This window comes from Magallana gigas, chromosome 6 (assembly GCF_963853765.1).
Source record: "Magallana gigas chromosome 6, xbMagGiga1.1, whole genome shotgun sequence".
In the NCBI taxonomy this organism is placed as follows: Eukaryota; Metazoa; Mollusca; class Bivalvia; order Ostreida; family Ostreidae; genus Magallana; species Magallana gigas.
Window position 1 is genome coordinate 9,555,909 of NC_088858.1, and position 72,089 is coordinate 9,627,997.

The window sequence follows — 72,089 nt, forward strand, 5'->3', positions numbered from 1 at the left end:
ACATGAGTTTGTAGCCGTGTTCTCTGGCCATGTGTAGAAACAGTGACAATACATTCAAAGTTTCTGTCTTTTATTGATTTTCTTTTCGATATTACATCAATGAAATGTAGTTAGAACCATTTTAACAAGAGCTTGGACTTTGGGTAGTTGTGTTAAACAGCAATGTGATGCAAGCCTGTCTATTTCATTGTCAGCCACTCAGCCAAGGCTCTCTGAAATCAACAAGATTTGTCTGGCTTTTGAGCTAAGACTACGCAATCGGTGTATATTTCGGTCAAAACCGCGTCCTTTTAAACTTGTTTTGACGCAAGAAATAGATAGCTACGTCCTACTGAAAGTCCAAGGTCTTGTTTAAGGTGTAACATCCCTCTGCTATTGATTTTACTATATCTTTTTAAAAAAAAATATATTGATTTTCATGAAAGTTAATATAGATAAATTCAAAGAAACCAAGTTGAAGTGATGAACCGCTGCTAGATTTTTCAAAAATTGATAATGTGTCTAATCATGATATGAAGAAAACTAGACATATTGAATAAAAAAAGCAAAATGTTACCATCGCAGCATAAAATTAAAAATATTAAATGTATATGAAAATAATATATAGTTATATACATTGCCAATTCATATTTGAAAACATAATGAAGCGGTGCTTTTTAGTTCAGAATAGCACTTTGTTGCATAGGTTTGGAACAAAAATTGCTTCAATTAGCAAGAGTTATCTTTCTTTACCATATACTATTGAAGGTTTTACATGCTTGTTTTACATACAGTACGTGATAAATTGCCACAGTTTCTAATTAATCAGAAAGGTTTTCTGTTTTTAAATTTGGATAAGATAATAGTTCTTGTGAATGGATCCATATCTTTTAGAAATGCTAAATATGTAAACCTGTCGTGAGAGCATTTTGTTATAACACAAAAGAGGGGTCAAATGAATGATCTCCCAGTAATTGGTATGATCTCAATATAGGAATATAGTCTTGAATAAAATGTAATATCATTATTTCTTAATTTTGTTGTCCCATATCTGCAAACTCAGATAAGAAAACCCATATTCAATTTTAAACATGTTTCAAACGATGATAATTAAGTCTAGAGTTTGCAATTGTCTTGGTACGTTTTTCTCAATTATAATTCATTGAACGAGCTTTAAAGAGAGAGAGAGAGAGAGAGAGAGAGAGAGAGAGAGAGAGAGAGAGAGAGAGAGAGAGAGAGAGAGAGAGAGAGAGAGAGAGAGCAAAATTTCACTTACATCTTTTTGTAAAAGTTTTCTTTACTTTTTTCACTTGCCAAAAGTTTGCGTTTAATTCGTTCTGTTCAAATTTCCTTTTTTATAATTGAATATTAAATAAATGTCGCCTTTCAGCATAAATTGGGGCCCAGCACTGCTTCCCTTATTGCTACATGCCTTAATAATTGTGAGTTAACAGAAACAAAGTGAGATTATTTCCTACAGAAGTTATCTCTCTTATCAGAGGGATATTCCACCTTAAATGGTTCTAATTCATAACATTCATATTATTTACGAACCCATTGAAAGCGATACAACTCTTGTTATTTCACAAACTGAATGCTGCTCCGTCAAAATACAAAATTAATGTACTAGTTAATGAAATTAAAAAAAAAAACATATTGGTTATAAAAATGCTAATCAAATTTTGGGTTTGGTTTTCAATGTGTATTTATGAATTTTGACGCATTCATATAATTATGCATTATTTACTGTAAAAGATTGATTAAATATTGATTAGCAAATTCAATAAGTTGTATTACCATTTTATAACAATGGAAAAAAAGATTTGTTCTCAGACACCTAACGTTATATTTTTGTCATTATAAAAAGTATACATCTACCCAATAATTAGGTTGGGAGCATACCGGTATATTTCTATAATAAAAAGATACATATAACGTCAGGTGCCTATGATTTTGTTAACATAAATAGCTCTTTATAAATAAATATATGTACCTATAATTAAATCCAATATGCTTTATGACAACTACATGTACTTACTCAAATGGGTTGTGAAACTAATTGTGGTATACTCTTTATACAAACTAACTGCATGTTAATAATATCTGTTAAGTGCAAGGAACGTAATATTTTAACTGGCGTACACATGTGTACATTTTATATTGCCATATTACAATTTGGCAATATCTTTATTTTTAAGTGGCAGTAGTGCATATTGCCATATGAAGGCCGATGGGCCTTAAGTTTTTTGGGGGTTTTGTTTGTTTGCTTGTTTTTGTTTTTTGTTGTTTTTGTTTGTTGTTTTTTTTTTTTTGGGGGGGGGGGGTAGTTTGTTGTTTTTTTTGGTGGGGGAGGGGGTTACATCCGTAGGGCAAATCAACGATGAATCTGAATTCTCTAAATGATTTTTGCATGATTGTAACTTGGTCCTTTTATGGAAGTTGTCTATCTTTGATCATTTATTGGTATTGCAAATTTAATAAGCAGTTGTTGGATATTATTTGTTTTTTAAATCAAAGATACTGAGCGGCAAACGAAACGGACAGCGATGCAGTAAAGGAGATATTATATTTAATTTATTTACGTTGTAACATACTTTATCATACCAAAATGATCTAAATCTGTTTTTACGTCGAGAGCCAACCCGACATTCAATAAACCCACCAAAAATAACACCAGAAAGGAAGACACGAGGACGAGAAACTAAGACAAGGAAGACAGTAAGTAAGACACGGAAGACAGTAAGTAAGTCTCAGAAGACAGAATGTAAGACACGGAAGACAGAAAGTAAGACACGGAAGACAGTAAGTAAGACACGGAAGACGGTAAGTAAGACACAGAAGACAGAAAGTAAGACACGGAAGACAGAAAGTAAGACACGGAAAACAGAAAGTTAGACACAGAAGACAGATAGTAAGACACGGAAAACAAAAAGGAAGACAGAAAGTAAGGCTCCATGGCAACAGGATGATATCTGAGTCACAGATCACGATAAGTTTTATTTCAGATATATGATTCGTTGTATGACACACATTCTCTCTCATACTATGTCAGCTGAAAAATCGGTTATTACATGTACCATGCAAATCAAAAATCGAAATGTTTCATTTAATTTTCTTAGTTGAAAGAAAAAAGGGTTTAAAATAGTGCAGCAATTATTTAGCGACTTAAACTTACTTACTACTGTGTTACTACTGCGTTATTGTACATTACTGTATAGACAATATAGAACCATTTAAACAAGACCTTGGACTTCCGGTTGGACGTAGCTATCTATTTCTTGCGTCAAAAAAGTTTAAAATGACGCGGTTTCAAGCGAAATGTGCACCGATTGCGTAGTTTTAGCCCAAAAGCCAGACAAATCTTGTTGATTTCAAAGAGCCATGGCTGAATGGCAAGCAATGAAATAGACAGGCTTACGTCAAATTGCTGTTTGACACAACTACCCAAAGTCCAAGCTCATGTTAAAATGGTTTTAATACATATTTTGGATAATGAAATACATCGATGTATTTCATTATCCAAAATTTGTACTATATTTATAGTATTTTCTACCATCATCTCAAGTCATGGTAAGGAACTATAAAGCGGTCGTTGTTTGTATTCATACAAATATACCCAATTGTCAAATAATAATAGTATACAATGACAATTATATTATCTGATCTATGATTTAAACTATTCTGATATAATAGAACAGAGTTAAAGACTTAAATGCTTTTGGGTTTATATCACTAAGAGACACGCTATGAGCGATTACAGATAAGGAATAGCCAATCAATATGTCTCGTCATTAATAGCTGGTGGAATTTCAAGAAATATTAGATGAAACTCGAATATCCTTAATAATATCATATTTCGTTAGCAATGAAAACCCATATTAATTTTAAAGGGTTACATATACCGTGGGGGTGAAGTACGCCTACCTATGTCGTCATAGGACAGCTCAACAATTATAATCGGATTTATTTTTCTTTACAGTAAGGTATAAGTATTCTATGCACTGTTATGAGTGACACTTTATATACAAAATGCCTGATTAAATCAAAATGCATAAAAGGACTTAGACACTATTTTAGTTCAAAAATTATTGATTTGCATTTTACTTTATTTTTTGTGCATAAAAGTGGATTAAAGATAGGAATTTTAAACTACCAAAAGGATGACTGCGCTCAATGCCGTATTTTGGGTCCTATTCGGTTACTTTTGTTCTCTCTCTCTCTCTCTCTCTCTCTCTCTCTCTCTCTCTCTCTCTCTCTCTCTCTCTCTCTCTCTCTCTCTCTCTCTCTCTCTCTCTCTCTCTCCATATTGCCATATTTTTAGGTTTCAAAACGAAATATATAACATTATGATATGATACCAGCCCTTATAAGTATCCATTGATGATCGTATGCCAGTGGCTGATGTCAAGTATTTACATGTTCGAAAAAAATTAACAAGTAGATAAATCAGTAATGAACAGAACCGATAATGCAATTATATTGAGACCCGGGATCAAGTCCTTCAAACACACAAAGGGCGGACATCTTTTGTCCTTTATCGACGTACGCCGAAATGCGGCGGTCATATGACCGTTCAACAGCGAATTGGCAAATAAAGTAAACTGGCGTAAACGGAGAAACATATTATTGTCACAGCTGTTGGTGTAACTATGGTAACAGATGTAACAATTCCAAAAGACGATTTTTTAATCGGCTTTGCTAGAATACCTACATAGATAGAAATAAAATATAAAGAACTGTTAAATATGGAGCAATGCATTTTCACGAATAGTTCCAGGAAATATAGACATTTTTAAAGTGATGTCTGCGCAAGAATCAAAATTTTCAAATCAATGCACGGGCCCTGGAAGTTATTGTAAATATATTGCATGTGCATGTATAAAAAAGTAAGGGTAGGACACTCTTTTTGGGGCGAAATCGGGTTTGACGAAGTCTGGGCGTTCCTCAAACGAAATTTCGCGATAAATCGTTCAAGTATACTTTACTTACGACATATGTATACATTCGTTCCGCTCCAATGCTGTTACGTCGAAGAAAAAGGTGTTTTTATACATCCAAGTGCCTAAGAATTTCGCTAGACTGGTTTACATCCGGTTTAATCGCAGTGATTAATCGCGAAATTTCGTTTGAGGAACGCCCAGACTTCGTCAAACCCGATTTCGCCCCAATAAGAGTGTCCTACCCTTACTTTTTTTATACATGCACATGCAATATATTTACAATAACTTCCAGGGCCCGTGAATCAATGCATTCAATCATTGAGCATGCTGATCTACATTTTTCATATCATTACATCACCAAACCGGTTGATTCCCCCATACTTAAGAAAGCGGCCAATTTCGCGCCGGTCTCTCCAAACCGGCGAGATCGGCGTACGCCGGTGAAACTTTCCCGGTCAAATGAAGCAACAAGCCAGGTTACCAAGGGTTATTCGGCGCACGCCGGTTTGACAAATGAAGTCCTACCCGTGAGATTCCGCCATACTTTAAAAAAAAAGCGGCGAACTTTCCCCGGTCAAATGAAGCGACAAGCCGGGTTACCAAAGGTCAACCCATGCATTCGGCGTCTGTCGGTTTGACAAATGAAGTCCTATAGTTGTTACCTAGGGCTAGAAATCACGTGGTGAATTGTAATATTCATCAGGTCATAGTATACCGTTTACAACAGAGAATACGAGCACAAAAAGAAACAGTTTTTACCTATGACTTCGTACTTTGTAAAATATGAATTTTTAATTAATGTAATTGCATAAATTTGCAGCTAAGACATTGTCAATCCCTACAATTAAAAGAAATATGCCCATTTTACAAATTCATTTTAACGCAATTTTTAAATGTTCCTAAAACGCAGTCATCCTTTAAATGGTTAAAAATATGAATTTTTCTTTACTAGATAATAGGTTATAGATTAACACTTCATATCTAAAAATTTTCAGCAGACCTGAGCGTTGACTATCAAGCCTCCTTAAATTGATCTGGATCTGTCTTGAAACTTGATATTTGATGTCCAAAGTTTGCTGAAGCATTAAAAAAAACAATAATATCACATATTGTAGAATTGTGTATCTTAACAATTTTTTTTTCAAGATGTTTATCTATATATTCCAATGCTGAATTTGCAACCCCTCCTCAGATCTAATTATTGGTCAACGGATCATAGTATATAAATAGTGCCTGTTTGGGAGGGTAACAGTTGAAATTGACACCCCGAGAAAACCATTGTCAACCGACGCGAAGCGGAGGTTGACAATGGTTTTCGAGGGGTGTCAATTTCAACTGTTATCCTCCCAAACAGGCACTATTTATTTTGTTATACTGAATGTCTTTTTTAAAAATTTTAAGAAAATTTTACTGCTTTTATATAGGAATAACGTGAATTCTACAGCGAACCGTACGCGCATAATTTTCGCGCATGTAACATTTTTTAATGTTACCCGTTGCTAAGTGCGTTGCTAACGCTGAGGGTAATATAAAATATTATTAACTGCGTCTTAACCAATCAGATTTCAGTATTTAACATGAAAGTATAACAATTGAAATTAAAACATTTAGATAACAATATATTAGAATGTACTCGTATTTGTATAGTTATTTCATAAATTATAGAAGTGAAGAATTTCTTTAAAATATATTTTCTTGTGGAAATACATGTAATAGACCCACTTCTGGGACCCATTGGAATCTTTGGAGCCACCGTTTTTAACACATTTTATTCAATTTGGAATATTGTAAAATGAAATCACACAATGTATCATTGCAATTAATGAGAATATTTTTAAAGAATTTTCCCCAAATATTTCAATGTTAAACCCATACTAGGATCCTATTACATGTATTGGTCAAATGATCACTGTTGAAACAATTTCGAATTTACACTTTACCAGCATTAATGGTATCGATGCTTTCATAGTATAAATGTCACAAAATAGATCATTGTACAAAAGTGGTTGTTTTAAAGAAGATTTTTACAAGAATTTCACTTTAAATATATTTGTTGACTTTCGAACCCGCCATAGGATAGCTCTATTGGTCAAGGGGTAAGGTTTAAACAGTTAAACGTTCACACTATTTCAGAGTACTCGCATTGCCTTTACGAAATGTAGCAACGAAAATCTTGAGCAAAGAATTCTAGACATATCCTTGCATTGTGGGTAAACTTCGAATTGGGGTCCTTCTGTTGGTCCAGGGTGATAGTTTTAGCGTATTGAGAGATCGGCTTGTTAAAGCCCGATGTGTCATGTTTCTTGAAAAAGAAACCCAGCATCTACAATCACGGATAAGACAGTGCATAATCAATTCAACACTAGCTGCAAATATATTTGGAATAAATTTTATTTCAACAGCAAATATAAAACAACTTTTTTCGCCAGCAATATAATTAAAAAATCCAACAGTGTTTATATATAACCACAGATACAATATAACCCATCATTATAATATCAGATCCATAAAGCGGTACATAAAAGTACCAAAACTCGTACACAAAAATAAAAAATATGTAAATTATCAAGCATTTAAAAACAAAAAATCTGCCACCAAAAGAATCATTTACAATCCCTTTGCACTTAAAATTTGAATTTGGAAAGTTCAGCTTGCATTTAATAACGTTTTGCTGTTAAAAAAAAGTTTCGGCATGTCATGTGCTGCAAAATAAGTCAGGAATCACTTTTTAACCTGTTCATAGAGAACTGGTCAATTGTACCGGTAAGAGTTATTTCTCTTAGCAGAAGGCCGAGGTACCTTAAGAATATAAGCTTTTGAACTGATCACCCCCGTATACAAAAAGCCTGGCTTAAGGAAGCTCTACGGTCAACAAATTAACTACATGTACCAGATCTTCCTGAAATTGTTAAAGTATGTAAAGAAAAAATGCCATATATATTAGCATTAGAATTTGATCATTTTCTTATAAATACATGTACTTTAATCTTCCTACAGAGCTCTTCTGTTTGGAGATCAATAAACGCTAAAAATGTCACGACAATCCAGTCCTCTTAAAGCGAGTTTTTATATTGAACTGTGTGTATCATAGTAATAAATCATGCAAAACAAAATATGTGTTAAATATTACATGAATCGATCGTATGATGTCTAAATTAAAGAAGAGGTGTGCCAAAATAAAAATAAAACAACATTTAATTGTCAAACCAAGCTATCCTTAAGTAATGTTTCATTGTCGTAGGTGAATAATAAATCTATGCAAATACCTCTATATCTATGTACAGTATTCCTTGAATCGATTTTATACAGTTGGAATGTTAAATAAAACTGGACATCAAATTGTCAACAAAGTAATCTCAAACAGTTACTCACAAAAAGGTGACCGTTTACCTCAGTCTAATATACTCTATATACATCTCAACAATGGGGAGAAAAATTAAGTTTGATGATCATAAAGAGGTAAAAAAAAATGACTGCAGTGTAAATCATGACTGTCGGCTCATGGAAACAAGTGTTTGCATTGTCACCGATAATCCATCGCCCAAGGTCCCGGAACTGTTTTTATTAGTTCTTTCCGTGCGTCGTTTTTCTGTGATGGATTTATGTGCCGATGTCTAATTTGGTTTTTATAATGATTTGTAATAATACAACAATAACGTTGAGTTTTAGTTAACAAAGTTTATAAGAAGTTTTTATAATGATTTGTAATAATATAACAACAAAGTTGAGATTTAGTTAACAAAGTCTAGCTTCAGATCTATCATTATTTTGTAATAAAAATAGTATTGTCATGAACAGGTATTTCATTGCTCAGTACCTTCTTTGTGTATTTTAACTACTGAAGAGTGAAAAACATATATAAATGATTCTATTAAATGGTTTGATGAAACTTCCATACATCTACTATACAAAAGATATAATATTAATCATCCACATGTATAGGTGTCGATACCTTATTATGTCCAAAATTACATTGGAGAATACTTAATGTTTATATTTTGTATTAAATTAGATTTCTTAAGCACAAACCGTTAAACAGCATTTGTTGGATTGGTTTTCCTTCTTCTGCAGTTTCCGCTCTAAAATATTAATCAGTTTGACCTAAGGAGTCGCAGTTCTTAAATCAGTCTAAGAACTACGAAACAATAGCATGTATATTGCAATGACAACCTTTCTAAAAATATAAAATATAACAGCAGCAGGAAACATAATGTGTTTAACAAAATACATGATGTGTAGAAGTCTCACGTGTTAACACAATTATATGACCCGTTTTCAGAACAACCCTTTACTGGTGATTCCAAATTCCGTCTTATACACATCAAGCTCACCATGCATTTCTTAATTTGCCTTCACCCAGAGCAAAGCTTTCGTTATATTCCTGTGAAATATGGATCAAATCATATTGATTACCCTTTCCCACCATGTAATTGGCGAGGAATTTTTTCATCAGATAGTAAGCCTATAATAGTCGGAAGCTATGAACAACTGATCGAACACACCGGAAGTGATGCATCTTTGCCACATACGGGAAAAGTGACTAAAGCTTAGAATAGGCTGACGCCAGTTTCATGCAATCAGATCCAGATAGGTTGGTTGTGACATACATATCCTATCAAGTTTGTAGTGGAGTTCCTTTATAGATAAACGGTCGTGAGGCTGCCGTTTCCAACATGCGGCCATTAACTTCGCCACTTCCTCTGGACATACGTCAGTTCCGGGAGGCTGTAGCGTGCTTCCATTTGTAACATAATGTATCACCTGTCGTGGTTAGAAAAAGAATGAAAAGCAAAGTAATGATAAAAGAATAATCAAATAAATTCAGTGGGATGCGATTGTAAATATAATCTTTACGCTTTCGAAATTCCAGTCTAAATGAAAAGTTTGATATAAACGATAAGATCGGCAAATGGTAATAATGGTTTTACACGAAGGCTTTAAATAGTTGACGAAGTCGACAATAAAATTTTTACAAACCTCATGATTTGACAACTCATACCAAGGTTGTCTCCCGTATGTAAATATTTCCCATAATACCACACCAAAACTCCAGACATCCGACTCCACGGTGAAAGTTCGGTATAACAAGGACTCGGGGGGCATCCACCTCACAGGGAGCATTGTGGATCCGCCAACCTGTAGATCAATCACATTATGAAGTATTATATTCATTTTTAATCATCGTTCAAATTTTGAAAAGATGAATAATAATTGGTATAATTGGCATTAACGCTGAAAGTATGTTCATTTCATATACAAGTACATATACTTATTTTTTAATCTAAAATAACCACATCAGCCAGGCCCAAAAACCTAGGGCTCTGCAAAATATCTGAATTTGATTAAATGAGAAGAATGTCATGTCGTAAGGTTTTGCTTTTTTAATCAATTTGAGATTAAAAATATTATACCTCAGTTAATAATCTTTACGTTAACGTTTTCTGTTACACTGGCGCGCAATTAATTTTTTTTTCAAGTTTTAGCACGGGTTGTGGTTTACTGATAAAAGGATGCTGTTCAAAAATCTATAAAATAAACACAGTTCTCACGTAATCATTTTAAAGTCATAAGAAGAGTGAAGTTAGGGTGGTCTTGAAAAGCGGCGCTTTAGAGGCTTTCTGATCGATATTGAAATTAATTAACTTAAGCATTGAATGCTTACTTTTGAATGTCGTCGGTCCTAAGACACACAAAACGGTGCACACAAATTGAATACCGCTCGTTAGCGCGGTATGATAATTTGTCTGCACCGCTTGGTGTGCAGGGATGGGGTCAATTACAATGGAAAGTAATTAATTAAATTACAATTACTTGCTTAAATTCTTCAATTAAATTACCATTACCATTACAAGAGTTTTCAATGTAATTAATTAAATTACAATTACTTTGCAGAAGTAATTAATTAAATTACAAATTACATTTTCATCAAAATTTACTGAAACCATGATATATCTACAACACATAAACATTTCAGAAGGTATGCCTTTAATATGAATAAAATTTCCTTATAATCAAAAAAATTTCACTGTTTGAGAATTTGCTAACTACTCTGATAAGTTACAAGTAACAAAATATAAATTTGGTTTAATTGTTTAGTTCAATACGCAGGTACTGGTAGTCACAATATGGAGGTGTCCCATACCACCTTGATATTCAATAAACATTTAAAAGTCATATCCCCTAACCTACACCTATCATGTTAACTAAAATATTTCCTGCATGCAAAACTATTATATGAAAACTTTCTCTTTTGCATTTTTAAACACTATTTTTTTTTCTTTGTAAATACAATGCCAAAGTACAGCTAGGTTAATCTCAGGTCGAGGGCAGACTATAATTGTAATCAAAACACAATTCACACCTGTTGTTCTCTACCTCATTTGCAAATTGTTAGCAATAAGGGAACATACCCTGTGGACATGTTAGGCACCCAAAACTTAACATCCATTTGAAGCCACGCGTTTTAGCTCTGTGTATTTAAGGCTATCAATTACAAAGCATGACTTGACAGTTTATATAATTTTGATAACTCTGATTTTGTTTTATTGATTAAACAGTGATGTTTAAACTAACTCAATGATAATTGATCAATGACAATTGACACACTCATTATTCTAATAAAAAGGAAAATAATTTTTTTTTTAAGCGAAATGGGATCAAATCAATCATCAAATACATGTACTTAATTAAATTTGGGAAACTTATCATTAAATATTGAATCACTAAAAAAACCATTTTAAAAACTATTTAGTATGATATATATAATAATAGTTCAATGCTTTTTAACTACTCTTCATAACTTGACCTTGTACCATTGATAGTGTGGGGAAACAATGGGTAGTGGACAACTTGATATTTGTATGTACATCAGTGTGAAATTGAATGTAATTGAAAAGTAATTGCAATAACATGCCTTTTTGGAAAGTAATTAATTAAATTACCATTACATGTAATTGAAAATTTGGCCAATTACACATTACTTTCAATTACATCAAAATTTGTAATTAATTACACTCAATTACCATTACGAATTACCATTACCCCATCCCTGTTGGTGTGTCATAGGACCGACGACATCCTAAAATGAGCATTCAATGCTTATATTTATATTTTCATACTGATCTCTATTTGTATGAAATATTGTGTATCTCCGCTATAAAGCCATTATTTATGCTCTTTGTCAGGGATATGAAACATACATGGAACAGCCATATTAACATGTTATTTATTTACCTTCTGTGACAAAAAATATAGTGCCAGAAACTTTGTGGAAATTTTTTTTTTATTAAGGAAAATATATATACATGTATAAATATTAATGACTGTTTTTCAAAATTACATATCAAATTGGTTATGAAAGATTGAAAGTTTCATTTAATAATTCAAGGGGAAATATACATTGAATGTAAATATATGCCATTGGATCTCATCTCAATCGAAATGATAAAAGACCAGTATATCACGGTGGACGGGTGAAAATCAGATTAACCAAATAATTGTTTGTATTGTCTGTCGTCGACTATTTCCTGCTAATATTACAATGTTAAAGAAGTTGTCATTTATTATCTAATTAGACAAATATGGGTTTGGTATTTCGTAAACAGGACTGGAACCACTTTTTGATTTCTTTCCTGGTGTATTCGGGTGCACTTCTGGAAACAACACCAATCCATAACATCCAAATCAAAGGTATACATATACTGGTGACATTTAACGGTTTTTAACAATTCTATGCGTATTGCATGAGGACTGCCTCCAGGCCACCCTGCGGCATCCTAAAATATACTGATTCCAATATTGTTTCTGTAATAACTCAAAAGACTACCAGAGCCTACACACACAAATTTTTGCGCTGTCATTCAATCTGTCAATTATTTTATTCTTTGGGTCTCGTCGCCGGAAGAAATGACATGCCCGGATTGGCGTTAGCAGCACACATTAACTTTACACTCAGACACTGGCATGACTTTCATTCTCTCATCCACAAGATTATGTCATTTATACTGCCAAGGCTCTTATATTGTTGTTTAGAACATTTATCTCAAGAGCCGGTCAGAACATGGAAGAGGGGTTCAGTTTACGGGAATGAGAAGTCATTTCTGAAAAGCGTGTCTGACAAATAGTGGAATATTCAACCGCTCAGAAAATATTACTATATATAAAATCTATACCAGACAAATCGAGATTAAATTCATTGCATTTTTTTTTTTTGGACTTCAATTTAGTCATGGATTCGAATTTCCACACCAGCGAACAACTTTATTTTTTGAAAAAAGGTTTAACGTCAGTGCTTGTTTAATTCGATATTTCAATATGTGCGGTCTCTACTTTTCACTGAATTATATGCTCACTATTTTATTAAAAACTATAACAAATAAATTAAAATACTTTTGACAACTTAGAAGGGTGCAAAAAAGGCGCCTTGCTAATAGCATCATTATATTATCCGGCAATTGCTTAAAGTGATGCGTAGGTGTTTAATTTTTTCACTACGCTGAGTTTGTTTTACATATTTCATTGATCTATATTTGACTTACCCTGTAGTAGTCTGTACTGTATACGTCACGTGACATGCCAAAGTCGCCGATTTTGACTATCATTTTGTCGCCGACCAGACAGTTTCTGGTCGCCAAGTCTCTGTGTACAAAATGCTGGGATGCCAGGTATTCCATTCCGTTTGCGATCTGATTAGAGATGTGAAGCAGTTCGATTTTGGACAGCGGCTTCACGAGTACTGCACTTTTGCTGAGGAATTTGGCGTCGGGCCCATGACATCTAAAACAAATCGGCCAAGTATGCGTTAAAAAGGCAGAACGGTTAATCTAACATGACATTTTAAGCAGCTTAAACATGATTTTCGCATTATTTTGGATAATTTGTTTCAATAAATGTGCCTAAAAATATTTTACAAGGTGAGTTTGCAGCAACTGTGTGCACTTAAAAAGCTCTGAACATGTATCGATGCGGAAGTAAGGGGTCTAAAAGCAATAAAACCGCTCATTTTACCAGCTAATAGTTATATCATATTTTGTAAAATTTTAGCGATTAAGAAAGGGACGGAAGGAGCGGCGATTTTGAATTTCGTGCTATATATTTGCTACTTAAATTAAGCAAATGTATTTTTAGTTACAAAAATTTGGACGATGCAGATTGCCACAGTAAAATATATCGGCATTAATACTGGTACAATAACCTGTACGAGTAGTTCCTATTTACGTGTCATATCATTATATTTACATCTATCGAGCATGACTCCCTCTATTTCTTACGGAAACTTGTAGTTAATTCAAAGTTCTATGGAAACAGCCAGACTGAAATCTACACGCCCCATTTATCGATTGGTCGACACCTACAGCGATCTACTGGTGTACATTAACAGTAATTTAGTGAATTTTACTTACTTTTTATAATCAATTCATTTATTTGTTAAAGGAAAGATGTAAAATTTATATATACAATAAAATGCTTTCTTTGTTGATTCATGATTATAAAGGAAGTGATCATTGCAGAAAAAATTAACATAACCCGCGTTGCAATGTTGCAACCTTCATATTCCGCATGAATCACAAAAGAAGGCGTTTTATTGTGTAAAAATACTATTATTGGTATGCCAACTTACATTTTTTCCGTGATTTCACGTACCTAAGATAATTATTCAGATCACCATTTTCCATGTACTCAAATACCATCATAGAGGTATCGCTGTCAATACAGACGCCATAGAACATGACAATGTTGTCGTGTAACAGAGTAGCCAACAGCTCGGCCTCTCTGTCAAAGTTAACTTTCGCGTCGTCCATGGCCGCTTCCTTCAAAGTCTTTATGGCTACCATGGTAACCTCACCAGGTGATGTCAGGTCTCTACAGGCCCCAAGGAACACACGTCCGAAAGCGCCCTCTCCCAACTCTCGCAAAAACTCAATTGATTCTCGTTTGATGTATGAAATTGCTGAAAAAGGTGGAAGTCATATTATTATAATGAAATTTGTTAATGTTTTTTTGTGTGTGTGTGCTATTTCAGCTTTTTAGAAATTAAGAAACTTACAGAAACTTCCACAACTAGGATTCTTTGTTTGATATGCCGGATTTTCTACTATTTTCAAGGACGTAAGCGGCATCACGGTCATTTGGTGTGGTTGTGTTTTTTGTGGCATATGGTTGTCCGAGTTGAGCAAAGGACGCTGCGAACTATTGGAGGCAAATGTCACGTGATGAGTGTGACGTGTAATTTTCTGACGATAATGGCGAACGACTAAGGAAACAATCACAAATAAAACGGCCACGAAAACAAAAACTGAGATTCCAATGGCGACGTACACCTGAAATTTGAATTAAATGATGTTATTATTGTCATAAATCTTTGTTTCTATGTATATTGCTGCACCAACAAAAGATTAATATGCTTCTTCTGTATTATCTATCGTAAGTAATACGATTGAGTAAGATTGTGTAGATCTACGCTTTAACTTACGGCCGACGATTCCTCTTTTTTTACCGAAGTAGTGGCAGGGGGTTCTTGTTCCTTAATATTCTTCTGGAAAGGTAGAATTGGATTCATATTCCTTCTCCCCGGGAGTTTGGGTTTTAGGAACGATCCCTGTGCAGGCCCTGTGAGAATATTACACGTGACTTATCCGTGATTATGATACATGTTTTTGGGTATGAACATGTTTCCAACTTTTACCAGGCTTATTCACATGCAGATCATGGCTACTGGTATGACGAAATTTGAAATGACTTATGGACACTGTATGCTCTGGACAAGTTCAAAGAATTCTCTCTCTCTCTCTCTCTCTCTCTCTCTCTCTCTCTCTCTCTCTCTCTCTCTCTCTCTCTCTCTCTCTGTGTTTCCCTTCATTGGGTCTTTAGTTTCTAACAAGATTTGACGGTCGTAGCCATTTTTAGACTACATAAATATCAAGAAAAAGAGCTTTAAATCCTATAAAGATAAAGCAAATATTCCAATTATAAAGCTAATATAAAAGGATATGTTCTTTACCAAATAACAGTTCATAGCCTAACGCATCCTTTTTTAAACCTCAATGTAAATCTGATGGTTTGTTGACCATGCACCCAGTCCCCTTAATGTACTAAAGACACTTTAATTATAACATGTTCTGAATTATTGACAGGATTAATTCGAGGGATTTAATTTTCTTGCATTACTCAGGATATTTTCGCAAATGAAAGTATAAATTTTAAATTGAAATTTTCGACACACATAAAGTTGAACTCTCATTGCTCGAAATAAGTATAGTACATAAATCAGTTCTTACTTGTACTAACCCCGTACGTAAATGAACTGTTACGCAGGTATGGTATTTATGAACAGCCAAAACAAATACGATCACAGAGCGAGTATGTATAGTTATGACAAATACCCATAATAATGACTGTGTCAGTTTGTCAGTAGTAATTTTATGGTATTACGTCAGGCAGTTGAATAGTTGACTCAAACATTAAGGAGCTCACAATCAGAATGACCTATAACTTACTCACCGCTTACAGCAGCTGAACCGACCATGAAATCTGCTTTCACCGTCTTATCATCCGATCCAAAGTCATTTTTGGCAATTAAAGTGTATATTCCATTGTTTTTGGCGTTTTTCATCTCAAATATTAGACAGCCCGTTGTTTTATATATCAGATTTGGCTGTTCCGAGTAATAGGTGTACACTGTAGATTTTTTCATCAGTGTCTGTCCGTTGTGTAACCATGATAACTTTGGGATAGGATACCCGGCTACCTCAAACTGAATGCAGTAGTGAAACCTCAGCTGAGGAGGCTTCAAAACGAGAATCTTAGGGGCAGCTGTAAATTAAGAAAAACAAAACATGACATACACATGTACACAACGGAAAGTCACCCACCCTCCTTGTAATCCATAAAAAATAATTTTACAGAAATATATGTACTGGTATGTAAAATAACCTTTAAAGTAGAGTTCGGTGCGGCATCCTTCTGAACCCTCGAATAAAGAACGTGTTAAAAGAGAAAGGTGCAAATAACTAGAGGTTGAACAGTGTAGCACGATATTATGCAATTACAGCCTTTTGATCAGTTCAATACATGTTTTATAGACCTTATGAGAGTATATCGACCGAGTCCGAGGTTGATATTTTGTTGTGTTTTGAATACAATATTTCAAACCTTTAAAGTTTATTCCTACGTGCTTTTTGTATTGCAAATGATTTATTTTCGATCGTATTTTTTCAGAATTTTGAATTGTTATGGAAAACAAATGCTTTCGGTCGTATTGGCATACTACACAAAATTTATGCTACATAATATCATAATACAAGTATTTTCTCTCCCAGTTTGCTCTGAATGAGGAACAGTTACATCCTGCATAAAAATAAACAGAAACTTGAAATGCAACATCGGACTTACAATTCACCCCCAACAGCATGCTATTCGAGGTTTTCCCGGCCACACTTCGTGCACTGCAGGTCAGCCACCCGGAGTCGCTGCCGTTGGCGCTCAGGATGATCAAATCTTCCGTGCTACCCCCGTCACGTGACGTGACGTTGAATGGTGACGTCAGATGCTGTGTATCCCATGAAACCGTGGGCATAGGCTCGCCTCTCCCCTTACAGGTGATGACTAATTGACTACTCTCATTAATGATGGGTTTTTTCGGTTCAATGTCAACTGACGGCAAGACTGAAAATCAAATGTCAAACATTCAACGTTTCTATACATTATAACGATCACTTGTATATAACTTTACTTATTCATAATACATAAAAATCTCTCAATGCTAATTGTTGTTGACACGTTAGATTTTATTTAAACCTAAACCTCCAAGACATTTGATGTTAGATTATCATCATATGATTTATCTTTTTTTAATTATGATCTCATCATAAGATGGAAAAATGTAATGTTTTTGGAACTGGCCGTTCATTTACTTTGAATAAACTCACCACAACCCATTAACTTTGAATAAACTCACCACAGCCCCTAAGATTAGCGGTCCTGAGAGTGCGTAGCTCCCCGTTGCTTTCCAGACACTTCAAGTCTTCAGCTGAGCCTAACAGGTGATTCTGGTTCCTCTGAATTTCCTGGATCCACCTAGAGGAACAGTTGCACGGCAATGGATTGTCGTTTAAATACCTGAAGCAGATGGCTACGAATGAGAACAACTTATATCACAATTAATGAGATTCAAAATACATATTAGATTTCATTGACATTAATATAAAATTAATATTTATAGTAAAATAAAATTTGATATGAATAATACTGTGGTTTCTTTAATAATATCAGGTATCAATTATTGTGGATTTATTGAAAATGACAGTTCCAAGTATACGTAACATCGTGGCCAGTGATCCTATCAATACAATGTGTTATTTAATATTGAACATCAATGAACTTTTTTGTTATGATGAAACCACAGTAAATGAATTGGTATTTTGCCATGTACAATGTATGTAAGAGGTATGTCCTACAGTTTGAGGATGGGCAATCCTTCAATGATTCGCCAGGAGACATTAGATAACTTGTTGCGTCTCAGAAACCTAAAAAAAAAGTTAACATATCACATATAAACAAAAAGGTTAACATATCAAATATAAACTTATACAACCTATGGACGCAGTGAAGTAAATATAAAACCAAACTATAAAAACAAATCTCATCGTTCATTGCTGGTTGTTGGGGTTGTTTTTTGTTTTTTTGTTTTTTCTTCATTTCATGTTGACTTTGCTCGGATTATTTCTTTATCGATTGAAACTCTATATATTTTTTAAAACTCGACGGACTTGGATGGACTGAACTCAGACTATCAGGAAACTACATTAACTGTTGCCTTGGCAACCTTCACATATATGTACAATCGGCTGTTCCTAATGTTTAACCTTGTAGTCAAGAAGAAAAATAATTTACGTACTGTATATCACTGTTTATAGTTAAACGATTTTAAAAGAAAGATGCAATGCTTTCTTTGGTGCTACAAGGATGGTTAGTATCACAGAACAAGAGGCCTTAACGTTCACCTGAGTAGCATATAACACAAACACAAACTTGTCGAGGAGTCTCATATATGCATTTTATTAGGTTTCATTCTTGAAATGAAAAATTATAAATTTGTAATGACGACCACCTCCCTGCCTAAATTCTTTCAAAAAGAACTATGAAACCTATAATTTTGGCGAAAAACTTAAAGATCTGGTCTACAAAATCATGAATTCAGTTTTCCTTTCAGGTTTGTGGGAGTAAAGAAGATAATTTTTAAACATTATATATGCATTAACACCTATACATCCATTTGGCCCTGCCCTAGAGTCAAACCCCATACTTGAGGGGACATGAAATTTAAAATTTCAGTAGAGGACTTCCTGGTAAACATAATTATAAGTCAGTTTTTCATATAGATGTGTGTGAGAAGAGAGAAGAAAAATGTTAAACATTATATGCATTAACACTATATTGCCATATTGCCCCCCCCCCCCCTGTCCTGAACCCCTGACCCAGGGGCCATGAATTTCGCAATTTAGGTAGAGGAGTTAGTGGACATCATAACCATGTATTCAGTTTTTAACAAATATACATCGGAGTAGAGAAGAAGATTTTCTAAGATTTAATACATTTTTACTATATGGCCATATTGTCCCCACCCTAGAGCCAGAACCCCTGACCCAGGGGCCATGAATTTCACAATTCTGGTAGAGGGCCTCATGGACATTATAACTGTGCAACCAGTTTTTTCCTCACATGTGTGGGAGTAGAGAAGAAGATTTTTGAAAATTTAGCTTGTTTGGGCATATTTGGCCTCACTTGTGGCGCCCCGGGGGTGGTAGAGCCATGAATTTCACAATTTAGATTCCTCTTACCATAGAGATGCCTCACACCAAAAATGGTAACAATCAGCCTTGTAGTTTTTAAACGGATAGCAATAGGTCACCCGAGTTTACTCAGGTGACATAAAAATGCATAACCCGCTGTAGCGATGCTCGATACTCTGTACGAGCATGTCCGATAACTTTTCCTGGATTTTTTTTTAATTATTTACGGCATTAATAGGAATCATGGATATTTCTTTTGAGCAAAATATATACATGTATTTAGTATTATTTTTGGTTAATTCTGTGAATAAATGTTGTTGGGTTTTTTTGCTGTGAATATTAGTATCAATTTCATTTAATCAATCAATTTAATATTCATATGCATTTATGTTTCTAATATCAGTATTTCTATTATTTCGTGTTTTCTTATAATTAATTCTAACTAATTGAGTCAGGGGAAAAATCTGAGAGGAAACTAAAATCGATCAGGATAAAGCGTGTCCAAAGCGTGTGAAAAGCAAGCAAATCGTTTCGTGTAAACGGTTCAGCGTTTCGTGTAAATCGTTTAGCGTTTCGGGCAAAGCGTGCAGCGTATCGTGTAAACCGTTCAGCGTTTCGTGTGAACCGTTTAGCGAGCATGTACCGAGCGTGCAGCGAGCGTGTGGTGTAGTAGAACGTTTCAGGGTCTGTATATGTACAGTCATGTACCTTAATGGGGGAATGAATTGCAAAGTTGATACCCTATTTTAAATATATATGTACATGAAGAAATCATATCCATTTTAAACTAATTTTGAAATGCGTCAATTTGCTAGAGGACGTGTACCTTTAATAAATATATCTTTAAATATCCAAAGAACAAATATTCGTTTGATTTGTACTCTAACTATTATCTCTATTTTAAAAATCCTCATGGCTAAAAGTGCAAGCTGACTTGAATATTTTTTTATTGTTATCATTTTTCATGTCATAGACTGACAAAAAACCCAATTTTGTTATATGAATTTAAGACCATCTTTCAGCGAGGTTGGATGTAATGAAAGGAATAAACAGTCCCTACATTCCAGCGTTGACATTTCGATGTGGAATGAAATATGATCTTCTCAGACATTATTAGATAGAGGTTATTTTTTTTTTCTAGTTTGCAGATTTATAAACCTTTAATCTGTTTGATTTTTCAGATAATGGAACTTAATTAGACTGGTTTCGTCACCGTGGGATGCAGAATCCTTATGACTAACAGCTTAAAACTCTAAATTATCGACGTGTGCTTCAATATCTTCCAACTGTTTTTGTGTGGTCTTTTACAAGATTGGTTATTTAAAAAAAAATAAGAATGAAACTTTGGTATGCATACAAACTTAAAGAGAGAAATTTCCTAGGGGTTTGAGTGTTTTTATGATTGTTTGCATGCACGTACGCGAATGGTAACTTTACAAAATACCTTAAATAGGAATATTAAACAAGAGGCCCATGGGGCCACATCGCTCACCTGAGCAACAATGGCTTCATATTCAAAGGATATTGTGCTATATGGCCCCTCGGTAGAAAAAAAAATACCATAAAATAAACTGTATTCAAATTTTACACTTATTTTCCTACACTTAATCTATGACATTATACCCTTATGAAATACAATTTTTATCAATATAATATTCTATGCAAGATAGAAAACAAAATTTTGGTAGGGGTACACTCTTAACTTCCAATTCTCTTTATTTTAGTTCTGTCCCCTCACTTTATAAAACGATCAAATTATATATGAGAATATGCTCATAGGTACATATTCATCTTTAACTACATTGTACTACATGTAGCTAGTTATTGTATTTTATTAAACAAGATTCCTATATGTGAAAGAGGAAAATTGTACCTCAAGGTGCTCAAATTAAAAACATTCAAATATTTAATTGGTCTTCCACATTATAAACGATTGTTGTTTACCAGGCGTGAACTCGTGCTACGTGTTATAACCTTACTCACTTGATCGATGAATACACTTGAATGAAAAATGTTGTCATGTAATATGTTAAAGAGCTATAATTACATGTATAATCAATGCATAGGCGTCGGAACTGGGTAGAGGGGTAGGGGTTCCCCCCCCCCCCCCCCCACTTTTTTTTGCAAAGTTAAACATATCCATACTCAAAATCTTCTTGTTTTTTTGCTTGTCAAGATTTCTGATAAGGTCTACCCCCCCCCCCCTTCAATGAGCCTCAGACTGCAATGTATTGACAGGCATATCGCTCTATTTTACTAAGGCCCACACTTTATTTTCATCTTTATTCAAGATCAACGTTAAAAAATGGCTACAAATCAAGATGATTTTCCGCTGTATTTTTTTCTTAAGAATAGCGATAATAGATTTATCCCCGTAAGAGTACTGGCGTGCGACCAGTTCTCGCCGAATACCATTTCTCGCCAATACATTGTGACGTCATTTTTCGTCTATAATTTTATGTGTTGATAAAATGACGTCACAATGTACTGGTGAGAAATGTTACTCGGCGAGAACTGGTCGCACGCCAGTAATGTTTTAAACTGTTTTAAAGAGGTCGTTTTAATTTAATTGTGTCTGAAAAACCATCAAAGTTGGTGTATATTCATCGTGTAAGAAGGTATAAAAAGTTGTTATAGCATAACATCCTTTTAATTTTTCTGTACAAGTATTTAACATTAAGTGAGACATTTCTAGTGATAAATCAAAATTTCAGCGTCAATCGTAGAATTATAAACAAGATACAGAACTCACAATTCTGCTTGGTTTGTGTCAATGTTTTGTTCACAAGAGTTAATTACATTCAACTTAAGATTTTTAAACTTGGTATTTCCTATTCGGAATGAACAATGACCTCAGTTCTGGGAGCAAAGCTCTGTATCTTGTTCATAATTCGAAACTTGACTCACCTGAAAATGATTATAGTAAAGAGAAAATTGTAAATTATAACCAATTAAAACAGATGAAACATGCACTAAAACAAAGAGCACAATTTATTTTTCATAATATACATATACCTATATATTTCTAGCAGCAAAAACAATCTCCGTTTAGACTGAAAATTCAGAGCATCTTTACAAATCACGATCATTATAATCAACCATAACGTAGAGATCGTTCCGAATTACCAATAAAATGTATAGTATTTATAATATGATATGCTGTTAATGCATCAGATTATGCTAATTTTGCGCAGGTAGAATATTAACTGTCTGATTTACCGAAGTCTATATTTGATTCGATACATAAAAATCCCAAAATACAGGCAATATTTCCTCTCAAGTTAAAAAGCATAAACGAAATTCAAAACAACGTAAAACCACGGTCATGAGTGAAAAAGTCAACGCATCGAAAGATTGAATCTCAATTCATGAAATTGGCACAAATATATTTAGCACGTTTCAAGTATCCATTTGCATGTAAACTGTTGCACAACAAGCAAATACATCTTTGTCAGTTTGACCCGTTTGCCATGCGTCAACATTCAAACTTGTCTGCTTTACACAATGAACTTTCGTTTTCGATATGGAATACCGAACCCGAAGTTATAAACTGATTGACAGATATTGTCTCTTTATTTTTATTTTCGTTAATTACTCAAAATTGAAACAGAGTTCGCCAATAATTTTTGCAATTGATGTTTTCCTTTCCATAAGGATTATTTTTGCAAAATTACGTTGAATTTGACTCAATGGTTCTTGAGAAGAAGATTTTTTAAAATGCACCCCCCTTTTTCTACAGTTTCGAGGTTTTCTCCGTTTTAAATAAAGATCCATCTTTCATTCCTGCAATTTATAATCACCTTTATATAGGGATGCTTTGTGCCAAATTTGGTTGAAATTGGCGATGTGGTTTTAGAGAAGTTTAAAATGTGAAAAGTTTACAGACGGACGGACAGACGGACAACGGACAAAAGGTGATCAGAAAAGCTCACTTGAGCTTTCAGCTCAGGTGAGCTAACAACGACAAAATTTTACGATTATTGGGGATGAACACAAATTAAGCCGATGATTATCATGATCTATTTGTTCCATTGTAGTGTTAACTTTATAATGTTTAAAGCTTGTTCCTTTAATGACATGTTTTTGTTATAAATTTCTAAGAAGACGGTTCAATGTTTTATACAAATTGACTAACATTCTAATAACAAGCACGATAAACTGTTTATGTTTATCAGTACAAATATGTATGTAGCTTGCAATTTTACACTAAAATGAAACCAATATATGTAAACAAAACATGCAAAACCTTTGTTTACAAAATAGAATTGTGAGTTTTTTATATCGCCTGTAACTTGTAAATCGACATCAATTTGTTCATTAGTGTTAATTAAACACTGTCCCGTAGGCTATGTTATTTGTGTAGAATCTTATGCAGGTGAGCTGACCTTTTCAAACTTTTAATTTCTAGAGGACAAAAGGAAGATATTTTACGATTTAATAAATACGTTCTTTGAAATTTAATAAACTCCAACGCACTCTCCACTCCAGCTACCTTGACTTGAAGGAAATAGACAAGAAAATTATGGCAGCAACATCAGCTAAACGTCTGGCTAGCCTGGGGTCTAAAAGTTTACATAATCTGTCTTTCCTATGTATCTTTTCAGAGAGAGAGAGAGAGAGAGAGAGAGAGAGAGAGAGAGAGAGAGAGAGAGAGAGAGAGAGAGAGAGAGAGAGAGAGAGAGAGAGAGAGAGAGAGAGATTTTACACCTCTAAAACACCATATAGAACAAATATATATACCAGGTAGATTAGAATAGACTTTATATCTAAATTATTGCCTCATGGGGCATGGCATCACATATCCCAAAAATTATTAGATGTTAATACACATAGAACCGTTAAGAACATCAACTTACTGCCTCATTGTTGTATAAATCATACAGAGAAAAGAAATTGCGTCTTTCAAATTTTCAAAACCTTCCTTTCCGATAATGTCACAGTGGTTATCATTTGAAATAGAAAAGAACGGATATTGAATTTTAGATGGTTGTTTTTGAAAAATATCGAAAACCTGTGGTTTACAATTTATTGGCTTGGAATGTTCTCGTCCTTCCCTTTCCGTTATGATTTTCATCACAGACATTTTGACATGTTGACAAATAAAACTGAAGAAGGAAGTGCGAGGTTGGGCCCTGAGGTCCAGCAAAAAATATGACAAAGCCAAGGTCAAGATTCCTGTTTAAATAACTTCACCACTGGTGTTGGGAGAATGGTTCTATTTAATATATGTCTAATACTCCCCTTAAGAGAAATAACGAGAATCAGATCTTAATGCATACTCTATTAGTTAATTTTTTTAAATATTGTTTTGAATAATATCTAAACAATTTCATTAAAATTATAAACTTATCTATAAAAAAATTTCCAAACCTCATCAAAACATACTTGTACCAATGCATGTTCACGTATTCAAAAATTAAAGCTTCCATTTCTTACGTCAGAGAAAGAACAAGTGATCATGAATGACGTTAATTACATATATTGTCTGTAATATTGTAACGATGTAAATTACATGCATTTTCTGTAATGATGTAATGTTATATATTACATGTATTTTATGTAATGTTGTAAGTTACATGTATATTCTGTAATGTTGTAATGATGTGAATTACATGCATTTTCTGCATGATGCAATGACGTTAATTACATAATTTTTTGTAATGATGTATTGTTGTGAATTACATTTTTTTCTGTAATGATGTGATGTTGTGTATTGTATTTTCTGTAATATTGTTTGTTACATTAGTCATGTATATTCTTTAATGTTGTGAAGTACATGGTTTTTGCATGATGCAATGACGTAAATTACATGTTTTATCTGTAATGTTGTAATGATGTGAATTACATGTATTTATTGTGGATTCACTCACAGAGTTTTGAGCTGTTTATTTGGTTTGATGGCGTTGGGATCGATTCGCGTCAGTCCTGAGTCTTCTATAAGTCTGTTGAAAAGTGATATAAACATTAAAGGTAAATAATTGTGCTAATCCATTCCAAAAACTAATTACGTCAGTGTAAAATGTTTTCTTTTGTGTGTATACTTACAATCTTTCCAGACTTGTATAGTACTGAAGGGTCGTGTTGTCTAGATGAGTAAAGTTTGATTGTTTCTCGATGGACCTGAGAAAAGATATAAGATAATTACAATAATGTTAAAGGCTAAAAGAAAAAGCCCGATTGTTGAGGAAAGCATCAAATAGAATTAATTGCATACGCATTATCAACTATTGCTAAAACAGTCGTTATATGATTACCTGTTAGTCAAGTAAATGTAACATATAACATATCATATTAAGAGTGTTTTCATAAGAATAATTATATCTATTATAAGGAGGGTTAATACCACGCTTATTCAAGACTCATGTGTTAAGTTTTTTCTTATCATATAATTCGTCATATATATAATTATATCTACTTCTATTTCGAAGAATTGCATGATTGTTTCCAAGAACTTGTAAGTGCATTTTAAGATATATGACGATAAGTTCAGTTCTGTATACCGACACAAATAATGACAAAAAGGACAGGACTGGCCTCGATAAATGGGAGAAAGTTCAGCGTCTGGTCATGGAGTCTGCTGGCTGTCCAACATTTACTGTCTCCATTTAACAGTTTTCCTGTCGGCAATATACATATGCATACAGTATGTATGTTGAAAGCTGGCGAAATAAGTCAAATGCTCATCAATAGGAAGGGGCACTTGAGTTGAACATTGATGAGGTAGTTATTGGAGGAAGCTGATGAGTTGACAGAGCGGTGTTGTTGAGTGCGCGTTCACGACATGAATGTATGTATTGCTTCCTTACTCTGACGATTATTTGTTGCCATGTTAACAACAGACTGCAATGTTCATGTAGGCAAGAGCAATTTTTGGTGAAGAGATTTAAACGACATTTCATTTAACAACAGCATCATAATTATAGTAAACAAACTTTCGTGGTTTTCGTGTATCAGTCATTATGTAAGGCAAAGAGCGATCCAAATTGCCAGTCGATTCTGTAAACGAACATTTATTCGCGCGAAAGAAAAATTTGCGATGTTTTTTTTTTGCAACCTTGTCGTCACAAATATTTTTCGCGGCTAACAATACAATCCCTGGATATTTTCCAACATCTTTAAGATCATTAGCAGTCTGCACTAATGCGAAATTTAATCCTCCGGAACCAGTGAAGCCATAGTTAACCGGATGGTAAGTCATCGCGAATAAGAGATGGTTTGTAGAAATTCTAATTTGTGCTATAAGGTGTTTTTTATTTGAGAGAAAAATAGCTTGTTTGCATTCCACAAAACTTTCAAAATCCGCTTACATTTAATTGCACTGCGAAAAGTGAAATAAATACAAAGTTTAAGTTAAATCCTTCTCCGTGCCATGAAGGCACAAAAGGTCGATGCTTATCCCCGGTTTCCGTGGTGCTAAGCGGATGAGAGTCATTGACTCCCTCTGGATGGGACACAAGTCCATCGCAGGTTAACCCCCAGCGTAAGCCGGTACCCAATTTCAGCTGGGTGGACTGAGACAATGTAGATAAAGTGCCTTGTCTAACTCCACAACACACAACATCAAGTGACCACAGCGGGGTTTGAACCAGCAACCTTTCGGTTACTGGCCTAACGCCCATGACCACTGAGCCATTTGCTTTGTAAATACAAAATGTATGTCCTAAAGTATGGGGGAAAGTCTAAATTTGCAAATAAGTTGTTGAAGCAGTTGTTGAAGCAGGCACCTTGCAAAAGTTGTGTGTGCATATGGCAATAATTTAACAACTCGAGTTTTGTTCAGCTAAGCAGGTAAACTAATGTTCATCAAAATACAGTGCACACAGTCCCTTTGGAGAGAGAGAGAGAGAGAGAGAGAGAGAGAGAGAGAGAGAGAGAGAGAGAGAGAGAGAGAGAGCGAGAGAGAGAGCGCACAACCCGATCAAGTTGATTTCTCTGAAACACATTGATGGTCCGCTGTGTATAATTAAGAGTAGCTGTTATGTCAACCACACACTACAATTTGTAACTAACGAAATGAAACTTTAATTTTTACGATGCAACTGATTATTTATAAGGTAGTTTCCCAAACAGATCGAAATTGGTTACATCAACCCTCTACTGAAGAGCAAACTTGGGACATTTTTAATGAATCCTTTTCACGCCAAAACCGGTAACGCTTAATTAAAGGGGTTTATATATACATGTAGGACTGTTCTTCTCTTAAACGCAAAGACTAAATTGAAGATTACGAAGTGAAAACTTTTATCAAATAATTGGGGTTTCCCCATTCCATAGACTAACAGGACGTGAATAGTAAATGGTTAATCTATAAATGATTTCTAGTGAAGAACCACGGGCAAGGCTTTCTATAGTTTCACAAATTTCAGTGGCAGGAGCGCTGATAGCATGTCATTTATTTATTTTTCAAATCATCGTGCATTTTTCAAAACAAAAAAATTCCTCCTTTACATCAAAGCAGCACTGATCGATGGATTGGTTCCTTTTACACATTTCCTTTCTGAGGCTGCTCATTATACGCGATACTTTTGTCAATAAAGTCAATTACGCCCTCGCATGTGTCGATTTGCCCCTTTCTTTTCTATCATTAGTTTTAATGAAAAAAAAAATAAACATTTTTGTGATCCGGACATTACACAGAGAATCAGTTTTTGATAAAATTGGGATGATGATGCTGATATCTAACACTCCTCCAACTTAGTTTTTTTTAATGCGTGTATATTCTTTCTTCTCCCGTTATCGGTTTTTCGGGCGCGACCAATTTCATTTTGGGGAGGGTTCCATACGTTTTCCCAAAGGTGTGGGTTTGGTCAAAACTAGCCGTCCCAAATGATAAGTGTAATACTCTGTAACATAAAACTTCAGCAGTGAAGGATCCGTCTCTTCTAGATCTCTCCCATTTCCCTCTCTGGTACTCTTTTTCAAAAGATTATTCGAGACCAAAAATTTCCAATTTCCGATTTAAAAAAATCTGCGTATAAGGCGGTGAACAAAACTTTGTAAGAATCGGGCATGTTTGTAATTAGTGTACGATGCAGTGCTTAATTCTAAAGATTTTAATCATTTCCGTCTTAAGTAACGACACAAAAAAGTTATTTTATATCACATGATTGGATGGAACTTTGCAAGATTCAGAACGTTTTTTTCGGGTGTGACACACGAAATATACACTAGTACATTATTATTATAATACATAGAGCAACCCTGACCGATTATACTTTTTTTTAAAGATGGCTTCGAGTGTAATGGTCAAAAGAACCTCATACCAATATAACTGTGAAATTGTTAAAGCACAACAACAAAATGCCTAACTACTTTTTATTAATTTCTATCAAAATTTCTTCTTGCATGTATATTCAAAATAAACAACATGCAATGAATACTAATACTTCGTGCATCAATAATCTATAATATGTTTTTCTAATGCAATAATAATTCAGTTAATCCTCTCTACCGATCTAACCTATGTGCCGACCGTTGTTGTTCCTTTGATTTTTCGTTGATAAAGAGCGATATTACGAGAGGGATTCCGTAATCGACGAAGCGAGTTAAGAACGGCATCCGGTTGGAATCCAGCTAACAGACAACCAACACAACAGGAAGTCGGCTCCCTTCTGGCTACTAGCTTTACCAAACCCATGGCGTGTCAAGTAGATCATAATTGTTTTTCCATTAGAAAAAGGGTTTGAAATCCGAAAGGCGTGTACAAATTACGCGGGATTTCCTTTTCAAATACCTACACAAAGATAAACTGGCGATTATCTTTTAAATGGGCTTAACTCCTTGTCTCTCTGATTTAATAACTATTTCAACATTGCTTCTTACATCTATTTCATATGATACTCATATAAAGGTAGAAATACTAGTATAAGGAAAATATCAAATTTTTCAATACATCACGACTTTGTTATTCCTGTCGGTGATTAAAGCAATAAAATTTTTCCACTATCTTCCATTTCAAAAGTAAATAATTTTCGTGTTCTTCCCTATTTCAATAAAAATGTAGGGGAAGACGATAGAGATTCTATATATCGGGTTTCCTGTGTAGTTATTTACTTTTTCAAATTCTCCAGATTTTGTATTTGGAGACAAGAGTTCATAAAAGTCACAATGTATAGACAAATCTGAAATGAAAGTTAAATTGATCATACATGTACTTCCTTTCCTTGGCCGTGCAACATCTAATAGAATACGATGTACTATTACACTCCACGCGACACGTCTGATGAGACCAGTGTTAAATATGATATAGGCAATGCAAAAATAATGAAAAAATTGTTCCCAAATTTTCTGAAAATACTTCAATCAACTAGTGCATGTATTTTCCATAAGCTGTCACTTCGAATTTTGAATCATTCTGATGCTTTAAAAATATCCAGAAATCTAGGCGACAAACCACTTTGTTCTTTTCTTGTCCGAATATAACCAGGTCTTGTCTCCATTTGATACAGAAAATGGAGTCTCGTCGTCTTGTATGAACACAATTTAATGTGCCTGATATCCTCTACCGTAAATAAAGTTTAACCTAGTTGCTACAGGCGAGCATTAACGCCGCGTCACCTTGTTAACACTTAGGTGAGTCCCCAGAAAACACAAATTGCCAATAAAACAAATGTGGGTTGATTTACCTCTTATAAATGATTGGTTGCAAAATATTTATATATTTCAAAAGACAAGCTTAAGATTGTGTACACTATTAAACATATCGCAAATTACATGTAATGTCCTATATCTGATATGATTTATTTTCATAAATATTACATACAACATGACTAAACACGCCATGATACATTCATAGAAAATTAAATTCATTTACATGTATATTTAAAAAGGCTACAGCTGTAATTGTCAGCAAAAATGTCCAAAAACTGGTACTGTACATGTAACAAATATTATCGTTGACACCACGTGTGTGAAATTTTCAGGCATGTACACGTAGCATCAGAAGGCGGAGGGAGGGGGATCGCCCTTTTTGTCGCAACAAACATTTTAATATATACACTGTATCAATATGCACTTTGTATTTTCTGACCTTTTTAACATAAAAACTTGAACTGCTCTATACTTGAACGATTTTACATAAGATTTGGTCATAACTTATAGCATAAAATTTTCTTATACATATTTTGCTCAGTCCATAGGTAATCAATCAATTTATTCTACTCAAGTTTATTGATTTGATAAAGCATTAATAAATGTATCTAGCGAAGTCACCAATTTTGTATGGCCGTTGTGGTGCGTTACATAATCTTGCCACTTGTGAAACCGTTATAACAGAATGCACTTATTCACGACAGACAGTAACTTTACTACAGACAGATGTCCGGGTGAACAACTCTTCGACCACCCAATCCCCGAGGCCATTCTCGCGATTTTCCAGTTTTCCGTCAATTAGTTACACCTGTTACCTCATTCCGACATTCCTTAACAATAGCAGCTAATTTCGCGGAATGTCCACATCTTCGGGGAGATTATCGGTTTTTATAATAGATAAAGCATAAAACTATAAATATTGAAAATGAAATCAAAATTCATAGCCTCAAAGTCTGGTCTATAGTAGACGTATATTTTGTTATACTGTCTTGTTTTACTATCCATGTTTGTATTGCAGGGTCTGGTTGCCGACAGGGCAACTTAATGTATTGTAACCTTAATGGAGATTATTTTAAAAAAAATACCTGTTTACGATGAATTAAGCATTCCCTGCACTTTACCATTAATGATCGTGTGCGTGTACCCAAGTTTATCAGGTCAAACACATTTCACGGTTTTCAAGCTTTTGAACTAAATTTACACATGCCTGTAATAGTAAATACATCAACTTTGAACATACATGTACGCATGAGTAGCATCTTTCAGAATATGCAGACAAAATGTATTCAATTGATTTGACATTTTTTTCTTGTAACTCAACCCCGCGGATTTGCTTTTAATGATTGTTCAAACATAGCAATGATTGTTAAAGAATATCATTTCCCAACTAATCGACTCTCTCTCTCTCTCTCTCTCTCTCTCTCTCTCTCTCTCTCTCTCTCTCTCTCTCTTAATAATCAATAATATAAATAAGGTTCTAAGTAAATGCGCTATTTAGTTTGTAGATAAACAAATAAACAATTTTTATCGTATTAACGTAATTAATCTGCTAGGTAATCCATCTAATTTTTGTACACATTACTAGTTGTTTTTTAAAGAGTTTTATTTTCTACACTTCATTAGAGAAAGTTAAATCAAACGGAATTATTTCATAAGTTTCTTAATTTGATGAGAATATAAACCAGGTACATTAACTGCAAGCTACACTTAGATAATACTCGTAAAAAGTTGCAATTGAAACCATTCATTCAATAAATACATTAAGCTTTTAATAAAAAAAAAAATGACACATGGAAACCTAAAAGATACGTGTAGTTGATACATTGACCTACTCTTATCTTAAGGGCTGATGTCCTTTTAGTGCAATAGCTTGATCATTATAATGTTTGCGACAACCACAATTGTGCATATTCCGTAGAGAATAAAAAGCTCTAGTGCAAAATTTTCTTATTGACAAAACAGTTAAAGGATCAAACACTCGTGCCAAACATTAAGCAATTTCCGTTGTAGTCGAGTCCTGAAAATGATCGTTTGATGTTTAGATACCATACAGTAAATCATATAATGTATGGACGATTGGAGATAAAACAGATAAATTAACACTGCGAGGAAATGTTAACTCCGACGTACAACTAAATACGAACTTAATCAGTATAAAAACTGTTATTTTTTAAATAATAGGACATTGCCCTTTTTAAAATAATTGATGGAGTTTTATATTAAAGTGCTTTGCCGTTTTCTCAATCAACTTAGCGCAATTTTATAATATATATATATATATATATATATATATATATATATATATATATATATATATATATATATATATATATATATATATATCCTTTATCTTAGGGAAGATTTTTTTATAAGTAAAAAACACTTAGTATAAAAGACTTAATTCAATAAAGACATTCTAAAATCGTTATTAGCTGAAAGTTAACACCAGCAAGTCACAATAAATTCTCCTATTAAAAAATTCAATTATCTTTTTATAGGATCTCTTAGAGACCCCATTCCCATTCTCAAAGGAGACTGTCAATATAACTTGTTTTTACACTCGTTGCCCGAGTACAGATTGGTACAATATATTCAAGCCGTTTTTGCCGTCAGATTGCTATGGAAATATTATAGATCAGTATTTCATCATGACATGTACATGTATCACATCCCCATCCCCACGTGCTTAACAGGTTTACGTTAAAACACAAAGTAGTTTCGGAACGCGTTGTGTTTTAGCAAGCAATATATAAAAAAAACCGTTAACTGTCTACGCTCTTTAATGCTTAAAATAATCAATGTTAACAAAATGTTATTTATATCCTTTAATGAAGAACTTCATCTTAAGCTTTAGATTGCAAATTAATAAAGCAAATGGTATAAAGCATAGTTTTACCTTCATACCACAACTTTATTTTCGTGTACTTTCAAATTAAAACGATCTCAAAAACATTTTAAAAAATAATAAAAACAGGCTTTTGATTTTTAGACTTTTAAAGTGACACATAATTTCTGATTTTATTTAAAAGACAGATAAAACAGTCTCTCTCTCTCTCTCTCTCTCTCTCTCTCTCTCTCTCTCTCTCTCTCTCTCTCTCTCAATAATGAATAAATACATATTTTAAATCAATAGTGTCGACGATGAAAATATGCTATGCTGCACTTGATATAGCCTCGAAATAAGCAGCTCTAATAAACTAAATAAGTAGGTGTGAGATGGCTTAGTTTAATTGCTTGTGTATGAATTCTTAACACGCTATTTAAAAATGCATGCCAAATTGTTTTGGATATTCCTCAAGAGCAACGGGTTGTTCATAAAACAAACAGATGCCGCCATGCGTTTCTTAATCAGCATCCCTTCAACAGCTCTGTGTAATCCAACTAAGAGCGTCATCCCGTGTTTAACTGCTTCAGCTTTACATGGGTGTATGTCTTGTCAGCTTAAAAGGCAACATGATTAAAATGGGACCATTTTAGAATTAAAGACAAACAACAGAATGAAGTTTTATGTACTTCTATTTTATCCATTATAACCATGGGCTATATCCACGTTCATTGCTTTAGACTTCTTCGTTCCGAATCCAATTTCAAAGACTCTCGACACTTAGACTGAAATTGGTGATACTGCGATTCCCGTGGTATTTGGAAGTTTCCTGTGGTGTGCAGATGTGTTGAATATTGATATTGCAAGAGACTTGCCCATCCAAATGTATTGGACGAAGGTGGCTAACTGATCAAAGCTTCATGCAGCACCGAACCAACTGTAGACTGCCCATTTCAAGATGTCCAAATTTCAAATCCTCTAACTGTAGATTTCATGACTATTTAGAACGTGATGTTACACAAACATGACCATGTTTTCCCAAATAATTATGCATATAAATCAAATGCAGAGACAAAGAGAACAATAAGAAGTGTTAAGAACGTTTCCAATTACATTGCTAGGCAAATCTGGGAAAAACTATGCTCTGATAAAAAGCATTAATGAACTGAGCCTACAAATGCATGCCATCTGTGTAAACGACAAAATTCTGCACACTTTTGTTGTGGAATTTTCCAACTATTCGTGCATAATATATGTAATTCAGAAGTCAGTTTCACTGAGCAAAGTAAATGTACTTGCTTTGGCAGATTCAAAATTATGAGCACTATTTATTTAATAAGTACAGGTGCAAGCTATGTAACTCTTAAACGAAACTCAAAAGAAGATTTACTAAAACTAACTGCATGCAGTTATCAAACTAAGCTTGAAGTCATTGAATCTTTATATGTGTACCCAAGCAAAATCGCTTTTGAACGAACAAAACTCAAGAGTGACACTGAAGGAGGCCGGGTGGTCACCAATTTATCATTTTCAAAGTTTAACTATGATATTTTTTACCATGTACTATTATTGAGAATACCAGAAATATTCTGAATAATTTAGTTTTTAAATTTAAATATTTTTTTCACCTTTATCTTCATATAGAGCTCTTTATCTCATGAAGATAAATAAGGTCCCAAATGGACACAACCATTCAGCCCCCTCAAAACCTAGTCGAAATTAATCTTTAAAGAGATGGATTATCCTCGGTTTCTGGTGTTGGTATATGTTTTAGAATATCAATACCAGTTGATACTGACATATTGCGGTTGTATTGAATGATCTCCAGAGAATCAAATATTGACCACCCACAGTTAAGTTACGATAATCAAATAACAAGAAGGAAATGACTGATGAAGCATTGTATAACTGGTGACCAAATCTACCAACACTTAAAACACATGTTTACATTCTCTTCTCTGGGGTCAGATGATGGGGTGACATATGTGTATTTAATATCAGTCTACTGATAGCTTAGTATTTGTAATTCAAAATACAGTTTAAATTATGTATTTTTCCGAGACCAAAAAGAATAATGAAAAGAAATACTAATACTTGCTTCTAAAGTACATGTGACGAACTCTGGCTCATATAAGAGAAGTTAACTTATAATTGCAGATCTGAGCTGATTGAATATGCTGAGTGACACTTACAGTTCGGTGACATTGGCCATAAGATCTGGGTCAAGTCTGGGAATCTCTGATATGGTGTCCCTTTTCCCGCAATCCACTACGAGGATATTCCTTAAATAAGACTCCTCAATTATTTCACACGTGCAATCTGCTGTACAGTTTCTGTTGATTTTTGCAGTTTTGACCATAGTAATTATAATTAACAGCACGAAGGCAAGGCGGATTGCAGTATTCTGCGCAAAACTCATAATTCTTATATATCCGTTTTAATCAACGCACAATCTAGGCCGTAAAACACCTGTTGAATTCAAAATTGAGCGTAGAACGATGGCGTTTTTGAATAACTATGATTGATTTGGTTTAAAGAGACTGGCAGTCCTCCAACGTTTAGCGTACTCCATGATAAAGTTGCTGTTCCTTCTTTAAAAACATATCCATTGTTTCAGTCCTCTGTCGATGATTGGACTCTGACGACATGTCAGTTTCTGTGAAAATCAGAATATGGACTTAACCCATTTCAACGCCACAATAAGACCTCTTGTATACCAATGAGTGGGATGCGGTATCGATTTTTTCCGACCATCCGCATCATTCTCTGATATCGGTACCTTTAAATCTTTAGCAGCTAGTATAGGTGCTATGAAATCTGGGAAATACTAGCAATTACAATTAAAAACCATAACCAATGATGAATTGAACTAACAAAAAAATATTCATTGAATCCATTTTTTTTTTGGGGGGGGGGGTATATAGCAGGGATTGTGAAATAAAATAAAGTAACTCAGAAATTAAACTCGTGATACTCTGTAACTCAATGATAATCAATTTCTATTGTTACAACAAATAAAAAAGTTGCAATATTGTTAACATAATAACTCATGTTCAGAACAATTGATTATCACAAGATAGTACGATGCCAGAGGTGAATGTAAAAAGCACTTTTAGATTTAAACAAATTTTACAATTTATAAAACAATATACGCTTTATTTTTTCCGGGAATTTCGTATCTGTAAAATTATGTGATAATTCTATATTTAACTCTAACATTAACATATAATGCATTTAAATCGTATTAAATTTCACTAAACGAAAGATTTTTGTACATTTGAATATGTTGAATAAATTTCAAAACTGGACGATATTTTACCTAAATCAGAGCTGTTAAAAATATTTTCTTACAAAAACATAAACTATACTTTTACATCTGCTATGATTTTTTGTCATTGGATTAATAATTTCCATTAAATTCGAAAAATGGATCTTACTTTGCTGAAGTCTAATGGGAGACTAAAACCATAATGTACTTTAAGATTCAATATCATTATTTGTTAAAATATTTAGAGTACATATAGATGCACTTTCTTAATCTTATCCACTGGATCTTGTTTCCGCAGATGTGACCACACGTGAATCCCATTCAACGAGTACTTTCACGTGTAGGCACACTTTTAATGTATTTATACGAATGCTCCTTTAACTCCGTTAACCCGTATTTTCACCAATGACCGACACATGTTTCTTGGAAATAAGCGTTATTAGTCATTTGGCATTATGTGATTTATTCATTAGTAAAAGATGAATGAATGAATGCCAATATTGTTTATTATATCATACTATTGAAAGGTAAACATATTAAACAGAACATAATTTATGCAACTGTGACAAGTTTTGCGGTGAACGCACTTTGTATATGTACGTTAAATAGGCTCTCCCCTTTCACCTCGACAAAATGACTTTTATACCTTACTTTTTTCCAACAACTGTTAAAAGCATTTTTAATTACCTCATTTTAGATTTTATGCATTTTGACGATAAATATATCACTAAAATAAAGTCCGCTTTGGGCTTTCTAAGAAAATTTTAAAATACATGCATTTTTTATGGCAAACATTCACCACTAGGTACCATTTATGCTTGAAACTCGCAAATTGTGGCGCTGATCACGATGAAAACTAGTTATCCAGTTTCTTGTTGTTTTATAGGTCGTTATGTATTTTTTAAGGACGTACATGCATATTTCTTTCGAGTAATACGTGTACATATGCAACATTTAAGACTAAAAAAAATTTGTAGAATACAAACATCTACCAAAATCTTATGTTTCCGTTCATGATCAGTCAGCAAAGTTCAACAAAATTTGCGTTTAACCTCATAAAGAGTATATTGTTGTTCATTAACCTACATGTATAAACATGTCATTAGTACTGTTTTTTCTTTAAAATGAGGAAATATATTCTTTCTTTCTTTCTTTCTTTCTTGTTTTCGTCGCATTGTATTTACAATGTAGTATGAATGTACCTTTTACGCTTGTAATGTTTTTTTTTAAACCACAGTGTTGGTCTGTGATTACAGACACATAACTCGGCCAGAAACTTTAATTCTTCAAATTTTGATGATTAAATCGATGTTCTTGTTGATGTGATACGGATACAAATTCTACCGCACCCAGTCTGATCGCACTTTAATCTTTTGAATAAAACGAATGTAGGCACATGCATGTCTGGATAAATTGATTTGAGCTTAGATGAAAGAATATGACTCTAGAAACAAGCATTCTGAGAGTATTGCATAAGCAATACACGTCCCCTACCGGTTTGTATTATTCTATGAAAGCTTCCAAGCACACAACTATTTCAGAGCTATTGTAAACGAGATATCATGCTTTAATCAGAGATAAAAGAACAGAGGAAATTAAAACTTTATAGTTGATATAGAAATTAAATACAAAATAGGTAAAGTAATACTCTTTATTTCATCTCCTGTAATTTCGCCAAGTCTATTCTGTATTCGCTGGTAAAAAATTGTGAAAACAATGCACTGTTATGCACAATATCATTTCTTACCGTCTTCTGTACCCCGAATCAAACCAAACAGTTAAATAGCCCAACCCGACAACGAACCCGATTGTAATAATAATACAAAAAAACACTGCCGATTAAATTTACAACACAATGCTTGACACTATTTTATAGAATTTATTTGTTCGTTAGAAATGATAAAAGTAATGGTACAGGAAAAGGAATGGTTCAAGTAACGCACGATATTATTACTGACTACATGATACTGACCTCGTTTATTCAGTTACACACCGAACCCGAAAACGAACCCGAACATTAAAAAATTGGAATATAAAAAATTAATTTTCTCGAAAATATGTCAATCAGACGCTACAAAAGTGTAAACTTGATCTGTAGTTTGACATTTTGAAGCTGTTCAGCAAGTTTCATATTATTCCTCAAATGCATAAAGAAAAAAAGTGTGGAAAACTGAAGTGGGACAGACCGTCTGACGTACGGACAGACAGACGGACGGACGGACTGACGGACGCAGAGGAAAGCTATAGTCCCCTCCGGTGAAACCGGTAGGGGACTAATAATACCAAAAAAAAACCCTGCCGATTAAATTTACAACACAATGTTTAACACTATTTTATAGAATTTATTTGTTTGTTAGAAATGATAAAAGGAATGGTACAAGTAACGCACGATATTATTACTGACTACATACTGGCCTCGTTTATTCAATACACTCCGAACCCGATAACGAACCCGAACATTAAAAAATTGGAATATAAAAAATTAATTTTCTCGAAAATATGTCAATCAGACGCTACAAAAGTGTAAACTTGATCTGTAGTTTGACATTTTGAAGCTGTTCAGCAAGTTTCATATTATTCCTCAAATGCTTAAAGAAAAAAGTGTGGAAAACTGAAGTGGGACGGACAGACGGACTGACGGATGCAGAGGAAAGCTATAGTCCCCTCCGGTGAAACCGGTAGGGGACTAATAAGAACATGGGATTGACAAGCATGAAAACACATGTAAATTGTCATTTGTTTTGAGAAACACAAATACACATATTAAACGACTTTAATGGGGACTATTATCATATTACATCTGTACATGCTTAATTATAACTTCGCATATTTTGCAAACCAGCTGGTATAAACAAAATACATTTTCGTAGTATTTCATAATACTATCATAATAATCTTTAATATTTAATTTATTATTCATGTGCATATGTAAATATTTGTAAAACAATAAGTCATGTATAGTTATAGTTGTGTCATGTTGTAATTTTTTTATTGGCTGGGTGTAAATAAAGCATTAAATTTTATAACTTTATATAAATAGTGCCTGTTTGGAGGGTAACAAGTGAAATTGACATCCCGATGAAACCATTGTCAACCGACACGAAGCAGAGGTTGACAATGGTTTTCGAGGGGTGTCAGTTTCAACTGTTACCCTCCCAAACAGGCACTATTTATTTTATTATACTTAACGTCTTAATATTAGAAAAATTTTACTGCTTTAAAGAAATGACATGAATTCTACGCCGAACCGTACGCGCATAATTTACGCGCATGTAACAATTCGTTGTGTTACCAGTTGCTAAGTGTGTTGCTAACGCTGAGGGTAATAGAACGAATTGTCAAATGTGTGTTAACTAATCAGATTTCAGTATTGTACATGAAAGTATATTAAAACAAATTGTCATGTTGTAAATTTTGTATTTACACCCACTTAGTAAATTCAAAAGTTACAACATGACAATTGTATTGATTTTTATCTGTTTTATTATAGAGCAGTACTTTTTTCAAACAAAAGCCTATTAGTAGAATTGACATATATAAGTGCAGAAGAACATAATTGTTGATTTAATAAAGACATAATGAGGTTAGTGGTTCCTTTAAGACTTAAAAAAGTACGAATCTTTGTTGGCAAGTAAAAGCTTGACGTACGTGTTTAAAAAAATGTCGTCCTTTTTTCTCTAATTACAGTTTGTACGACTACATCGTATGTTCATGGGAAATGATAATGTGTTTTTTGCACTTTTAAATTTCATTACTGATATTTGATATGAACAAATTTAACGGAAACCATAAAATCCAAATTTGTTAAAAGCGCCGTGGTGACGTTTACCGTTGGGGCTGGTCGACGCTCTGCCGACTGCCCCTTCCTTCTGCTTGGAGTGGAAATGAACGCGGAGGATTTGCCAGAAAGGTCATAAACACTGACCCAGTTTATTTAACTGCACTCCAGCTGTTATTTTTTAAAACCACAACCGTGGGCAAGAGTTAACTTTAGGACAACTCCGCGTGAAAATGTAGAACTTTTCTTAGTGAGTAATCCAAACCCCTTTAAGCCATCTCGTGACAGGCATTGAACTTAATAGATTCAGGTGCGATGGACGTTTATAAGGGACACTGGCTTCGGGCAAACCAACCAAACAACTACAGTACATTTATGAGCACTATAGTTGGAAAATTTGTACTAACTCAGTAAACACAATTAACATCATCATGGTTCTGTTTAAACGTCTATGGTTTTTAAGAAGGCTTGATGGCCATGGTCATTTTCAAGGTTATAATAACCTTCTTATGAAAAAGAATGCTTAATAATGATATGAGAAAATGCTCAAATTCTAAAAATAAAACAGTTGGATTTTTTTCTTTACTTATGTTAGTTTATGGTCAAAATGATCAAATGTTAAAGTTTATGGTAGATCTTTTGGTTAACTTGTTGACAACCCAGCCTCCGTTATGATTGTTCTGTTCCTATAAAGAGAATACTCTTTTTGTACCGAACAAATGCAATCGGAAATACTTAAATTTTTGCATGGATGTATTCACGCAAGTTAGTAAAAGAATAGAAATGCAATGCAAAAATTGCAGATAAAATACTGGTATTATTTAATACATAGCTTTTATTAATGTTGGATGCATAGAACAATTTGTCAATGCAGCAATGGTACACTGTATGGGACGATTCATCTAAATAAATTTAGGACTTACCAACTGTACGAGATATTACCGGAAGAAAAGATTTTTTCCATGTTCATTTACATTAGGCCTTATACTCTAATATCCTTGAAGCATTATAAATAATAATTTTCATCTAAATAATGTTTCTGATTGGCCTTTTTCTATTTTAAGATACGAATTTTCTGTCTAAATTTTTTTTCTAAAGAATACCACGCACATTTGATTAAAACATCATGTCCATAAAAACCGAACCTCTTGTTTATTCCTGACGTTATAGCCGAAAACAATGGTTATTTATTAATCCGCATCGGCCATTAAGTCTAAACTTTCACCTTACAAAATATCAAAATACCATTTTAAATTTTTTTTTTAGTTTAAAATTACAAATATCTGGCAAGAGGAATGTTTGGAAGTTTCAATGGCATTCCCATTTCAAATATGGCCATTTGTTAGTTTCGTTTTAAGACGCTTTATCTTTATTTCGTATTAATGAGGAATGATTAGGCAATACCAAAGCAAACCTCCCTAGAGCATAAAATCAACCAGGTCTGCCTGCCATCATTTTGCATTTCAACTCTTTTGGTAATTTCTTATCTGGAAGAGTTACATGTCCTTTACAAAAATTTAGATGACAACATGTACAAATTTTGATTCTAACTAATCTAAATTTTTGTAAAGGACAATAACTTTATTTCATACTTTTAAATAATGAAAACGCTTTATCCAAACGTTAACATTGGGCAAAGTTTGTTCATCAAAATTCTAACTTGCTCTAATAATGTACAGATACGTGTACCACTGATAGATCATTTTCATCGACTACAAATTTGCATATTTTTCAACTGAAACAGAATAACCTTTGATTTATCTCCATAGAAAACATTAAATAGTATAGATACTATAGGATAACCCTACAGCACTATAAAATAGCACATTTGTGGTCTCCTTGTCTAGATTGCACATAATATTGTCAAAGAATTGATATTCCTGAAGAAAAAAAGTTTTTGTGCATATTTTGCCACGACATTGCGTTTTATTCAAAGTTCTGAATAACAGAGTATTTGTAACGAATTGATATCACCTTGTATCACATAAACAAACGAATTACAAGCAAGCAATAGACCTTGGTACGCATAATTACACAACCAATTTTTTCGCCTACAAAATTGATAATAAAAACACTTTGTTGGCTGGAAATTAATTGGTTTAGACTTCATAAACTAAGTTTGTATTAAATATTCATCACATACCTCTCTACCCGTAATGGAATGGTCTATAATGCGACCCGGAAGTGCATGCGCCTTAAATTCAATCACGTTTGAGGATGCTTATCTAGTCTTCGGCTAGGACCCAATTTTTTTCTAATTCCGATCGCGTTTTACCTTGAATTAATCAGAAATAGAAAGGTCATTTGAGTGCTTTGTGTATGTCATTTGCTGTAGAAGTGTGTTTGGGTGATGTTTTAAAAGCATCTTAACAAGAGCTGGGACTTTGGGTAGTTGTGTCAAACGGCAACGTGACGTAGACCCGTCTTAGTTCAATTTAATAAGTATTTTATTCATATATACATGTATTAGAATACATTGAATCGGATCGAACAGCAGGCACAATGCCTATATTTATTCTCTAAGCATGTCAATTTCATTGCTGGCCACTCAGCCATGGCTCTTTGAAATAAATACGATTTGTCTGGCTTTGAGCTAAGAATACGCAATCTATGCATATTTCACTCGAAACAAGCGTCATTTATAACTTGTTTTGAATCAAGAGTAGATAGTTACGTCCTACTGAAAGGCCAAGGTTTTGTTAAATGGTTCTAATATGATCAACTTGAAGACTAAATACTACGCGGAAAGCAAGGATTTAACTATTTGTAGTTTCTTTAAAAACCAGATTGTTGGAGTCGGTTTAGTTCCATTTGACTTCAGTAGTAAGTTTATAAATGCATGTTGGATGTAGGCTTGACCACTCTGACTTAAAATCCAACTATGAGCTTTCTCTGAAACATTTCATTTGACTTGCATGTAAGCCAAATAATTATATTAAACAAAACCTTTACGTCTTTTATTTTCATGTGATTATTAAAATAATGCTTTGTTGTTCCGAAACGTTTTTGGTTCACCATAAGTGATTGTTTCTGAAGACTCATTTTTCAATGAAAATCAACATGGTAAAAGCATGTGTACTTATTTTAACTTAATGCTGAGTCAACCAACTTAGTTTTAAAAAAGCCTGATTTTTATTAAGTTTTCAAAAACCCGTTTTACTGGTACCAACAGGATTGTACAAGTACATTTCAATGCGATGTTTGATGTTGACTTTTTGTAACAGTTTGAAATACAGAACTAAGGATGAAACAGAAACATCGGTGACATTTCTATGTAAAAGTGATTTATTTTGATCTTATTTTAGCTGTGATAAGGAGTTCCTAACAGCACTTTGGACCCCTAAATGCTGTTTTCCGCTTTAATTTAGCCATTTACGTTAATCGATATAGTTAAATTAAGATAAATGGTCATTTATAAAAGAAAAATTAAACAACCTTGAACAACAATTGCAGTAGCTCATACAGTAATTGATTTTCACCTGAAGTTTTACTTCTAACTTTTGGCGTATTAGATATATCCATGCATAAACAAATTCCCCATTAAAAGATTTATCTGGCCATAACCTTTTATTTGTAAAAGAAAAATGCAAATATATCTTTGCTTAAAAATTCAAATACATGTATTTTTCTAGTACATTTAACACAGAGCTCTTCTTCCCGGGGAGATCAATATGGTTACGTGCATCATCCAGCCCTCTTAAACATTTTCAACATGTAAATATAAAAGAGTTATTAAATAAAAATATTCACCTCCATACATATAGGTATCATTTAATGAACGAACAATGACAGCAAATTGTCGCATTTATCTCGCTATTTCGAGACAAAAACAAAGAAAAACATCACTCGTGTTTTGATACTAATATCCTAATTCTTCAACCTCGATGGCTCAGCAATCATACCTTTAGACTCAAGGTATCACACCGGTAATCGGCCAATCAAAATGAACTTAGTCAATTGTAGTTCCATATATACTTCAGAATTATTTTTTTCCTTGACTGAATTTTTACATTTTCCTTTACTCAGTTTTAAAATTTTTTGTACCACTGAGTAGGATATTTCATGTATTTTGTTAGGTGATGATCTTTTTTCACAGGGACTACTTCTTTCATGGCACATGCAGCAGCTTCCTGGGGAGTGTGCAGTCTGTTTACATACAAATGGAAAACACGTGGTTTTGAGGGTAGACCTGTTTGGAGCTAGATATTTTGAGAAAATGCAGTATCGCTTGCCCTTTTTATGGTGTTAGCTGATGAGATAGGTAACAAATAACATTTCCTCCGAATATTTTGTCATGAAAAATACAAACTGATTTTTAAGAATTTTTTCCCCTCTATAGTATTATATAGTGAAAACAATTACCGGTGTGATACCTTGAAGGGCTGTGTGTCAAATTGAAAAAATGCATGCAGGTGCCAGTTTTCAGTATTTTATGTCCAATCTTGTTAACATAAATTAGTTTCTGTAGTCTGAAGATAGAAAAATGCTTTTAAAATTTTGTAATGAAAAAAATATGAAAAAGGATGATTTTTGGTGTGGAAAACATGTAATTTTTAATATATAATAATAAAAACCTTTAAAAATGGGTGATATGAAGTCACTGGAGCTTAGAATATTGGTTTCTGTGTTCTAGATGCTGTAAAAGTGTGCAGATCAGTTGTCGCAGTCATATATGATGCCCTCAGACTTTGTCGTAAGAGCACGCAGCGACTAGTTTTTCATCGAATGACCAATTTTGAGTTTACGTGCAAGTCTCAGAATTAAGCGACAAGTGCGAAACATTGCGAAGAAGAACATGAACAGTCTATCGAAGGATTATTTTGACAAAAACTTTAATTTCTTTGATTTCTGCTCACCTTATGTGAGATTTAATTTCATTTCCTACATAGTCATGATTCAAGGAATTAAGGGATTTGGGCAAATATGTGCTATGTTTATGTTTATTTTACACTGAATTATCCATTTGTAATAGTTTAAGGCAAAAACATGCTTTAACACCATTTACAAGATCACACAGATGCATATTTTGTGTAGAAAAGAGGTTTCATGCATTTAGTTGAGAAGGTCATTATGAGTCAAGTATATATAATATCATCATGATTGAATCTAGGAGCTTTTCATGGTTTTCATCCTTAAAAACTGATGAATTTCAGCTTACCAGAAAGTGATTTTATGCATTATAGCCAAAAAATCAGTTTCTTCCCACATTTTAAGGGGATTTCCTTATTTACAAAATACAAATACTGATATTTATGTTTGAATGACCTAAGATATTGAAACATTAGTCATTGTTAAAATGTTTAGAAGGAGATATTACTATTTTTTATATGGTAACCTCAGCACACCTGTCCTATTCTAAGTAATGAAAATCAAAATTTGAATGAAATCATATCATGTAACATGTATGGGTACAATATAGATGCCCCACCCATATCCACAACTATGGGGGTTGGTATGATTCTTGTTTTAGTATTGTGATATGGCATGCACTTATGTGATTTCTCTTGTAAATATGCATCTGTTCAGAAATGCATTGCTTTATTGAATTACTTCATGTATATGCTTATTGCTCTTGCTGTAAATTATCTAACATGTGTCAATCATCATTGATCAGTAATTCTCTTCAAATTCTATAGGGATAGCCTGATGAGGGGTATAATTAAGTGTGTCCAATTGAAATTTCATGGCTACTTTTGCTCTACAGACAGAATGTTACATAAATCACAGAATGAAGTTGCATCCCAGTTGTTTCTTTTACATTTCTTATCATCAAAGCAAGATTTATGGTTGTCAGAGCAGATCTGAGCTCCATTACATGCTGATATCATTTGGGCTGTCCTGTGTTACCATGCTGCTTTTAGATAAAAGTGAGTATGGCAGTGTGTAGACAAGTAAACAGGCTTTACCTGATATATAAATTTACCAGATACAGATTTCATTTTTGACCTGATAATTCACAATATAGTTATGAAATGTGTGAACAATAGGGGTAAATTTCTTCTTTGTTATGCAATGATTGCATAATGAAGTGACTCTAATGGAATATTTTTATTTTGATGTAAAGAAAAATGTATATGCTCTGATTTGGTACCAAGATGATTTTGTATCTTGTTGTTTTAAGGATAAAAATTGGCTTCAGGTCATGCATGGTGTGAGGCTCCAAATGTGTTTCATCTGTGCTATTTTCTTCAGTCTGAGTAAGGGAGACAAATCCTCAATAGCTAAAGAAATATTGGGAGCTTGGGGACAGGGTTTTAGGGATTTGGTGACAGTTGATTGGGAATTCTCAGGTGCAAATTTGAAAGGGATCTGGCATCTTTAGAGTCTCTTCAAGGTATCACACCGGTAATCGGCCAATCAAAATGAACTTAGTCAATTGTAGTTCCATATATACTTCAGAATTATTTTTTTCCTTGACTGAATTTTTACATTTTCCTTTACTCAGTTTTAAAATTTTTTGTACCACTGAGTAGGATATTTCATGTATTTTGTTAGGTGATGATCTTTTTTCACAGGGACTATTTCTTTCATGGCACATGCAGCAGCTTCCTGGGGAGTGTGCAGTCTGTTTACATACAAATGGAAAACACGTGGTTTTGAGGGTAGACCTGTTTGGAGCTAGATATTTTGAGAAAATGCAGTATCGCTTGCCCTTTTTATGGTGTTAGCTGATGAGATAGGTAACAAATAACATTTCCTCCGAATATTTTGTCATGAAAAATACAAACTGATTTTTAAGAATTTTTTCCCCTCTATAGTATTATATAGTGAAAACAATTACCGGTGTGATACCTCAAGTGGTAAATATACTAGGATCAATACTAATATTTCAAAATGAAAAAAACTCTCCTTTTCATTTTTTGGTTTAAAACATTATGAAAAACTTTAGAGTCCACTTATTTTATTTCAATCAGAAAATGAAATAGAGGAGTGCGGAACTTTAGACGATATAAAAATTCTGTAATCAAAGCGTTTGAAACAATAAAAATAAAAGCATTTTTAATAAAATACAATGATATTGAATTTGTTTAGAATTAATATTTATTAATAAATACTGCGGTACCCTGTCGGCGCGCCTACACACAATAATGATTGTAATTTGGTTGAGTACAGAAAGGTTGACACAACAATAGAAAAACATTTCTGACCTGAAAGCTTGAAGCCAGTAAAATATATCGAACCAAAGAAAAAAACATCTTATCAAATGCGTGCTGCTGTTCAATTTGACACCCACAAACACATAAAAAAGCTGAAAAACTTGATGCAATAGGGCAAGGCAAATGTTTCAAACAAATTTTGATGATATAAAAAGGGAGCCGACGTGAATTAAGAATTGTCGTGCAAACCAATCGGACATGAACGGAAATAGTGAAATTTAAAACGATGCAATTGATAACATCAATTCAGAAAACATGATAATAACATGTAGAGAACTCATCAAGTACTAGCAATTCATTGACTATTGTCTAATTAGACCCCTACTAGTGAAAGCGGATATATGCACAATATATGAGAAACAACATATCAAGTTTGAGTTCTGTTTAGATTGATAAACAGATGATGAAGAAAATAATTTAAACGACTTGTATTTTTACGAATCGGGTTCGTCTTAACAACATCATCTTTTGCCAAATTTTCTCAGTTTTTTTAAAGACACTGATTCAGGAAGGAACGCATTTACCCTATGCTGATCAATAACTGGAGACGAGTCTAGATATTGGACGATAAGGTCAAATGATTTCCTAATCTACTCTAACGCCAGATCATTTTACCCAAAACGCATGAAAGTCAAAATTTGGGTTCTGAAATTTCTTCGGGTAAGTACAGATCTATTGTTAATGCATGACCAACTGAAAATGTATATTTAAATACATGACCAACTGAAAATGTACATTTAATACATGACGAACTGAAAAAGTATATTAATACTTTAAACTGAAGTGACTTGCAAAGAAAATACAGCTAGGGCAAATCATTCCTAAAAAATTTCAAAAAGGTTTTCACAAAACCTCTCTACCTTAACAAATATTACTACCACCACCCCCTCACACATCACATAATATTCAGGCCACTTTTTAGTCCCATTGTAAATATATGTTTGATTTACGGTTGACTCATATTTATCTTTTAATGGAGACAGCAGTTAGGCATCTACAACAACTCCCCGGACAGAACTACGCGATAGTGTTGTTATTTTTTGCTGCATTACGGAGCAATTTCGCCGCCGTGACACGTTAATTCTGTATACAAAAGACAACTTCCTGATTTAGAAGCAAAATTCCGAATGAAATCTCCCAAAGAGGGAGAGTCGAACGCCGATTAACTTGTTTGAAATTACATCAAATTCATCACAATCATGGCGATCATACGCTATACTGAATTATTTCTTTGAGATAAACACTGCTTTCATGTAAACACCACCTACAGTTAATATTTATAGATAATTACTTTTCATGCGTGAAAAAATTGTTTTGTCACATCAATCAACCCATCTTTTCAATTTCTGTTCATGAAATGACGATGTTCTTATGAAATTTTAAATACACAAATAAAACAAACCTCTTTCACAGATCTAGGAATTCTAAGGTACGTAACATCATCAAAGAAGGCATCACTTTGACATTAATGTTCGGTCATGTATAGTATTCAATGATAAATTAAAATCAACAGTTTCAAAAAATTAATAACGATCAAGGGGTGAACATTAATGTAACAAGCATTTTGCAGCCTGGAATTTCCTTGTTATCGATTTTAACGCTTATTAGTTAGCTACAATCTGCATCTGAATGCCCCAAAATCCAACGCTGATATACTACGTTAGCTATGAAACATAAATATGCTGCTTATAATGATAGAACCATTATAACAGGAGCTTGGACTTCGGGTAGTTGTGTCAAACAGCAATGTCACGTATGCCTGTCTATTTCATTGCTGTCCACTCAGTGAAAGCTCATTGAAATCAACACGATTTGTCTGGCTTCTGAGCTAAGACTACGCAATCGGTGCATATTTCACTTGAATCCAGCATCATTTTTAACATGTGTTGACGCAAGAAGTGATAGCTACGTCCTACGGAAAGTCCAAGGCCTTGTAATAATGGTTCTAACAGTCCTACAAATTTTCAACACTGAGACATGAAACAAGTGGAGAGTGGGTAAACACAGTCATTTACATGTATCAACATATCAGTGAAGAACAGTTAAAATGAATATAAGGACAATGTCGATATATTACAGTTATAAAAATATTTCATTTGTATTACCCTGCCCAAATCTTGTTAATATGCTTCATCACATATGGTTTTTTTTGTTTCGTTGTTGTGTTTTTTTTTGGGGGGGGGGGGAGGTTGGAAATGGGTGTACAGTGTTTCAAATGTCAAGGTTGAATGAAGGGCACCTCTATGAAGGGACTCCTTGTCCTTGACCATATTTTATTTCCTTTTTATCCAGTCCATCTCATTCCTTACATAAAGCGTGATTCTACGTAAAAAGTGTGCAGTGACCTAAACCAAGTTTCTAAGTCATTATAATCTATTCGAGACGATGATTTCTCTCCCATGGCCGATTCTTATTTATACTTAACTAAAGGACTGGCTGTAGAAAAAGGGTGTACATTGACCTTGAACCAAATTTCTAGGTCGAGGGTGGTCATAGCAGACATCATTTTCCGGACCCTTTTTTCTCTGACTCTGGCCCTATCTGGCTCATATTTGTACTTCATCCATACTTCGTTTCCTTCTTGAATAAAGGTGTGCAATGATATTGGACTAAACTTTTATGTCATGCATGTAGGTTAAGGTAAAATCAATGTTTTTCATGTAATGCATTTCCTCCAAATGTCCTATATTAAAGTTTTTTTTTAGATGGTCACAATCTCAATCCTAATGATATCAAGTCAAAATATATAAACCTTACTGGTTTTCATTTAGTTACATAATAAGACAAATGGCAAAACAAAATGCTTGTGCCGTTATCATTGTGATATTAAAATCTGACGACTTGAAACAATTCAAAGAAAAATTATTGCTTTTGCTCATCAAAATATGCATTACTGGTACATCTCATGTTGCTAGGTTTTCGAATGAAATCCAAGTTCTTGATTATATGAAAGCTTTACTATAGCAGTTTATCTGGTTTAGTATACAGTTTATAACTGCAACTTGTACATGTTGCAGTGCTTCATGTCTACCGATGCGACATTAAAACCGATGTCTTGAGTCACGGTAGGTACTGACACGATAAAAAAAACTGTCACCATTTGACGGCCTTCAGTGCCGTTTAGATTCCCTTCTTTGGAAAGTTTGACTAAGTTTTGTTTTTTCTGTCTCTAGAATCAAATATTATACATAATTATAACATATTTCAATATTTATAAACACACCCCTCTTAGGGTCCGAGCTACAATATTATGATTGAACGCCCTTATATATGGTAATCAAATCAGTAAATGGCACGGATACATCACAGGGGCTCGGCTCGTCACGAACCTTTAGCCATTTTAATAAATGACCATCCATTGCATTCTAGGTATTAATGGATCGGGAAAGGACCATAGTTTTTAGACTCACCTGCAAAATGTATGCATTGACAACAACTTAGAAATAATTATGCATTTTCTGCCAGTCTACGCTTTGGTGACACTCTCTTCGATCAGTTGTCGATCAGCACTAAATTTGCCTATGCTCTCATTGGTCAATTTAATGTTGACTAAGATACTAGTAACTGCGGAGTCATATTTTAGTGAGAAATCATTCAAAGGTTGAATAATCACGTGGTGAGTATAAGTGTTACTTTTCATATGTAGAACCATTCTAACAAGACCTTGGATTTTGGTAGAATGTAAATATATATTTCTTGCATCAAAAACTTAAAAAAAAGTTTCGAGTAAAATATGCATAGATCACGTAGTCTAAGCACAAAAACCAGACATATGATGTTGATTTCAAGGAGCCATGGGCCGACAATGAAATAGACAGGCTTGTCACAATGCTGTTTGACACAACTACCGGTCATATTAAAATGGTTTTGATTCATGTACCATCATTCAGAATAAACCAAAAACAACTATCACATTAATTTTACCTTTTGCATTTATTTTTTTGCGCCTGGCACCATTATCTATCATTTCTTAAATGTCAAAACATTCGTGTACAAGTTCGTTTCTTCACATATAATTAGATTACAGTGCAAGACAGTGAATGCATAAGACATATTCCTTCATTTAAGACAGAGATACAAACACAGTTACATACCGAAGACATAGGCGACGGAACCGGGGGGGGGGGGGGGGGGCTTAGCCCCTCACTTTTTTTTGCAAAGTTAGACCTAACCATCAGGCACATAACATCAGGGAGGGGCCAGCTCACCCACACATGCCCCCTATTTTCTCGCAGTGAACATATTTCTTTTTACATGTAAAATATTGAAGTATCAGGAAGGTGCCGCCCCCGCCCACACATTTTCGGTAGAATGTAAGGAATTGAAATGAAAAAAGTAAATATTAAGAACGATATTGAGAATTGAAGCTGTAGGTATACCACAATTCTAACCAAACCTAATAGAACTTCTTTCAAAAAATTATTACCTGTCTCATTATATATATTGGTAATAAAGTCTAATCCTTTTTTTCAAAAGGATTCTATATTGAATCCTTATTCTTACCCACTTTATATTGGATTGGATAGGGTGGACGAGTCTAATCCATGTAGATTTAAATGCATTGAACATTCCATAAAGTCCATAATGTTTAACCCCCCCCCCCCCCCCCCGGGATAGCTGTAATCTTGAATTATAATGTTTTCTTTACCTTATGGATGATGCCCAGCCATAAGAAACTGAAAATGTCTTACTCTAACTGTTGCAGGCATTCTAATATCGAGTTTGTTTATAGTTAATAGTTAGGGTTAATTGTTTAAGTTCTGGTATTATCAATGTTTTAAATCATTATTAATATTCCTACTTTGGTAAGATTTCTAAATTTTTATTGCTTTATCAAACGGCTTATTTCAGAAAATTTTAATGGGTAATCATGGTAATTTGGTTAAACCATTTTATTCAGTTAATAGAAAATTTAAACCAAGTAGATCAAAAGTGGGATTGTTCCAGCTTTCATCGCGAGTGGTTAAAGACTTCTTTTGAATTATTTTTTAATTCCAATCAATTCCATTATAGTTTTAAAGAAATTAATTTTTAGACCAGATATGCATGCAAAATAAATTCTCTTAACTTAAAATACCATCCATGGACTGAGGCAATCCATCAAATATTATTGAAGTGTCATCAGCATATTGCGAAATATAAGATTCTACCCAACAATTCCTCAAAAGTCTTTATTATTTCCACTTTGATTTTAAAATTGGATTTTCTTTGAAGGTTTTTCTTCCGGTTTGTTTGAAGTTGCTAAGGAACCCCTTGTTGAAGTTGCTGGTTTAGTAATTGATTGCTTAGATCTAATTCTTTGCTTAAACAGTTTTATTTGGTGTTAGATGCTGGTGAACAGGCTGAGGTGATAGACTATCTTCCACATCCTCATCAACAGGCTGAGATGGTAGACTCATCTTCTACATCCTCATCTACAGGATTGAAGACTCATCTTCTACATCCTCATCAACAGGCTGAGGTGGTAGATTCATCTTCTACATCCTCATCAATAGGCTGAGGTGGTAGACTTATCTTCTACATCCTCATCAACAGGTTAAGGTGGTAGACTCATCTTCTACATCCTCATCAATAGGCTGAGGTGGTAGACTCATCTTCTACATCCTCATCAATAGGTTAAGGTGGTAGACTCATCTTCTACATCCTCATCAACAGACTGAGGTGGTAGACTCATCTTCTACATCCTCATCAACAGACTGAGGTGGTAGACTCATCTTCTACATCCTCATCAACAGGCTGAGGTGGTAGACTCATCTTCTACATCCTCATTAACAGGCTGAGGTGGACTAGACTTATCTTCTACATCCTCATCACTACACACTAATGAAGTTAAAACAAGACAAGACTCAAACACTTTTGAATTTATCATTATTTTTTTTTACAATGAAGTACAACGTTCCTTAAAATATTAGACAGTACCGATTTTGTTTTAAATTCAGACCTTTTAAATAAGCATTGCTGGATAACAAAACCAAGACCCCATTTTTTAATAGACTACCAAAAGAAAACGAATGGTCGGCTTCAAACACACTTTGAAGATATACCTATATATGCGTGGAAATTTGTCCGGCTGATTTATCTGGTATACATTTTTCAAAAGACCATGTTTGTTCTGAAGTACTGGTTTGCTCCTTTTCTACATGGTTTGTGTTCTGTGAGTTTGTTCATTTTCTGCTGCAAAACGTTAGTTGCACTCCCATATGAACTGATAAGAAGATATTTTTAAATATTTAAAAGAGCTTTTATTATTAAAAAGACAAGATATTATGTTGAGTTTTTCCTTTTTATTAGTTAATGAATTGGCTCCGACTCACTTATTTCAGCTGAAATATAGGCATGAATGTTACATGTGCATAGGGTTCGGTTGTGAAGGGTCTCAAGATCTGTTATCTCCTTGTCCATGTCAACGTAAACTTCAAAAAAGGCATCAATTACATTGACGTACATTTTGCTTCCTCTGAATTTCTAAAAGAAAAGTGATCTCTTTGGACTTTTCGAAAAGTTCCTCTTTTGTCACTACCAATTCCTCGAAGAATCTGAACTTTTATCAATGAAGTTGATCTTTTATCGATTATCCTCTTCTTTTTTTAAATTTCTTTAAACATATATTCTTCTCTTTTTTTAATGACGCAACACGCCAACCTGCAATATATCTTATCTTTAATCTTCAATGATATATACTGTCTTGCCTCTAAGACGGAACCTATCGTCTTCCAAACAATTATTTCTCTCGCTATACCCCCGCATCGAAGGAGAATGCATTGGAGTAATACTAATAGATTTGGATCACTTGTAGGTGAACAAAGAAGGAACAGCAATAAAGGATTTCATCAGTAAATAAGAACACCTCTGTGACAAAACTAAGGTGTTATATTTGTGATCAAACAGTGAAGTTGGAAATCTTCTACTAGAAAGTGCAAAGTGTATTAACGATTAAAGCCTGAATTAAGATGTATATGAGGAAGGCGATAATGATTTAATACCTCTTAATAAAACAAACCAGAAAGATCTAAAAGAAATATCAGAAAGTGTATTTCCTGGAGCAACAACAGAAATAAAAGCTGAAAACCTTATTGCAATGTCAGGCACAAAAACGAAAGTCCTTGATACGGGGGAAATCATCATTGTAGATAAGAGTAAGTCCAGCAAACTACCAGCAAGTAAAGAAAGAAGAAAGCATTTTTTCCAATCAGGACAACAGATGAGAAAATACAAAAATGATTACACTTGAATTAATGATGAAATTTTTCACTGGATGTACTTAGCAGTCTTGAGGGATATTCAGCTGGGTTGATGCATGATGACACCACGATACAGGAAGGTCTCTTACTCGGCATAAAAAGAAGATATGCTACTATTTTTAAAAAAAAGTATGCATTGCAGGCAGGCCTGGCAACCATCATTCTGCTAATAGTTTTTTTTTTATTGGAAACAGTGGATTCCGATTTCATGTGTGCCATTATCAAAAGACGGGTGTAAGTGCATGTGAACTTCATACAATTCCGTTGTCTGTAATTTAAAAAATTAGAAGCTCTATGATTGGGAATTAATTTCGACATCATTCAGGAGGGAGGTCAGGTCAGTAAAACTGAAAGCTTATTAAATTCAACTTTCTTGGGGACCCAGTTGAACATAACTATGCAAGTCCTAATTCAGTGCATCCAAAGGAAGGGGGGAGATTACTCGCACAATATCAAAAAGATTCGAATCAATTTCCTCAGAAGCACAAAAACACCCATACCTTAACTCATCAATTCGGCTCGTAAAACAAACTTATTTATTATCAAAGTTTTCAGAGGTCAACGCCCCTTTAAGTCGCTGTCGAATCCTAGACTGGACATTCATTCTCAATTCCTGGTATCAGGAATGGAAGCAAGAAATATTCACTCTGAAATCGACTGAAATTTTTACAACTAAAATCCTCATATCATACAAATGTTCGAAAGACATTGTCAGCATGCTTGTTACATTTAAGGAGATCAACCTATGAAAATATCCAAACAGCTATATTGTGCCCTCCTGTGAACTAATACAAACTGACCAGGGATGCTGAAGAGATCACAAAATCTAAGATGTTTCCTCTGAGGTGTGCCTCTATTACGCTCATGAAAAGCACATATTAAATGATCTGAAAGTAATTTTAAATCAAGTTAGTTATAGTTACTTTAATGATAGATGACATACACAAGCATGCACACATACGATAATAATAGTTTGTGTAAAGTTAAACAGATGTACATCAAAAGACTATAACCATTCAAGACGTTGGCATGCACAGGGCATACATAGCCTTAATTCACTTCTTTAAGCAAAAGACAGTGCTGGTTCTCGGATCAGTGTTACTTTTGTATTATATCTGTTAAATTTTAAGTTAATGCAAAGCTAGTAGTGTATATATATTACATTTGGTATATTTTAGACATTACCATGAAATAAAAATGAAATAAATTTTGATAGTTAAGCATTTATACATGTGCGGATCTACGGGGTTTCAGATAGTCTGGTACCCGCCCCCGCCACTGCGTTTTCACTTCGTTTTGGGTCAGGTAAAAGCCGGCGCCATTTTGAAAATGGCGACCTCCATGACTGGGATGAGGTAGGTATTTACCACCGAGGAAAAAATCATGAATATCTTCTTATGACTCTGAAAAATAATTCAACCAACCCATACCGAGTGTTAATGACAATCAGTTGTATCGAAAAATGTAGTTTTTTGAGTATGTCAGACCCCTTTTATTTATTTATCTCTATTTTTTTGCAATGTTTACATACCCCCCAAATTAATTATCGATCTATAATTATTTAACCAAGGGTGGCTTAACTTTCTAAATGAGTTGACAAGTTTACTTAAGCTATACACTAATAGAAATCACCGAAAAATCGGCAGGGCCACGCTTACAGGTGCTAGAGCTCGAATTTCCTCTATATCAATCATTTAACATTATCAAATTAGATTTAACTCGGAATACATTAAAAAAGAGTTTTTGCATAGTTTGATAAGGACATGCATGGTAATATAATTATTTGTCAAGAGTTATTGATACAGAAAATCACAATGAAATCCTTTCTGACCAGCTGCCCAAAATTGTTAAAACTTTATCTGTAAGACTGAGAATTCCATCAGTAGATGGTCATAACTCTGTGCAAGAGGTATATAACTTTGTATTGAAGCCACTATTACTTCAGCTAGTTTCATTCTCAGAAGAATTTCATTTTACAGTTGTTTATCGTAAGCTACAGTGACCAGTGTGGGTATGGAGTAGAGCTGGCACAATATACTCCTTGGTACACCTTAGATGATCAACCCCCTTGAGTAGCAAACACCTTTTGTCAACGCTTGTTCAGTACCATCCCTAGTAGCCTCCATAGGTAAGTTAAATTAAATGTCACAATTCTTCATTAGATCTAGAAATGTAGATTTTTTTTTTCCGTTTTCAAAAGGGAGTCCTTGGCTGTTGAATTGGGAAAAATCATCAAACTTTAAAATTTGGTCAATTGCAAATAACTAATGTCATTGTCTTTATTGATAAGCTATATTCTAATTCCATCATTTGTGCATTAGATTTTAAGTATAATTAATCTTTTCTTTTACTCTTTAAAATTCATTCTTACTCTTTAAAATTCACTGTATAAATATTTGCAATGGGTAAGCGCCTAAATCCGAACAAAAATGAGCTGTATAAAAAAATTATATAAGATATACTTGCATTATGAAACTCATCAATGTCATTTAAAAATAACCTGGATAGCTTAATGGAAAAGCACTTGTTGGACACAAGGGGTTTAGGTTCAAATCCTAATCTGGGTAAAATTTGAAGTTGATGAGTATTTGATAATACAGTGCAGTGTATTGGAATATCAAGCAGTATATAATTATATGTACATTGCACAGTAACAAGTCAAGTAAAATTTAAAACTTTGTTTGCCATATATCCCTACCGACTAAGGCTTATGTTCCTGACTCGAGATACCTGTATTCAGTGTATTGATTTTTATTTTTTTTTTATACATCAAAATCCAGTTGTTTACAACACCTTTTTACTATTTAATTTTGTGTATGAACTGACCATGAGATTCACAGACCTACTGGTAAGTTTAACATGGTGAAACTAATACTTGATCAGTGTTAGTTTGTCCTTGAGAAGGCTCCATGATCAGCTTTATCATCAGATAGACCTACCAAAATTTTTCAGATATGATTTGTGTATCTATAGACTATTATTTAGTAAAGTAAAAATCCATAAATTTTACATTTTTGGTTTTGCTTCTACAATACTAAAGAAGAATTAGAATGATATCTGGATTATCTAGGTCTGTATAAATTCTCAACAAAAATGCAGCAAAAATTGACAACACCACCATACCACTGAAATGCAGCCTCATTTGTCATACATTTCAAGAGACATGGAAATATTGCTCTAATATCAGGAACTCTTGAAAGAAAAGAAAAACATATACATGTAAATAGAGTTACACTTATAATCCAGAAGTAAATAAATGAAATCAAAGGAACTGGCATCTTTGTTGAGGATCAGCTGAAGGCCTCTCGGCAGATGTTATGCCACAATTAAGATATCTAATATAGTTGGTTTTTTTAACAAACAAATCAAAGGTGCAGCAAAATGTATTACATATTAAAAGAAAGAATCCACGTATTCCATGTGCCAGCATCTTGGTAAATACAAGTACATGCATTTAGCTTGTATGCTTCAGCACTCCAATTTATAAAATAGGCTCTTTTAATCATCTTGTAAAAAAATAACCTGGTTAATATACCTTTTTTGTGGACATGATCAACCATTAAAACAACTCAGTTCTTTGTAGCCTGGCCCCGTCGTCACCAACTTTCCTCAAGTAAATACTCAGCCTTAAGTCTTAAGATTTTACCTCAAATTCATGCCCTTTTCTTTAAAAGAAATAAATGAAAACGTACTTTAATTAATCCGATTTTATCCAATGTATATTATCCAAAAGAACACAACCAACCAAGTGTGTTTTAGTATGGCCTACCAACAAAAACTAAAACAGAGAAAATTCGAGCTCTAGCACCTGCATTTCCAGTCATGTAAGCGTGGCTCTGCCGATTTTTCGGTGATTTCTATTAGTGTATAGCTTAGGTAAACTTGTCAACTCATTTAGAAAGTTAAACCATCCTTGGTTAAATAATTATAGATCGATAATTAATTTGGGGGGTATGTAAACATTGCAAAAAAACTGAGATAAATAAATAAAAGGGGTCTGACATACTCAAAAAACTACATTTTTCGATACAACTGATTGTCATTAACACTCGGTATGGATTGGTTGAATTATTTTTCAGAGTCATAAGAAGATATTCATGATTTTTTCCTCGGTGGTAAATTCCTACCTCATCCAAGTCATGGAGGTCGCCATTTTCAAAATGGCGCCAGCTTTTACCTGACCCCAAAACGAAGTGAAATCGCAGTGGCGGGGGCGGGTACCAGACTAGGTTTCAGATGGGTCCTGTCCCTCTTGAACAATGTTGCTAAATACAAACTTATTAAGTTTAAGTGCGTCACTTTAGGAAACTTTTTGGATTCATACTTGTAATTTTCATATTTTTCTGTGTGTCAAAGACAACAGTAATACATCATTAATTTCAAAAGTAATATTTTAAATTGTATATATCCAATATACCTTCTTTCTGTCTTAAAATCTGTGTGAACATAAAGTAATGTGTTAAAGGGCTTTAAAGTTTTAGCAGCAATAACCATGTCACCAGAACATTGGTAGTTACGGTTTGCAACAGGCTAGAAATCACCAGAAAGGATCATTTGTAACATCCAAAAGAAATAGATCTTCGAAATATGTACTTTTTAAAATGTGGTCTGTTGTCTGTAGTTAATGAAAGGAATAATCAAAATATAATACATGTACATTTCTTGATCAACATCCCACCATTTTCTCTGCGGTTATTGCAATTGATATTATGAGGTAAATAAATTCAGGAGTAGGCTACTAAATGTATAACAACATGTAGTCTCCGGTTGGCCACTGCCATAGACAGTCAGTAAATATATCCAAGGTTGCCGGGGTAGATTTGGCCTTGACCTCGCCGATCGGCTCGACTTAAAATTTCCAAGGTTGCGACTGCAACATTCAACTAAGAAATGATTACTTTATGTTATACCCAGATCCAGTTAAGACGTCATAAACTTTTATTCTTATCTCTGTTTAATGTGATAATATTATCAAAGCGCTTTACCCAATGCTAGACAAAGTATTTGGTCACGTTGTATTATCCATCGAAATCCATGTTTTCCAACTTTGGAAAATTTCCTATTATTTGAGATTTAATGTCCATGCTTTTTACAGTGCACACTTATACAATGGTACGTGTCTCTGGAATCCGACGAACATTAAACTTGTCCAATTCCTAAAAGAGAAAAGAATTCAGTCGATAAACAACACCTTCTGATACACACGTCACCAACAATACTTCATGAAACAATTAGTTGTTTGTTGTTACCATAAGGGTATATAGTTTCTTTGACGTCGTCTTCTGCTGACTGACGTTTCACTTTCTATCCCTTTAAGTTGGTTTCTTTAGTTTGAGTCATTCCCTGTAACTGCTTGGTCAATGATTACTAGTATAGCAATACCACCAATACTGATTCTAAAGTCATTTCTTCATGATAGATTCCGGTTCTGATTAAAAACATTAACGTTCTCTCTTTTCCTTTCTACTTTTCGAATTAAAAGTTTCAATTTGTTTTCTTTTTTCTGCTCACGCAGTGGTCATTTAAGATTCTGCGGATGTGGTCATACGACATGTATTAACCTTTGGCGAAACACTTTTGGCATTATTATGATGATGTTTTGATGTCAAATCAAAATTTTGTTAATATCTACTCATTTTGGGTAATTGTTTCTAGCATGGGTTTGTGTTCTATGCAGTCATACTCCTATATTCAGCTGCTTCCAAACTTCGTGCTATTTCTATCAGCTGTTTCAATGTCACGTTACTTTTTTCACGGAAGCTTCCTTCCCAGTCGTTGAGATTCAGAATAACACTTCTGAAACACTAAATAGCATAATTGTACTTTTATCAATGTCAATAAAAATTCAATTTTAGTAGTCGATTTATGAGATACGTGTTCATATAGCACGAACATTTGGTTGTTCAACGTGTGTTTAATTTACTCTGTAAAATATCCTTCGGATGTCAATAAGGCCTCGCCAAACATATTTCCATGTCCCTGTTCTTAGAAAGCCAAGCGTGTAAGAAAACACCTGTTCGTCTGTTCTTACCTCGTGTGATGTGATCCATTGTAATTGGTATCCGTCCGTCATCGCGCGTTAACAATTGCGCATTTTTAAATTCTTCTTTAAATCTACACGGCCAATTCTTTTCAAATGTGGTGTGATGCATCTTTCGGATAAGACGTACATCGCAAATTTCATGACTTGTTCGACGGGGAACCTAGAGTTTAGTCTTTGAAGGAATTGGGATGAGGAACGAACAAGGGCTGACTTCTGACCTTAAAATATGCTGATATTAAATCCAAATCAAGAGTGGAGAAAAGACAATCTTCAATGACCTTTTTTGATATTCAATGCCCTTTGGAAGAATATCTAAACAAACTATTTCTTACCATTAAAAACGTTTCAATATCCGGGCATACGCTCATTTTATCTTACAGTTGTGCATCAAATAATAGGTTTCAATGTCCCTGTTGCAAGATTTCAGACAAGAAACTAAAAAAGGGGCAGGGAGGGTCATTTCTAAACTTTAGATGTCTTGCACCTAAGGCTACAGTTTACATGTTTAGACTTCAGAATAATGCTGAAAATCTAAAAATGGACTATGGTACTCAAAACATGTAGGTTTCTTGCTGTGAGAAGGATAAACGATAACTCTTCCGCCTGGACATTGCCTTGTCATTGTTTTTCATGTTCGACGGATTCTAAACAAATCACATCTTTGTGCGAGTTAAAGTGTTTCTATTTACTCACATCCGCCAATGCAAGTTTTATCTTCGTTATGACAAACACTTTACATCGTTTTTGCAAGATTGAGTGACATATGTAATGTTAGGATACACAGATTTCTTAACGTGATGTAATTTGATTGTGAAATTATTTGGATTTTTACATAATTATGTAATACTAAAGGATCACCCTTATTATTAAGAACTGATTGAAGGTTAGTTGGTTATACAGTAATTGCAATATATTTTCTTTGATAACGGATACGACTAAATTTCCGTAAATTTGATACAAAACGCTGCACTGGATAATTATGCCAGTGTCTCGGTGACTCTTTTGCATCCGTCTCAGGTGGAGTTTCCTCCTAAGATATCAGAACGTCATATGATTGACCATTGCTTAAAGATTATTTAATTACATTTGATAATGGTATATTTCACCTTACGAATGATTTGTCTTTCAAACGTAAATATAAGTAATAAACAGCAATTATTTATGTTAAAAAGTTCACCGGAATATGAAGTTGAGAAATTTCTTCAGGGTTAAATAAGCTTTCCTATCGATGTGTATGACTACATGTACAGGTTTCATCCCAGGAGTACGATTCTCTTTTGACATCTAAAGCCCTGAAATCAGCACCAAGTGACTGTAATACGATTACTCTGTGGAATCCAGCTGTCTATGGACTATCAATTCCGGTCTGAAACACCGTCACGACCCAGGGGCAACAGAAACTGGACGCCATTACAAAACTCTTGGCGGACTACTTCATGGATTATAAAATATTTGACTTGAAGAGAAATAGCATTCATTTAATCAAATTTTAATGTACATGTGCACTCCGCCAGTGACGTAAATTGACGACAATAATGGTATTTTTGGAAAATAAATTCAAAAATGTTACTTTACCTATTGACAATAAAGTTTTCAGAAGAAATACCTAACGTATTGCTTGTATTATTTTTATTTTTGGCGGGGATATAATTTTGTCTAATTTTTGCGATTTTTGAAAATTCACCAAAATTATAATCACCAAATTTAAGAAGGTTCTATATATTTTTTGACAAAAATGTAATTTTTTGACATTATTTTTCCATATATTTTTTAAAGTCTGTGAGCCTGAAAAAAGAGGCAGTTGTTACATGCACACACTGTCAGTGTTATAGATACAAATGTACATTTACTCAAAATCAATACAAAACTAATGTAAATTAATAAAAGCACAGGTACCAGACGTTATATATTTTTCTCATGTTAAAAATACATCGTGCCCATCTTGGATGTGATTTGCATTAAGTACAGATGTAATGCACTATTCTGGTTGAATCAGTTGTAAGCTTAGGTGTTGAGAGAACAATCAGAAGATGGAAATGACCGCAAATTATTTGTACAAACAAAACTTCCGCCTGTGACTGTATGAAATAAACCTATAGTATAGTATCATGAAAACAAGTATAGCTAACACAAGAACATTTAGTTTTTTAATATAAAACAATAAAGAAGAGAGCCTTAAATATAGTTGTAAAGCAGATGTTAAGAATTAGTCAAGTGAGACTTTCTGGTCACATTTTTCCTGCGTCCGTCCGTTCTTCTGTCTGTTCGCTTGTCCGTCCGACTGTCTGTAAACTTTACACATTTTTTATATTTTCTGAAGAACCATTGGGACAATCTCAAACTTAGGGAATTCAAGTTTGATAAAATAAAAAGTCATCCCTAATTTCAAGGGGGGAATAATTAGGATACATTTAAAAACTATTGGCATTTTTTAAAAATGTTGCCATAAAAAAATAAAACGTGTGGAAACATTTTTAGGTAGTTTGAATTCTAACAAAGGAGTAAAGGGAGAAAAACCTTTAAAAATCTTCTCAAAAATCATTTTCCAGAAAAGCAGACACCTGTGTAGTGTAGATTCAAGTTTGTTAAAGTCCTGATCCCAGGGAAAAGGAAAAATTAGGGTCACAAGGGGGTACATTTCTACGTTGGAATGAATTGAAAATATTTTTAAATCTTTTTCTGTTGTTTATATGCCAAAACATTGAAAACTCTTGTAAACAACATCTTCTCAGCTAAATTGCCAGATGTTATTTAATTGATAGCATAAATCAGATTTAATCAGTAATGGCGGTTGCTGCTAAGGTAAGCAATGTGGCCCCTCGACCTCTTGTTTTCGCTCATTTGCCGACAACTTACATTTTGTATTGTATTGTACTGGTTTGAGTTTTCCTTAAAAGATAGAAGATAACAAGTATTCCTATTCAAGGAATGTATCAGTTGTTAGCATGAACTGTTTTATGTTATGCAAAAATTAAAACTTGCATTAAATATTCTAAGAATAAATCGTGCTGTTTTGTTGCTTTCCGAAAATGCAAGGAACGAATTAACTTAAAGGTTTACGTTTATAAAGTTGGCGAGATTATTATGCATGGAAACAGAAACAAAACAAGATTGAATCGTAATGTAGATAGTATAAAAGGTATTACACCGGTAATTATTTTCATTATATAACTATATAGACCGTGGGTTTTTTTTTAAATCAGTTTGTATTAAAAAATCATTTTCTCTTAACAAAATATTCGGAGGAAATGTTACCTATCTCGTCAGCTTAAACCAATTGCAAGAAAATTGCACATTTCTCTAAAGAATTTATATTAATGATATGTGCAATGCACCATTTTGGTTGAATTGGTTGTAAGCTTAGATGTTGAATGAACGATAGAGAGACAGAGGGGATCACAATATAAATTTCACCTGATGTGACAGTTTGAAGTAAATTCAAGATGGCGGCGGTGGGTACCTTGTGTATTATTGGGAATAGGGTATATATTTTTATTATGAGAAAAAAATTGTAACGTCAGGCGCCTGTGAGAAGAAACAAATGCATGTACAAATGCTTTGAATATAGTTCTGTTACAGTACGTATGACGGCACTTTTACATAAGACGAACGAAGAGAGAGAACCGCTGTTGATCTCAATAGAATTATGAAAGAGGAGACACAATGAAAATCTATAAAAGTCGGAAGTACATTATCGAATAAGTAGTCCAAACTGAAAGATTGGTCCGAATTACAAGGCGGAAAAATGCAGGCCTAAGGTAATTAGAGAGGCCAGACCAGCGTTATCTGCGGTTGACACCTAACCCATGCTCAGAGTTAGAATATCGGTCAATTTTAGCTAGCTATACCTATAGATATATTTATATGTATGTCGATTATATGGTGTACGTAGATTTCAAATAAATATGAAGACGGAGTAAATGTTGATGAATTCATTTGATATACATGTATTGTGTTTACGTTACAAATTACAATCTGTGACTTCGGCCTATTTGTATAAATGTTTAGTAATTGAACTATGTTTCCTCTCTGTGTAACCAATCAAGTATGTATTTTATACGCAGTACTATAGAACGCTCACCTGAGCTGCCATAGCTACCTAGCTTTAATTTTGTCAAGTCAGCCGCAACCAAAAAAGGTCATGTACATGAAGCATTATACTTTTATACATCAATATGATATAATGCTTCATGCATGAAGCATTAATACTTTTATACATCAATAAAATATAATGCTTCGTGCATGAAGCATTATACTTTTATACATCAATATGATATAATGCTTCATGCATGAAGCATTAATACTTTTATACATCAATATGATATAAAGCTTCATGCACATGGCCTTTTGTTTTTCTTTTTGTTGCAGCTGACTAGAACGAATAACAAACACTCCAAACTAATATTTCAAAACAGGGAGTTGGCGCCAAGGGCGTCATATATGTAAATTTAATTCTTTAGGTCAAATCTCCCTATAACTTATATCACTGTCCCAAATAAGAATTTCTGATAAAAGACTGTTACCCTTAACCCATTCATATTTCCCGGTTGATGCATACATCATTTATTCATACAGACTTGTTAACACAATCTGTTCATGGTTTGCAAATTAATGAATAAGGTTTACTACCAATCTGTAGTGGTATAAAGATGCATGTAATTTAATAACGTTTGTATATACACTGTACATATGTATTTCTATATCTTAAACCTAGACACGATTTGAGATGAAAATCTAGTTTTTTAATTTTTATGTATAAAATGGTTTACTTGTGAATTTTGAATTATCCACCAAACTTAAAATGTTAGAAGTCAATTTACCTGCGAGATACAGAGAAAAGAAGCATTTGTTAGGTAAACAAAGCTCAAGTCTTATATTTGTTAATAAATAATGTAAATTAAAGGAATTACTATTTTTATGACAAAATAACTTGTGGCAAACAAGGTAAACTGATTCAGTGTGTTCATAAATAAATATACCAACAAAAAAGCAACATTAGATTAAAACTGATACCAATACAACACATGTAAACAATTACAAGACTCGAGCTTTGTTTATATACCTCTGTAACTCGCTTATTACTCACTATTTGACTTTCAAATTTTGACAAAACATTAAAAACATCCATATTGACCATTTTAGACATTAAACAAAATGAAAAATTTGAGCTCAAATCGTGTCTAAGTCCCTTTAAACCAGAGTTGTCACATCCAACAGAAGGTACATGTAATTGACCGATGATTAACGTAGGGTTAAAACAAAAATGCTCTCAGAGAACTCATGTCAATAATAAAAGGCTCCGGAAAATCTTAAAAATAGCACATATGTGAAAGTTTGCCTGCGTACTAAACTAAACAAGGAAACCGACAATTACATATCAATAAAACCAGGTCAGTTTCATTCAATCTAATTGGTGATTTCAAAGTACATCCATACAACATTACTGGTTGTATCTCAACATTCCACACAGCAGACCTTCAAGTCTATTGACAGTTTGGTGTGTCCAATAAATTTAACGAGTGCTTCTACCCCGATAGCTGTTTTTAGTTAATTGGAAACGGCGACGCAGTTTTGAAAAAAAAATCCTTGAAAAATCAATTTTACTGCGTAAATCAGAAATCAGCGCAATTATTTCAACACATGTACACAGTTCATATGCAACGCCCATGTAAAAGAATTCGATCCTGCAATAGTTATCAAAAAGGAATCCGGTTTCATCCTATCCTTAGAGATCAAATGAACCTAGATTTTTAACACCATTTTTTTTTATTTGTACAATAAAAATAGGAGTGGGTTTGGTGATAAATCAAAAGTAACGCAACAGCATTTATCTTTTGAATTCTGTAAGAGGTAATAAAAGGATTTTAAGAATAGACTATTGTTCACTTTGAATAATTTCCTACATCAATAAAAACAAGATTTGTAAGAAAATGAATTTAATCTGAAAATATGCTGAATATTTTTAGCCTATAGAGAACCAATTCCAATGCTTGCATGAGTTTTTATTCATGGAGCAATGTATTAGACGAGTAAAATTGCTCTTATAACATTTCTCTACCGTTGAAACCAGATTTTTCTTCTACATTTTTCTGTACGGAGCCGTGTTTTAAAAAATTGAATTGATTTTCTAGATCTTTTTGACCAATGTTCTGGAAAAAAAATTGCAATTTATAGTTAAATTTATTTTGTTTGTTTGTTTGAAATTAAGTGGTTTTATTATTTATAATTTTATCTCAAGACATTCTGCAATGAAACTCAAAGATCAAATAGATGAAGGCTTATGTGCGAGTTAATTATCAACGACAAATTTTGGGGTTTGGTCATAATTTGGACTGTATTTTGCAGAAAACAAGAATCAAAAAGATGAAAGGAACATCACACTAACATCATAAAACCCAACGTGTTTCAAGAAAAGCTTAATATTTATTTCAAAATTTTAGTTTATTTCTGATTATGAAATAGAGCTAAATGAATATTACATCAAATTGAATTTAGTTATCTATTCTACATACATGTTATTGCTATAGGAGGACCTTTTTTTCAAAAAATCACATCGATATGCACGGGTTTTTTTTTATATTATGTGCGAAATAAAGTTTGAGTTAATTACAGTATTCCCGGGTATTCATCGACTCCAAGCTAAGAACTCTGACCGCTACATGCCTATTTTTATGACGATTATATTTCATATGTATAACTTTGATCTATACTGTTACATATTTTCTCATTTTTATTTTTATGCTGATAAATAAGATTTTAAAAAATATAAATAAAGTGAACGTAATTCTGACTTCAGGCCACCATGTACATGTATAATTATTCAGCAGCTACCGTGGAAATAAATAAAAATGGAAAAAAAATTGTCATAAATCTTTAAGATCACAATTTAGATAGTTTCCATAATTTTACCACCCCCTTCTATTCTATACTGCAGACTGTTTGAAGCTTACCTAGCTTTGATCAATAACTTTCTTCCTTATTACGACAATCAAAACATTTAGTTACTAGCTTAGATATGTACTGTCGAGGTTGTTATCAATAGAGCTAGACATAGTTGATTCAGGGCCATTCCAGGAAACAACATCGTATCAAACAGCAAGTGAACTGAGCTTTACAGACACCATTACCAGTGTAGTTGAATCTATTACACCGAGTCCTCGGGGCAAGCAATCAAAACCCGGCGACATAAGTCCAATATTTAGCAGATTTCTTACGTGTCTAGGTTAACAAAGATCAATATAATGGACATCACGATCTGGCAAAGTTTTTTTTTTAACTGTTCCTCTGCCATGTTTCAAACAAATGTCAAGCTTATCTTTTGTGTCTTTTGTGGTTCCCAGCAAAACTCAAACACGACTTGAATACTGTTCTGTGTCGAAGTCACAAAAACAGCGACAAGCGTCGACAAACAAGAGACAGAAGCTAAAAAATTATAATACGCAAATCTCAATTCCAACCCAAAGAGTCTGGTATTTTTATCATGTTGAATTGCATTCTCCATAAGAGAGTACATGTGTGGTATTAAGAGGGATTGATGCTCGGGTCCATATTAAGGCAATATTTATCTTATTTTAGCAAAGAGCTCTGTAAAAAAAATATAGGAAAATGCTAAAAATTTTAAGCTAAATTTAATTAATTTGTTCTTTGCTAATTAAAAATGTTCATGACCCAAAACATCAAACATGAATGTATTTAAACGTTAACGATTAGGAAGATATGATGGGCAATTGGTTGACAATCCAGCCTCCCTAAAAGAAATTTGTATCTAATTCTTAGGCCATCTTTACATAACTGTTTGCCCTCACCAGACCTCACTAGAATTTTCTTTTTATCAAAATAGTGTGAAAATAAAACAAATAATCTACAAAACACTTAGGTATAAAATGAAATACTGTATACAGGGTTATTTTCGCCCCGTGTGTTTTACGTCCTTCTACTCTTGTAAACGGTTTCGTTCCGTCTTAAGGTACCTCACTATACCTAGACTTGTACTTTTTAAGACACTACGTCACAAGATGGCGATTTAAATGTTTTGTTAAACTGTTTATATCGTTCGATTGGGTTGTAAAGTGTCGTAGCTCAGTGGTTAAAGTGTTGGGCTTCTGAACCGCAGAGCATGAGTTCGAATCCGCCTGGAGCTTTTGTTCATGTTTACTGGATTAAATTTTCAAAAATGTCATTTTTCATCCAAAATTGCATATTATGTTTTGCCTATTTGACTTAAATATCTTCTTATCCATTATGATATTTATCATAATCAACTAATTTTCTGCTGATTTGAGAAAATATTTCAAGGTGTAACGAGCCACCTTAAATTCGCCCAGACACGCTTATGTACTGAAATATTACTTAAAACATTGGAATTCGCTGACAACGCGGGCAAAAGGGGCGAAAATAAAACGGGGGCCAATATTTCTCTGTATACATTTTATTTTATACGCTTGCTGATGATTTATTTACATGTATATCTATTGTGTGAAAATTGTTGAATATAATTTAACAGTTCCCTATTGGTTTTTAATTATACTCTATTACTATTGTTTTTAATTATACTCTATTACTATTATTTTCTGGTATTTTTTTTTTCATCTTAGACATTAAAATTACATGTTTATTTAAAATACATGTACATCATATCTTAGATCATAAAGATTGTAAAATCTGAGTTTGTAAGCATAATACAAATTCAAACAAAAAAGTCGTTTTTAAATATTCTTTTATATCTATTCCTCATTTAGTATTTTGTTCGCTTATTTGGATACTTGTTGAAATGATCGCCTGTTCATTTTTTTTCTTTATCATATACATGTACCGAATATATACATGTACACATATTATATATAAAGGATTGGTTGAAATATTTTGGATAAACTTTTCGCTTTTGGTTTTTCGATTTGATTTGTTAGGCACTTACTTTGTTTAAGCTCGTCACTCTTTTGCCAAATGCAAACGTATAGCAGTGATTTTGTTAAAAAATAAAACAGACGGCGAATTGTTGTTTTAATAGAAAAAAATCAAGTATGTTTCCCCTTGCCAACCGCAAATTACAAAGTCTGCGTTTGTCTAGATCTCAATAAATATACCATAAATATTTCCAAGAAAACTCTAGTTTATATTGACACTTTCACACAAAAAACTTGCCTTTTGCCCAAATATTCATGCTTGAATAAAAAGAAAATAAATAAAATGAAGATTAAAGATTGTATCGCCAAAAACTGATTTCAATCATATAAAACCTCAAATATATTTCTGATAAAATTATCAGAACCACACGTATCCTCAGCGTAAGAGGTTTAATCAGATCGAGTATCTTTTCATTTAGTACCAAATGAAAACAAAATGAAAATTATCAGTGTGATCTACCAGACAATCATTTCAGATTGTTTGAATTTATTGGCTGTATTGTCTCATCTTACCGGTTTAATCAATATACAATCGCCGTAGTATAAGAGCTAGCTCATGCTTCAAATCTTGTGTTGGAAGTTTACAAACTACAGGTGAAGAAACTTAAGAAAAGAGAAATTTACTATTTTACACAAGTTTATGATATGACCCCATAAGCAGTGTGGAAACACGGCTATTGGGCAAAGTCACTTACTTACTGTTCGGAATTCGATAACTATTGATCAACTTTCGTCTGTGCCTATTGCGTTGTTGTGAGATGTTAATCACATTATCATGGAGTATTGGTTGCATGAGGAAAGGTGTCAATCAGCCTTACAGTTGGAGGGTCAAGTTTCAGTGGAAGTGTCATAGCTTTAACCGACATCTGGCCCAAGAAGCGGCTCTTTTCATTTGGAGCTAAGGAACACCGTGCATCAATCATTTATCGTAAGTTGGTCGTATAATTTTATTGGCTTTTCCGAGCAACAATATTCAGGCATTTACGCCCCCTCTTGTCGCCTTTTCTGCCGAGAAGAAACACTGGACGCACTATTTGCGAAGACACGATATCAAATTTTATTCCGAGATCTTATCCTTTGGTGACGGATGAAAATTCAACAGAAATGGTTGATCTTTAGGGTTGGAATTCACAAACCTATGGACAACATATAAACTCACCATATGCCATTTTATTTTATCTTGAATTTCACCTTGAAGCTTTGTTCATTGCCAAGCGCTCTACAAAAGCTGCATTCACCATGTTTTGAAGGATTTTCTTTTTTAGATGACCTTGAATTTAGACTGGATGCATCGTCTATGGCCGAGTAACCTACAAACGCTGCCTTCAAGATTAACTCTATATATACAATATGTAATAGTTGTGACACATCAAATTTTGCATCAGTTCATTTGGGACGCGATTATTCGCTGAAATACCAAGGACCATCTCATATTTCTGTACATTATGGAATTATAGTGTATTGCCTTACATTATGGAAGGCTCAGCTTTAGTTCTGATGACTGTGGTATGTTTTGTTTTCGCCACTGAAGAAACTTGTAATGACTTAGAAACGAGCTGCTACACCAGTTTAGGCTGTGGCAATGCTCTGCACAACTACCAACTGGTCTGTGGTCGTCAGCTCTCTGGGGACACTGATGAGTGTACAGAGGAATGTCAGAGAGCCCTGATCACCCTGATAGCCAGGGATAACGGTTACAAGTTCATCACCTGTAAGTGCAAGAAAGGAAATGAAAGGTATTCCGACTGTGATGAAAAGAAGCGGAACATTCAAGTCTGCAAAAATATTTTAGACGCAGTGGAGAGACTGAACGATACCAGCAAACCCATCAACTGCCTCACTGCTCATTTAATTTGCGATACGGACAGCACGTGTGCGGCAGCTCTCAACTATTACCATAGCCTTTGTGGGAATTTAAAGGATGCTGGATGGTGCTCTGAGAGATGCAATGAATCCATCAACATACTCTATCAAACAAAGTATGCAATGAAATTACAGAAATGTAAGTGTGACAAAACTACGGACGATTTCAATTGTTTTGAGCTCCAACAAAATACGGACTATTGCTTGAAAGCTTCAGATCTTGTTAACAATCAAGCTGTTCGGTATGCATCTCACGACAATTCAAATGGAAGTAGACAAATTGGAAATCGAGAACTCATACTTATTGTTGTTGTTTCAGTATTTTTGTTAAAGACTTTATTTCAAAACATGTAATTTATCATCACACTATGACGTAGGTGTACAATTTTATATCTCATTTATTACTTCAGCTTACGTTTATATGCTTTCCTAAAAATTACCCAGGGTTGTTTGATAAAGGTACTGTTAATATAAAAAAACAAAAACCCAAAATGTAAAAATCGTTCCATGTCCTTGTTTGTGTAAACATAACTGTTCCGAGTTTCTGGTGAATATTAAATATAATCAGTGAAATGCATCTCTAACCAGACTTGTAACCTGGCAGGTGATGACGTGTCAAACATTCAACCAATCATTCGTTCAAGCAATGAATTTCTTGAGCCGTTCCGGCACGGATGTAAAAAATTTTTACAGAATGGACAGTCACTTCTTTCC

The 72,089-nt window shown here is 33.7% G+C and overlaps 2 protein-coding genes across 2 annotated transcripts in view; one reads left to right on the forward strand and one right to left on the reverse strand.

Moving 5' to 3' along the window:
- Nucleotides 1-7,859: 7,859 nt before the first annotated feature.
- LOC105334570 (NT-3 growth factor receptor) lies at nucleotides 7,860-35,840 on the reverse strand. Its single transcript, XM_011438087.4, has 13 exons — nucleotides 35,315-35,840; nucleotides 25,754-25,828; nucleotides 25,579-25,650; nucleotides 18,374-18,442; nucleotides 17,875-18,035; nucleotides 17,310-17,582; nucleotides 16,419-16,730; nucleotides 15,391-15,527; nucleotides 14,965-15,238; nucleotides 14,562-14,868; nucleotides 13,457-13,694; nucleotides 9,897-10,055; nucleotides 7,860-9,680 (listed from the first exon to the last, which is right to left on the reverse strand). The coding sequence occupies exons 1-13, from the start codon at nucleotides 35,539-35,541 to the stop codon at nucleotides 9,489-9,491; spliced, it is 2,496 nt and encodes an 831-aa protein (XP_011436389.2). The 5' UTR covers nucleotides 35,542-35,840; the 3' UTR covers nucleotides 7,860-9,488.
- A 35,145-nt stretch (nucleotides 35,841-70,985) lies between these two features.
- Nucleotides 70,986-72,089, forward strand: part of LOC105334571 (GDNF family receptor alpha-2-like) — a 1,542-nt gene continuing 438 nt past the window's right edge. Inside the window, exon 1 of the mRNA XM_066087152.1 lies at nucleotides 70,986-71,514. Within this exon, the coding sequence (XP_065943224.1) occupies nucleotides 70,986-71,514 (529 nt within the window). The remainder of the gene's footprint in view (nucleotides 71,515-72,089) is intronic.

Coding starts and splice junctions, on each gene's coding strand:
- LOC105334570 (XM_011438087.4), bottom strand. CDS start 35,541: ATGAGTTTTGCGCAGAATACTGCAATCCGCCTTGCCTTCGTGCTGTTA. Junction 25,829..35,314: donor ATGGCCAATGTCACCGAACT/GTAAGTGTCACT, acceptor ATCTTTTCTCAG/GTCCATCGAGAAACAATCAA. Junction 25,651..25,753: donor TATACAAGTCTGGAAAGATT/GTAAGTATACAC, acceptor ACTTTTCAACAG/ACTTATAGAAGACTCAGGAC.